The following is a 72089-nucleotide window of genomic DNA, read 5'->3' as shown; positions in this document are numbered from 1 at the left end:
CTGATTACTCCATGGAGCTGTTTTCACATACCATGCCTGGATTATCAAGTGAAATGGTGAATTACCCAGGCCAAGATGAATCTGACATGGAGTGCACTGATGCACAGCCGCTGATAGATGTTTCTGCTGGTACATTCACTCAGAGCACTACATTGTCCTCGCAGTGTACAGAGCCAGATTCTGACCCTGATGAGACTCAGGTGCCCCTTCCCGCACACTATACCACCATACACGGTGACACAGAGGAAGGTGCACATGACATTGAAGAGGAGGTGATGGATGACCCAGTTGTTGACCCAGATTGGCATCCATTGGGGGAAGAGGGTGCTGCTTCCAATAGCTCAGATGAGGAGCATCCACAGCAGACATCAACATCGCAACAGCTGTTATCTGGCAGGCCCGGAGCACTCCAAAGACAGGTTCCAAAAATCAAAAGAGTTGCTGGACAGCTTGTCCAGAGGGTCAAAACATCACAGCGTGCTAGGCCGCAAAATGTCTGCCAAAGAAGGAAGAGTGCAGTGTGGCACTTTTTTGAACAAAATCCTCATGATCAGGCCAAGGTTATCTGTAAGAAGTGCACAAAGACCTTTAGCCGAGGGAAAAATCTGGAAAATTTGAATACCAGTTGCATGCTTAGACATTTAACCAGCATGCACTTGCAAGCGTGGACACAACACCAAACCTCAAGTGCCACATGTGCAACTGATCACAAAGAAGGTAGTCAGCAACACTACATTGTTTCCCCCACTGTAAGCCCACCGGTTAGCACAGCAGCAAATGTTGAGGTGTCGTTGCAAGGCACAGCAGTCAGGGAATCGCACAGTTATATCAACGAAATACTGAAACTAGGCCATCAGAAAGAACACCAACTCCATCACCATCATCAACCCTCTCTCAGTCCGCCCTGTCCACTGCTACTTCTACCATATGCAGCTCTCAAGTCCAGCTCACCCTCCCAGACACTATGAGTAGGTCAAGAAAGTACTCAATCTCTCATCCGCGTACACTGGGTTTGAACGCCCACATTGCCAAACTAATCTCGTTTGAAATGATGCCCTATCGGTTGGTGGAAAGCGCAGTTTTCCGCGAACTCATGGCCTATGCAGTACCACGCTATGACCTACCCAGTCGCCACTTCTTCTCTCGCAAAGCCATCCCAGCCCTCCACCATCATGTGAAAGACCACATTGTCCATGCACTCAAGCAGTCAGTGAGTGGAAAGGTGCACCTCACAACTGATGCATGGTCCAGTCGGCATGGCCAGGGCCTTTACGTGTCCATCACTGCGCACTGGGTTAATGTGGTGGATGCAGGGTCCAGAGGGGACAGCGGTGGTGGAACAGTGCTGCCTAGCCCATGGTATAGGAAACAGTTGGCTGTAGGCGTTCCACCCTCCTCCTCCAGAAGCGAAAGCTCGTCCACAGAGCGCAGTCGTACGAGCACTCCATCTGCAGCTGCCACTGTTGCACACGAGGTGTCCCCCTATTGAGCAGCTAGTGGAAAGCGTCAGCAGGCTGTGTTGCAGATGATGTGTTTGGGTGACAGACGCACCGCCGAGGTGCTGGCCGAATAGTTGAAGCGACAAACTGAGTCATGGCTGGGCAGTGTACATCTTGAGGCAGGCAAGGTAGATAGTGATAACGGCCGTAATTTTGTGGCAGCCATAGCCCTTTCAAAACTCAGCCACATACCTTGCTTGGCTCACACCTTGAACCTGGTGGTGCAGTGCTTCCTCAAAAATTATCCAGAGTTAACAGCCCTGCTCCATAAGGTGCGAAGTCTGTGCGCGCACATCCACCGGTCGCCTGTACACTCCGTTCGTATGCAGAAGCTGCAGCGATTGCTCCACCTTCCCAACCACCGCCTCATTATCGACATTGCAACAAGGTGGAACTCCACCCTGCACATGGTGGTGCGGCTGTGCGAGCAGAGGCAGGCCATAATGCATTTGTGGGAGGATACACAGCCAGGCACTTTGAGAGCAGACATGGAGTTGACAGGTGTGCAGTGGTCGAAGCTGAAAGACCTCTGTAAAGTCCTTCAGTGTTTTGAGGAATGCACACGGCTGGTAAGCGCAGACGACGCCATCCTAAGCATGAGCATCCCACTTATGCGTCTGCTCATGCAAACGTTGACGCACCTTAAGGAGCAGGCGTCTGCAGCCGATGTTGACGAGGAGGAAGAGGTGGAGGGAATCCTTGATGACATTCAGCCATTGTCTGCTCAGGGACCTCTCCTGGACGAGTTGGAGGAAGAAGAGGAGGAGGAGGATGATGATGGGGATGATTACTTAGGGGAGGAGGATGCATCTCGTGGGGCAAGTGAAAATGTTGGCGTGGCAAGGTCTGGTACAGGGTTTGTGCGTGACTGGAGGTATGTGGATTTGCCAGAAAGTGCTCCTCCAACCAGCACTCGCAGTACATCATTGACACCGGGAACATTGGCCCACATGTCAGATTATGCCTTGCGGATCCTAAAAAGGGACCCCCGCATTGCCAAAATGATGAACGATGACGACTACTGGTTGGCCAGCATCCTGGATCCACGCTATAAAGGCAAATTACAAAACATCATGCCACAGGAGAACCTTGACCTAATATTGGCTAATAAACAAGCAACTCTGGTAAATCGGTTGCTTGAGGCATTCCCAGCACACAGCAGCGGTGATGGTTCTCACACGAGCCGTACGGGCCGGGGGCAGCTTGGCAGAGGTGTTCATGGTGCACACAGCAGAAGTGGCGTTGGAGACAGGGGTTTCATGACAATGTTGTGGACTGATTTTTCAAGTACCGCTCACACAACTGGTAATACAGCATCGATGGAAAGTGACAGGAGACAGCAGTTGTCAACTATGGTTACAAACTACTTTTCCTCCCATATCGATGTTCTCCCACACAGGTCATTCCCCTTTGACTATTGGGCTGCTGAACTGGACACCTGGCCTGAATTGGCACAATATGCCTTACAGGAGCTCGCTTGCCCAGCTGCAAGTGTGCTATCGGAAAGAGTCTTCAGTGCAGCTGGATCAATCCTGACAGAAAAAAGGACCCGTCTGTCAACCCAAAATGTTGATGATCTAACCTTCATTAAAATGAACCATGCATGGGTTTCCACGGATTTTGTCCCACCTTCCCCTGATGACACATAGGGTGACAGAAAAATGGCTTGCTTTGGTCCACCTCTTCCTGGGACTTGACCTTTTTCGCCTTTTGCATCAGCTGAATGTCCAACATCAGTAAATGCCACTTTCTAAAACTCCCTAACTGTGCTGCCCCCCCCATGGCCGGGGTCACCACCTAGCGCACGACACCGTGCGAGTGCCGTTGCCCTGGACAGGTGGGTAGGCCGACTCTTGGGCGCGGGCACTGGCACAGGGTCCCTCATAGTGCAATCAAGTGTCTCTGACGGTGGTGGTGCACACCCGCCGTCAGACACACCGCCGTACTGTGAGGGGCCCAGTGCCAGTACCGACGCCCACGAGTGGGCCCCCCTTGCTTGGGCAGGGCCCCAGCATTTGCAATCTTTACCTCTCCCTGCTCCTCCGCTGTGTAGTCTGGGCCGTCAAATCCATACTGTGCCTGACACCGTCTGAGCCTGCCTCCTGGTGTATTGACATATATTTTGAATGTGTACGCTATCCATACATGTTATCCGGGGATACGGTACCCTTTCTCACCTTTGTGCAATCACTTGCAAGCCATACTGGGCCTTACACCGTCTGAGCCTGCCTCCTGATGTATAGACATATCTTTTGAATGTGTACGCTATCCATACATGTTATCCGGGGATACGGTACCCTTTCTCACCTTTGTGCAATCACTTGCAATCCATACTGGGCCTAACACCGTCTGAGCCTGCCTCCTGATGTATAGACATATATTTTGAATGTGTACGCTATCCATACATGTTATCCGGGGATACGGTACCCTTTCTCACCTTTGTGCAATCACTTGCAAGCCATACCGGGCCTTACACCGTCTGAGCCTGCCTCCTGATGTATAGACATATCTTTTGAATGTGTACGCTATCCATACATGTTATCCGGGGATACGGTACCCTTTCTCACCTTTGTGCAATCACGTGCAATCCATACTGGGCCTAACACCATCTGAGCCTGCCTCCTGATGTATAGACATATATTTTGAATGTGTACGCTATCCATACATGTTATCCGGGGATACGGTACCCTTTCTCACCTTTGTGCAATCACGTGTAACCCATACTGGGCGTGAGAACGACTGGCGAGCTGCTAAGCAAGCTACAGCACCTGTCGTTTGCACACGTAAGTTTTTCATTTTTTTCAGGAATGACGGTTAGGCCTAATTCCGGAACTGCGGTTGACCTGCACTTACTGGGAAATCATCGTTCGCGAGTAATAATTGTAATCAGTGATCCCCATCACTAACGTTGTTCAGCGGGTTATCTGCACCTGTAAGCGACAAACGCTGGCCTTTTCAGTGTAGCGCACATGCAGCCACGGACATGTAAGGGCATGACACACCAGTTATTGGCCAATCTCATGTGCCAGAGCCTCACGTGTCCCTCTAGTAAGCCAGACTCGGACCGCGGGGCATGACGGAGTCTCGTTCGTTAACGGAATTAAGCTTGCAATGTGTGCATCTGTTCTGTAGCTGGCATGGTTGAGGTTGCCCGTGTTGACTCAAATTACGCCATAGGCTCCACTCCTGGTGGTGCCCTTCTGGACATTCCTTTAAGGTTCAGCTTTACAACCATACTGCCCACGTAAAACAAACACTTTACCTTCATGAACGCTGTTTGGAGGGTCATGACTCGTGGGAATAACGCTGCCCAATCAGTTAACCTGCTAGAGAGATCCTTCGTTGCTCCCAAGCATGACATCACACTCCCTAGGAGGAAGGTAATGCCACTGTGGCGACCGTACTCCTGGGGGCGACACAAGTGCACTGATGCCCAGCCACTGCTCGATGAATCTGCTGGTACATTGACCCAGACTACTACATTCCCCTCGCACGCTACCCGGCCTGAATCTGACCCTGATGAAACTCAGGTTACCCTTCCCATATACAGTTCCATCTTACACGGTGACAAAGAGGAAGCTGCAGATGAAAGTGCAGGTTCGGCCCACCCGCCATCAGACACACCACCGTACTATCAGGGGCTCTGTGCCAGTGCCGTCGCCAATGAGTGGGCCCCCCTGCTTGCTCAGGATCACAGCACTTGCAAGGTTGAAATACTGTGCAGTGAGATGGAAGATGGGGACGACGAGGAGTCCAGACTAGTACAGGGATTCCCTAGCGAGGAGACTTATTTGATTGTTTTCAATGTTGGGACAGCAATTTTTGGGGAGCACTATACTCTGGAGAATGATAGATGGGGCCCACCATACTCTGGAACATTCCAAAGGTGGACATCAGACACTGGAGCAGCATTTACAGGGCCTAGAGCATTAGAAATGGGGCCCATTATGTTTGGAGCATTATTTGGGCCCATAAGACAGTGGAGCTTCATCCATGGGGACCAACATATACTGTAGCATTATGTGGAGCTCATCATATACTGTTTCAAACATTATATGGGACCAATGATTCTGTATGGAGAAATAGATGGGCCTCGTCATGAGATGTAAAAAGTGAAGAATTTTTCATTGTACTATACCGCTATTTCTCTGCCGTATCGGAGCATGATGAGTTGTGGTATTATGTGTTAAAGGGGCGCTCTTTTGCCCAGGGCACATGAAAACCTGGAGCCAGCCCTACCCCCCCACAACTTTAGCCAAATAACCCCCATTTTTCAGTGCGTAACTTGTATTATGAAGTTAATTAAGGTTGACCAGCTTAAGTAAGAAGAATTGATGCTTTTGGCATTCAAATGAGCACTGTAGGTGTGTTTCCTGTCCTCCTCTCACTGCCGACTTTTATTCCCCATTGACTTACATTGGGTTTCGTGTTTCGGGACGACCCCAACTTTTCCCTATAATCGGCCGATCTTGCTCGACCCGACTTTTGGAAAAGTCGGGTTTCACGAAACGAAACTCGACCATAAAAAACCAAAAGTCGCTCAACTCTACTTGTCACACTGTTTCTCCTCTGATCTCTCACTCACAGGAGTTCAGAGGAGAAACAGTGTTAATATGAGCCAGATCGCCAGGATTTGAGAGAGTAGCTTTAAGTTGCAGACCATTAACTGGATTAATAAAAAAGATAGAGAAAACTGCACATCTCGATTCGCTGTATGGAAAAATGTACATTTTATTTCTTCTTGATTAACAAAAACAGCATATTATAGTATTGCCTACATTCCATGGAAAAGATTTGACACATTTTAGATGTGTTGATACCCTTAGTCATTATTGCTATAGTTGTTTTTATGCAAGGTATGGGGATGTGCAGCTTTCATTAACTTATTCTGTTAAATTTAACTACCATGTACCTAATCTACACACCAGAGTGAACCAAATCCAAGATCTAGACAAGTGGAGGAGATAAGGCTCAGAAAGTAAATATGTGTGCAAAGTGGTTCCTGTAAATACCACCATCATCATGTGTGAATGCCAGAGCAGGATGTCAGACACCAGAGCAGCCATATTTGAAAAGCAGATCAATGAGACAAAGTGATATGGCCTTTTGGCAACAAAATGTGGGACATTACTGAATATCGAAGACACAGCGGCAAGTGGAGATTAAAAGAAATTATAGTACAGAGAATGTGGTGTGTATATATTCAGCAAGTAACTGATAAAAATACAAAAGTCAATTACAAGATGTGAGTATTAGAATCCATAATCATACAGTACAACATTTATAATGGTTGTGCTCTAATTATACATTTTATTATTTTTATCACTCAAAGAAGTAATAGTCTTATTGTCAGACTGGGTGGACTCCAGGGGTGAACCCTCAGGACTGCAACGACTAACCTCCCTCGGGCGAGCTGGCCAGGTGTACCACTCCCTATACAGGGAGCATTTGGGGCAGGCCCGGAGAAGACCATCGCCACGGAAGCTGATACCTGGGGACAGCCGGAGAGGGACACAGGTGGGAGACGGACTGGACGGCGGAGAGGAAATGCCGGCAACCACAGGGGAGACTGCTGCAAACCCGGGAGCGAAGGTAGATGACACGGGTGGAGGCAGGAACGGACTAATAGGAAAGACACTGGAGCAAGCGGACACAGGCAGGGAAGGACGGAACCTGGAAGGGAACACAAAGAGGTCACAAGAGGAGATATGGCAGAGGCACAGGAAGGATACAGAGTGCTAGACAGGAGGAACACTGGAGAGCGTGGACCCGAAATCACGCGTGAAACACAAGCGATAATCAGGCGCCGAGCATGGGGCGAGGCTGCCTGATATAGAGCATGCTTAGGACTTCCGGGTCAGGGTCCCTCAGGATCATGGAGGCCAAGGGATAGGGCGGCTCAGTCTGGAGGAGGCGTGCCATAGTGGATGGCACGAGGTGCTCATGCACCCCCGACGGGGGACAGAGACCGGCCGCAGGACCGAAAGTGGAGGAGCCAAGTGATGCACGCCTGCTGTGGGAGTGCGCACGGAGAGAGGAGAGCGCCGGGGAGCCCTGGACGGCACGGAGGTGGCAGGAGCTGCAGGCACAGTGACCGCGGAGGCAGCGGGAGCCGCAGCAGAGGCGGCCGGAGCAGCAGCCGCAGTGACAGCGGGGACAGCGGGAGCCGCAGCAGAGGCGGTAGGCGTGACAGTACCCCCCTCCTTACGCCCCCTCTTCTTGAGACCAGAAAGGAATTTTGCTAAAATTCGAGGAGCCTGGATGTTCTCCCTGGGCTCCCAAGATCTTTCCTCAGGGCCAAAATTGTTGTGAGTTCATTTTTCCCTTCATCATTGAGGTCTGGTCTGATGAACTCCCTACTCTGGTGAAGGAAGGTAGTGAGGCTGATTACTAGTGTTGAGCATTCCGATACCGCAAGTATCGGGTATCGGCCGATATTAGGCTGGTTTCACATTTGCGTTTTTTAGCGCTGGAAAAAAACGCATATGTGCGCATGCGTTTTTTCCCCTATATTTAACATGGGTGCGCATACCTGCGCGCTTGTAAGCGCATGTATGCGATTTTCATGCGCTGCGTTTTTTTGGGGTGTGCGTTTGTATTTTCCAGACGCAGCATGTTGCATTTTTTGGCCCTGCAAAAAAGCGCATGCGCACATATGCGCACGTTTTGCACTAAAAATGGCCATTATAGCCTATGGATGCGCATATGTGCGCACTGGCATGCTCATGTATGCGTTTTTTTGCATATGCGTTTTTTTTTTTTTAACCATGGAATTTAGGGGTTTGGGTTAGAGTTAGGGTTGGTTAAGGGGGTTTAGGGTTAGGGTTAGGGTCAGGGTCAGGGTTAGGGTTGGGGTTTGGGTCAGGGTTAGGGTTAAGTATGGTTTGGTTAAGGGTTAGGGTCAGGGTTAGGGTCAGGATTAGGGTTAAGTATGGTTTGGTTAAGGGTTAGGGTCAGGGTTAGGGTTAGGGTTAGGGTCAGGGTTAGGGTTAGGGTCAGGGTTAGGGTTAGGGTTATGGTCAGGGTTAGGGTTAGGGTCAGGGTTAGGGTTAAGTATGGTTTTGTTAAGGGTTAGGGTTAGGGTTAGGGTCAGGGTTAGGGTTAGGGTTAGGGTCAGGGTTAGGGTTAGGGTTAGGGTTAGTTAGGGTTTAGGGTTTGGGTTAGGGTTAAGTATGATTTGGTTAAGGGTTAGGGTCAGGGTTAGGGTTAGGGTTAGGGTTAGGGTTAGGGTCAGGGTTAGGGTTAGGGTTAGGGTTAGTTAGGGTTTAGGGTTTGGGTTAGGGTTAATTATGATTTGTTTAAGGGTTAGGGTCAGGGTTAGGGTTAGGGTCAGGGTTAGTGTTAGGGTTAGGGTCAGGGTTAGGGTTAGTAAAGTCATGGTTTGGGTTAGTGTGAGGGGCCACCTAATGTTGGAAAAAAACGCAAACGCGGTAAAAACGCACTAAAAACGCATACAAACGCATAAAAACGCTGCGTTTTTTTCATGCATGCTCATAAAAATGCTTGAAAAAAACGCAGCAGTTGTATGCTTTTGTATGCGTTTTTTCAATGCGTTTTTTTGCGGGAAAAACGCGCTGCAAAAAAAAGCAAGTGTGAAACTAGCCTTAGCTGTATCGGAATTCCGATACTTAGTTCCGATACTTTTTTCATATCGAATACCGGAATCGGAAGTTCCCATAATGCTAGGAGCCCGCTCGATTTGATTCAGCCAATGGGGATCCTCAGAAGTGTGGGCATATCCTGTTAGGCATGTAGGCATGTTAACTACTGGCATGGCTGTGATTGGCTGCTGAAATGATGTCATGATGCACTATAAAAAGCGCTGCAGCCGCCATTTCTGGTCACTCTGCTGTGAATTCAGTTAGGGACAGGCTGCTGTTGAAGACTGTGAGGGACAGTTAGAAATAGCGATTCTAAAAACAATATTGTGCTTTATCCAGGCTACATAAACCACCACTGTAGCTTGCTTTTCCCTAGCAGCGCTGTTTTCACAGCTGTCTGCAAGGGCTGTGTGAGTGCAGACCCACGCTGTGTAGTGTGTCTTGCAGGCACGTCTGCTTGTAGGCCGGCCAGCGTGTGTCTCTGCCTCATACACATTTTTCTTTTATTGCTGCTTTTTTTTTCTCCTGTATAGTGTGCTTCCATACGTATCCATATACGTTGGTTGCAAACACTAAAGGAGTGGACAGCGGAGCCTTTCAGCAGCCTTTCAGTGCTATAGCCCATTTCTCTGCACTGTTTTTGGCTGTCTGATTGGTCTCTCTGTGTGTGAGTGCAGCTCACGTTGCAGTGTGTTCTACAGCCACCGCTAGCTGTAGTCCGCTCAGCGTGCGCCACTGCCTCATACATAGTCCTTTTTTGCAGCAAATTTAGCCAGATTTTTGCTCCTATATTAGTGTGCTTCCAACCGCATCCATTGTCATTGGTTGGTTGCAAACACTATATAGGATTAGATAGCGGAGCCTTTTTGCTGGCTTGTGCCCTTCAGGGCCAGCCAGGCTAGTATCACCCTATTTTTTGGAGCCTCATCAATTGCATTGTAGGTTAGCTTCCTGCATTGTAATCGCTCCAAAAAGTTTGTGATACTATAGCTTTCAAACTTTGGTCACAAACTTTCCTTTCCTTTCCCCCCACCCAAAAAAAAAAAAGGAAATAAAGTTCACCAAACACTCCACTTTACAGTTGTCTAGGCCACATTAGATCATATTAAAGTGTAGTACACACACTCTTAGCCAAATTAGTGTTTCTTATACTGGTTAGCAGGTGTTAAGGAATAAGAACACTAAGCCACCCCTTTTTTACTTTTCTGCCTATCTTTATCAGTCTACCAAGATGAAGAAGGCAGGGAGTAAGGCACGTGGTCATGGCCGTGGAGTTTCAGCAGGGAGAGGACGGGGGGATTCAGCAGGGAGAGGACGTGGGGATTCGGTATCTGCTGCAGCCACCAGTGACCCGGCATCCCCCACTTTTACCAGGCAACAGTCCTTCATGCGCAGCTTTGTAGGACCTCGCCATACCCCACTGCTGCGTGACGAACAAATTGAAGCCGTTGTCGGATGGATGGCAGCTAACGCATCCACTTCAATGACTTCCGCATCCTCCCAAGGCCAGAGCACTGAAGAGCAACCATCTGTCTCTTCACCACCTGCCAAATTGCCCAGGCAGTCTGAGAGCCCTGGACAGGAGCCATCTCAATCTTTACTTCTGTTCTCAGAATCTGTTGGCTTGGAAAGAGGTGGCCAGCCAAGCAGCATTCTAGAGCGTGAAGAAGAGGGAGTATGCAGTGATGCGCAACTGCTTTGTCCCTCTGAATCAGAAGAGGCGGGTGGGCCAGTGCCTATGGCCAGCACACCTCAGTATGCATCAGATGATGATGAGACTCAGTTGCCAATTTCTGGTGCGTACTGTGCTGGCGAGACAACCCAGGACCAGCCGGTGCTTGAAGAGGGGAGTGGAGATGATGAGGTCCTTGACCCATCATGGCGTCAGCCACAGGAAGGTGGTGGGAGCAGCTCTGAGGAAGAGATTCCCCGAACGGCCAAAAGAGGAGGGAGAGGGCGGGGGCAGACTTGGTTGCCTGTAGCCTCCACTTTGGCACCTGTGAGGAGCAATCCTCTTCCAAAACACAAAACGGGCGCTCCCAGGACTTGCAGTGCGTGGTCTTTTTTTGACACAGTTGCAGATGACATTTGCTTTGTCAAATGCAAGCTGTGTCATCAGAAAGTGAAACGAGGGAAAAATGTGAGCAACCTCAATACCACAAATATGTGGAAACATGTGCGTACCAAGCACGAGGTGGAGTTACACAGACACACTGAAGATGTAGGCCAACCTTCAGCAGCACCTACCACCTCTTCAGCTCGTGTTGGGGCCTCTTCCTCCAGCTCACACACAGCTGGTTCGGCTTCCTCACTGGAACGCCATGGAAGAACCACTGCCAATGTTGTCCAGAGACCCAGTGAAATTCCACCCACTGAACCACGTTCGCAGTCATCAGCACCCTCCCAGGCCACTCACCAGCAATCGGTAGCACAGGCATGGGAGAAAAAGCGGCCATACTCGGCAAACCATCCCCGAGCACTGGCTCTGAATGCCGGCATTGCCAAACTACTGGCCCTTGAGATGCTGTCATTCAGGCTGGTGGAGACTGACACATTCCGGAACTTTATGTCATTGGCAGTTCCACAATACAATGTGCCCAGCCGCTTTTATTTCAGCAGGCAAGCTGTCCCTGCCCTGCAAAAGCATGTGGAGGGAAAAATTAAAAATGCGCTACTAAATGCCGTCAGTAGCAAGGTCCACCTGACCACCGATGCGTGGACCAGTAGCCATGGACAGGGACGATACCTTTCCCTCACTGCCCATTGGGTCAATGTTGTGGAGCCGGGTACAGATCTGGAGAGTGGCTCTGTACGTATTCTGCCAACTCCAAGGATTGCAGGAATGCAGTCTGTACATATTGAGTCCTCATCCTACTCTAGTTCCTCGGAATCAGCACTGCGTGAGCCTGTTAGGCCAGATATGAGCACAGGTGTGGCCAAACATCAACAGGCCGTCCTTAAATTAATTTCTTTGGGGAATCGGAGCCACACAGCACAGGAGCTCTGGAATGCCATCAAGCAGGAGAGCGATGTGTGGTTTGTGCCAGCGAATCTCCAGCCAGGTTTGGTAGTGAGTGACAATGGCCAAAATCTAGTGGCAGCTCTGGGCCTAGGCAACCTCACCCACATACCATGTCTGGCACACGTGGTCAATTTGGTCGTGCAGAGCTTTCTGAGGGACTATCCGGATCTTGATGCACTGCTGCACAAGGTTCGCCTAGAGTGTGCTCACTTGCGGCGTTCCAGCATGGCAAGATCACGCATTGCATCTCTGCAACGCCGATTCCGCCTGCCAGAACATCGCATCATATGTGACCTCCCCACCAGGTGGAATTCAGCGTTACATATGTTGGAGCGGTTGTGTGAGCAGCAGGCAGCAGTAATGGAGTACCAGCTGCATCAGGCGCAAACAAGTCGCACTGTGCGCCGGACACACTTCACCACCACTGAGTGGGCCACTATGAGGGACATCTGCCAAGTTTTGCGTGCCTTCGATGACTCCACGCGGATGGCCAGTGCAGATGATGCACTAATCAGCATGACTGTCCCCCTCATCTGTCTGCTTCAAAAAACCTTACAAGTACTACGTGAGGAGGTTTTTGAAGAGGTCGAGGATGAGCAGTCAGAAATGCCATCTGCTTCTGGCAAGTCTGCGCAACGTGCTTCCACACAAAGGCCCAGGCAGGGGACACTTAGTGAGGAGGATGACGAGGAGTCAATGGAGGAGGAGGAACACATCTCTCCAGAGGAGGGAGGTACACAAGGCTCTAGTAGTCAGTGTGTACAGCGAGGGTGGGGTGATGCTGAGCAGGCAGAGATGCTGCCTCAAGCTGGGGACAGCGTTTCCGGTCCAGTTGGCAGTCTGCAGCACATGGTTGATTTCATGCTGCAGTGCTTGTTAAATGACCGCCGCATTGCCAACATTCTCCACACGGCTGATTATTGGGTGTACACCCTCCTAGATCCTCGCTACCGGGACAATTTGCAAAGCCTCATACCACAGTTGAACCGGGAGCGAAAAATGCGGGAGTACCAAGAAACACTTGTGCAGGCCATCATGTTCTCCATTCCCCCCACAAGTGTTGCTGGTAGTGCTTTTCAAAGCAGCCATGTGGGTAGAGGCAGTGGAGGAAGCTCTGCACAAAGAGGTAGCAGAGGCAGTGCCGCAGGACAAGGCAAGGCCAGTATGGCCCAAATGTGGAAAAGTTTTGTGGGACCGTCACAAACAGCTACACCATCACAGATGGCTCCAGTCAGCAGGAGGCAACATTTCCGTCAGATGGTGACAGACTACTTGTCGTGCCCTGTTAGTGTTCTCCCAGACGGCTCTTCCCCGTTCAAGTATTGGGTCTCTAAGCTGGATACATGGCCAGAGCTTAGTCAGTATGCATTGGAGGTGCTGGCTTGCCCTGCTGCCAGTGTATTATCGGAACGTGTCTTTAGTGCTGCAGGTGGTGTGGTAACAGACCGTCGCACGCGACTATCCGCCGATAATGTTGACCGGCTTACTTTTGTGAAAATGAACAAGGCCTGGATCTCACCTGAATTTGCCAGTCCTCTTCCAGAATAAATAATTGGCTGGCAACAGGATCCAGGTCTCCTGTTGTGTTCATGTTTCTATGACCTGAACTTTATTTCCTGGGCTACAGCAATGCCCGTTGTTGCTCAGAAGTGCAGTCCGCACAGACAAAACACTCGCTCATGTGTAAGTGGGGTTCGGTAACGTCAGCTGATCCCCTGCTGTGTGTACGGCAAACTCTCCTGCTGCCTACAACTTCTGACTACCTCTGATTTAATATGTTCTCTGATTTGCCCTCTGTCTCCACTCTGTTTTGATTATTTCCTCCGGCCTACAACACCGCCTGTTTCTGCTCTCAAGTGTCGTCTGCAAAATCCACACTTGTTCCTGTGGTACCTGGGTCCTGTAACATCTGCTCATCTCCAGAGTTGAGCACGGCAATGTCTCCTGCTTTGTCTACATTCCCACTACTTGTAGTGGAAATGTGGACAGAGCAGGAGACATTGCCTGACTCACCTCTAGGGAGAAGCTGCTGTTACAGAACCCCAGTAACACAGGAACAAGTGTGGGTTGTGCAGACGGCATTTCAGAGCAGCAACTGGCGTGGTTGGAAGCCAGCGGAAATACTCGAAACAGAGTGAAGACAGAGGCCTAATTGGAGTACGTTGACAGTTAGTAGTAGTCTAGAAACAATCGCAAACTGCCACCAAGTAGGCCTCGGCCTACTACCTGATTTTCCCTGGGCTCCGACACCGCCAGTTGGTGCTCAGAAGTGCTGTCCGCACAGACAAAACACTCGCTCATGTGTAAGTGGGGTTCGGTAACGTCAGCTGATCCCCTGCTGTGTGTATGGCAAAGTGTCCTGCTCCCTCCACAGTCAAACAACCTCAGATTTACACCTGGCTCCAAGTAGGCCTCGGCCTACTACCTCATTTTCCCTGGGCTCCGACAACGCCAGTTGGTGCTCGGAAGTGCTGTCCGCACAGACAAAACACTCGCTCATGTGTAAGTGGGGTTCGATAACGTCAGCTGATCCCCTGCTGTGTGTACGGCAAACTCTCCTGCTGCCTACAACTTCTGACTACCTCTGATTTAATATGTTCTCTGATTTGCCCTCTGTCTCCACTCTGTTTTGAGTATTTCCTCCGGCCTACAACACCGCCTGTTTCTGCTCTCAAGTGCCGTCTGCACAATCCACACTTGTTCCTGTGGTACCTGGGTCCTGTAACATCTGCTCATCTCCAGAGTTGAGCACGGCAATGTCTCCTGCTTTGTCTACATTCCCACTACTTGTAGTGGAAATGTGGACAGAGCAGGAGACATTGCCTGACTCACCTCTAGGGAGAAGCTGCTGTTACAGAACCCCAGTAACACAGGAACAAGTGTGGGTTGTGCAGACGGCATTTCAGAGCAGCAACTGGCGTGGTTGGAAGCCAGCGGAAATACTCGAAACAGAGTGAAGACAGAGGCCTAATTGGAGTACGTTGACAGTTAGTAGTAGTCTAGAAACAATCGCAAACTGCCACCAAGTAGGCCTCGGCCTACTACCTGATTTTCCCTGGGCTCCGACACCGCCAGTTGGTGCTCAGAAGTGCTGTCCGCACAGACAAAACTCTCGCTCATGTGTAAGTGGGGTTCGGTAACGTCAGCTGATCCCCTGCTGTGTGTATGGCAAAGTGTCCTGCTCCCTACACAGTCAAACAACCTCAGATTTACACCTGGCTCCAAGTAGGCCTCGGCCTACTACCTCATTTTCCCTGGGCTCCGACAACGCCAGTTGGTGCTCGGAAGTGCTGTCCACACAGAAAAACACACTAGTTCATGTGAAAGTGGGGTTCGGTAACGTCAGCTGATCCCCTGCTGTGTGGAGGGCAAACTGCTGCTGCCTCCAAATTTTAGCTACTTCAGATTTAAACATTCTCTGATTTGGCCTCTGTCTCCACTCTGTCTCTAGTATTTCCCCTGACCTCCAACACCGCCAGTTCCTGCTCACAGTTGCCGTCCACGCATTCCACACGTGTTCCTGTGTTACTGGGGTTCTGTTACGTCAGCAGATCGCCCAATGTGTGTCCGCCACTGTCTCCTGCGCTGTCCACCTTCCCACTGCAAGCGGTGGGAATGTGGACAGAGCAGGAGACAGTGGCAGACACACATCAGGGGATCTGCTGACATTACAGAATCCCAGTAACACAGGAACACGTGTGGATTGGGCAGACGGCTACCGTACGCATAAACTGGTGGTGTTGGTAGTCACGTGAAATCCTGGAAACAGAGTGGAGACAGATGCCTAATTGGAGCACGTTGACAGTCTGTTGTAGCCTACAAACAATCTAAAACTGCCACCAAGTAGGCCTCGGCCTGCACCCTGGTTCTCCCTGGGCTCCAACAACGCTAGTTGGTGCTCGGAAGTGCTGTCCACACAGAAAAACACACTTGTTCATGTGAAAGTGGGGGTCAGTAATGTCAGCTGATCCCCTGCTGTGTGGAGGGCAAACTGCTGCTGCCTCCAAATTCAAACAACGTCTTATCTTAAACTGCCTCCATGTAGGCCTCAGCCTACAAAATGACTATCCCTGGGCTCCAACATCGTCAGTTGTTGCTCGGAAGTGCCGTCCATACAGAAAAACACACTCGTTCATGTGAAAGTGGGGGTCAGTAACGTCTGCTGATCCCCTGCTGTGTGGAGGGCAAAGTGTCCTGCTCCCTCCAAAGTCAAAATACCTCAGCTTTACACCTGGCTCCTAGTAGGCCTCGGCCTGCACGCTGGTTCTCCCTGGGCTCCAACAACACTAGTTGGTGCTCGGAAGTGCTGTCCACACAGAAAAACACACTCGTTCATGTGAAAGTGGGGTTTAGTAGCGTCAGCTGATCCCCTGCTGTGTGGAGGGCAAACTGCTGCTGCCTCCAAATTGTAACTACTTCAGATTTAAACATTCTCTGATTTGGCCTCTGTCTCCACTCTGTCTCTAGTATTTCCCCTGACCTCCAACACCGCCAGTTCCTGCTCACAGTTGCCGTCCACGCATTTCACACTTGTTCCTGTGTTCCTGGTGTTCTGTAACGTGAGCTGATCCCCCAATGTGTGTCTGGCACTGTCTCCTGCGCTGTCCACCTTCCCACTGCAAGTGGTGGGAATGTGGACAGAGCAGGAGACATTGGCAGACAAACATCAGGGGATCTGCTGACATTACAGAACACCAGTAACACAGGAACACGTGTGGATTGGGCAGACGGCTACTGTACGCATAAACTGGCGGTGTTGGTAGTCACGTGAAATCCTGGAAACAGAGTGGAGACAGATGCCTAATTGGAGCACGTTGACAGTCTGTTGTAGCCTACAAACAATCTAAAACTGCCACCAAGTAGGCCTCGGCCTGCACCCTGGTTCTCCCTGGGCTCCAACAACGCTAGTTGCTGCTCGGAAGTGCTGTCCACACAGAAAAACACACTTGTTCATGTGAAAGTGGGGGTCAGTAATGTCAGCTGATCCCCTGCTTGTATGGAGGGCAAACTGCTGCTGCCTCCAAATTCAAACAACGTCTTATCTTAAACTGCCTCCAAGTAGGCCTCAACCTACAAAATGACTATCCCTGGGCTCCAACATCGTCAGTTGTTGCTCGGAAGTGCCGTCCATACAGAAAAACACACTCGTTCATGTGAAAGTGGGGGTCAGTAACGTCTGCTGATCCCCTGCTGTGTGGAGGGCAAAGTGTCCTGCTCCCTCCAAAGTCAAAATACCTCAGCTTTACACCTGGCTCCTAGTAGGCCTCGGCCTGCACCCTGGTTCTCCCTGGGCTCCAACAACGCTAGTTGGTGCTCGGAAGTGCTGTCCACACAGAAAAACACACTCGTTCATGTGAAAGTGGGGTTCGGTAACGTCAGCTGATCCCCTGCTGTGTGGAGGGCAAAGTGTCCTGCTCCCTCCAAAGTCAAAATACCTCAGCTTTACACCTCGCTCCTAGTAGGCCTCGGCCTGCACCATGATTGTCCCTGGGTTCCAACAATGCTAGTTGGTGTTTGGAAGTGCTGTCCACACAGAAAAACACACTCGTTCATGTGAAAGTGGGGTTCAGTAACGTCAGCTGATCCCCTGCTGTGTGGAGGGCAAACTGCTGCTGCCTCCAAATTGTAACTACTTCAGATTTAAACATTCTCTGATTTGGCCTCTGTCTCCACTCTGTCTCTAGTATTTCCCCTGACCTCCAACACCGCCAGTTCCTGCTCACAGTTACCGTCCACGCATTCCACACTTGTTCCTGTGTTCCTGGTGTTCTGTAACGTGAGCTGATCCCCCAATGTGTGTCCGGCACTGTCTCCTGCGCTGTCCACCTTCCCACTGCAAGTGGTGGGAATGTGGACAGAGCAGGAGACATTGCATGACTCACCTCTAGGGAGAAGCTGCTGTTACAGAACACCAGTAACACAGGAACACGTGTGGATTGGGCAGACGGCTACAGTACGCATAAACTGGCGGTGTTGGTAGTCACGTGAAATCCTGGAAACAGAGTGGAGACAGATGCCTAATTGGAGTACGTTGACAGCCTGTTGTAGCCTACAAACAATCTAAAACTGCCACCAAGTAGGCCTCGGCCTGCACCCTGGTTCTCCCTGGGCTTCAACAACGCTAGTTGGTGCTCAGAAGTGCTGTCCACACAAAAAAACACACTCGTTCATGTGAAAGTGGAGGTCAGTAACGTCAGCTGATCCCCTGCTGTGTGGAGGGCAAAGTGTCCTGCTCCCTCCAAAGTCAAAATACCTCTGCTTTACACCTCGCTCCTAGTAGGCCTCGGCCTGCACCATGATTGTCCCTGGGTTCCAACAACGCTAGTTGGTGCTCGGAAGTGCTGTCCACACAGAAAAACACACTCGTTCATGTGAAAGTGGGGTTCAGTAACGTCAGCTGATCCCCTGCTGTGTGGATGGCAAACTGCTGCTGCCTCCAAATTGTAACTACTTCAGATTTAAACATTCTCTGATTTGGCCTCTGTCTCCACTCTGTCTCTAGTATTTCCCCTGACCTCCAACACCTCCAGTTCCTGCTCACAGTTGCCGTCCACGCATTCCACACGTGTTCCTGTGTTACTGGGGTTCTGTTACGTCAGCAGATCCCCCAATGTGTGTCCGCCACTGTCTCCTGCGCTGTCCACCTTCCCACTGCAAGTGGTGGGAATGTGGACAGAGCAGGAGACATTAGCAGACAAACATCAGGGGATCTGCTGACATTACAGAATCCCAGTAACACAGCAACACGTGTGGATTGGGCAGACGGCTACTGTACGCATAAACTGGCGGTGTTGGTAGTCACGTGAAATCCTGGAAACAGAGTGGAGACAGATGCCTAATTGGAGCACGTTGACAGTCTGTTGTAGCCTACAAACAATGTAAAACTGCCACCAAGTAGGCCTCGGCCTGCACCCTGGTTCTCCCTGGGCTCCAACAACGCTAGTTGGGGCTCAGAAGTGCTGTCCACACAGAAAAACACACTCGTTCATGTGAAAGTGGGGGTCAGTAACGTCAGCTGATCCCCTGCTGTGTGGAGGGCAAAGTGTCCTGCTCCCTCCAAAGTCAAAATACCTCTGCTTTACACCTCGCTCCTAGTGGGCCTCGGCCTGCACAATGATTGTCCCTGGGTTCCAACAACGCTAGTTGGTGCTCGGAAGTGCTGTCCACACAGAAAAACACACTCGTTCATGTGAAAGTGGGGTTCAGTAACGTCAGCTGATTCCCTGCTGTGTGGAGGGCAAACTGCTGCTGCCTCCAAATTGTAACTACTTCAGATTTAAACATTCTCTGATTTGGCCTCTGTCTCCACTCTGTCTCTAGTATTTCCCCTGACCTCCAACACCGCCAGTTCCTGCTCACAGTTGCCGTCAACGCATTCCACACGTGTTGCTGTGTTACTGGGATTCTGTAATGTCAGCAGATCCCCCAATGTGTGTCCGCCACTGTCTCCTGCGCTGTCCACCTTCCACTGCAAGTGGTGGGAATGTGGACAGAGCAGGAGACATTGGCAGACAAACATCAGGGGATCTGCTGACATTACAGAATCCCAGTAACACAGCAACACGTGTGGATTGGGCAGACGGCTACTGTACGCATAAACTGGCGGTGTTGGTAGTCACGTGAAATCCTGGAAACAGAGTGGAGACAGATGCCTAATTGGAGCACGTTGACAGTCTATTGTAGCCTACAAACAATGTAAAACTGCCACCAAGTAGGCCTCGGCCTGCACCCTGGTTCTCCCTGGGCTCCAACAACGCTAGTTGGTGCTCAGAAGTGCTGTCCACACAGAAAAACACACTCGTTCATGTGAAAGTGGGGGTCAGTAACGTCAGCTGATCCCCTGCTGTGTGGAGGGCAAAGTGTCCTGCTACCTCCAAAGTCAAAATACCTCTGCTTTACACCTCGCTCCTAGTAGGCCTCGGCCTGCACCATGATTGTCCCTGGGTTCCAACAATGCTAGTTGGTGCTCGGAAGTGCTGTCCACACAGAAAAACACACTCGTTCATGTGAAAGTGGGGGTCAGTAACGTCAGCTGATCCCCTGCTGTGTGGAGAGCAAAGTGTCCTGCTCCCTCCAAAGTCAAAATACCTCTGCTTTACACATCGCTCCTAGTAGGCCTCGGCCTGCACCATGATTGTCCCTGGGTTCCAACAACGCTAGTTGGTGCTCGGAAGTGCTGTCCACACAGAAAAACACACTCGTTCATGTGAAAGTGGGGTTCAGTAACGTCAGCTGATCCCCTGCTGTGTGGAGGGCAAACTGCTGCTGCCTCCAAATTGTAACTACTTCAGATTTAAACATTCTCTGATTTGGCCTCTGTCTCCACTCTGTCTCTAGTATTTCCCCTGACCTCCAACACCGCCAGTTCCTGCTCACAGTTGCCGTCCACGCATTCCACACGTGTTCCTGTGTTACTGGGGTTCTGTTACGTCAGCAGATCCCCCAATGTGTGTCCGCCACTGTCTCCTGCGCTGTCCACCTTCCCACTGCAAGTGGTGGGAATGTGGACAGAGCAGGAGACATTGGCAGACAAACATCAGGGGATCTGCTGACATTACAGAATCCCAGTAACACAGCAACACGTGTGGATTGGGCAGACAGCTACTGTACGCATAAACTGGCGGTGTTGGTAGTCACGTGAAATCCTGGAAACAGAGTGGAGACAGATGCCTAATTGGAGCACGTTGACAGTCTGTTGTAGCCTACAAACAATGTAAAACTGCCACCAAGTAGGCCTCGGCCTGCACCCTGGTTCTCCCTGGGCTCCAACAACGCTAGTTGGTGCTCAGAAGTGCTGTCCACACAGAAAAACACACTCGTTCATGTGAAAGTGGGGGTCAGTAACGTCAGCTGATCCCCTGCTGTGTGGAGGGCAAAGTGTCCTGCTCCCTCCAAAGTCAAAATACCTCTGCTTTACACCTCGCTTCTAGTAGGCCTCGGCCTGTACCATGATTGTCCCTGGGTTCCAACAACGCTAGTTGGTGCTCGGAAGTGCTGTCCACACAGAAAAACACACTCATTCATGTGAAAGTGGGGGTCAGTAAAGTCAGCTGATCCCCTGCTGTGTGGAGGGCAAACTGCTGCTGCCTCCAAATTGTAACTACTTCAGATTTAAACATTCTCTGATTTGGCCTCTGTCTCCACTCTGTCTCTAGTATTTCCCCTGACCTCCAACACCGCCAGTTCCTGCTCACATTTGCCGTCCACGCATTCCACACGTGTTCCTGTGTTACTGGGGTTCTGTTACGTCAGCAGATCCCCCAATGTGTCTCCGCCACTGTCTCCTGCGCTGTCCACCTTCCCAATGCAAGTGGTGGGAATGTGGACAGAACAGGAGACATTGGCAGACAAACATCAGGGGATCTGCTGACATTACAGAATCCCAGTAACACAGCAACACGTGTGGATTGGGCAGATGGCTGCTGTACGCATAAACTGGCGGTGTTGTTGGTCACATGAAATCCTGGAAACAGAGTGGAGACAGATGCCTAATTGGAGCACGTTGACAGTCTGTTGTAGCCTACAAACAATCTAAAACTACCACCAAGTAGGCCTCGGCCTACACCATGATTGTCCCTGGGCTCCAACAACGCCAGTTGGTGCTCGGAAGTGTCTTTGGCACGGGGACTCCCTGTTGCCCAGCCTGGTTCCAGCACGACTGCTGTTTCCGGGTAGTGTCAAGGTCACTATGCCACCAATCCGTTGTCCTGTCGTCTTGCGGCCGGGTTAGCCGACTCTATGAAGCCTGCAGTTTAGGTGACTCCTATGTGGGCTGCGAGAACTGGCACTGAAGGCTGGATCCGTAGTGCCAATGGGACAGGGACCCCCTGTAGGACTGTGGGTTTCGGTAACTGCGGCCGGCTTGCGGCCTGGCTACTTTGCTTTCAATGGGTACCTTCTGCTACCCACCCGGGTTCCAGCACTGTCTGCTGGTTCTCGCCAGAGCCTTTGGCCTAGGTGCCTCCATTTCGGTATCCGTGGTCCAGCACCGTCAGCTGGTCCTTGGTAGTGCTTTTTAGCACAGGTACCTTCTGCTAAGTAACCGTGGTCCAGCACCGTCAGTTGGTCCTCGGTAGTGCCATTGGCTCTTGTTCCTTCTGCTACCCATCCGGGTGCCAGCACTGTCTGCTGGTTCTCGCCACAGCCTTTGGCCTAGGTGCCTCCATCTCGGGATCCGAGGTCCAGCACCGTCACCTGGTCCTTGGTAGTGCTTTTTAGCACAGGTACCTTCTGCTTAGTAACCGTGGTCCAGCACCGTCAGTTGGTCCTCGGTAGTGCCATTGGCTCTTGTTCCTTCTGCTACCCATCCGGGTGCCAGCACTGTCTGCTGGTTCTCGCCACAGCCTTTGGCCTAGGTGCCTCCATCTCGGTATCCGAGGTCCAGCACCGTCAGCTGGTCCTTGGTAGTGCTTTCTAGCACAGGTACCTCCTGCTTAGTAACCGTGGTCCAGCACCGTCAGTTGGTCCTCGGTAGTGCCATTGGCTCTTGTAGCTTTTGATACCCATCTGGGTTCCAGCACCGTCAGCTGGTTCTCGGCAGTGTCTTTAGCACGGGGACTCCCTGTTGCCCAGCCTGGTTCCAGCACGCCTGCTGTTTCCGGGTAGTGTCAAGGTCACTATGCCACCAATCCGTTGTCCTGTCGTCTTGCGGCCGGGTTAGCCGACTCTACGGTGCCTGCAGTTTAGGTGACTCCTATGTGGGCTGCCGGAACTGGCACTGAAGGCTGGATACGTAGTGCCAATGGGACATGGACCCCCTGTAGGACTGTGGGTTTCGGTAACTGCGGCCGGCTTGCGGCCTGGCTACTTTGCTTTCAATGGGTACCTTCTGCTACCCACCCGGGTTCCAGCACTGTCTGCTGGTTCTCGCCAGAGCCTTTGGCCTAGTTGCCTCCATCTCAGTATCCGAGGTCCAGCACCGTCAGCTGGTCCTTGGTAGTGCTTTCTAGCACAGGTTCCTCCTGCTTAGTAACCGTGGTCCAGCACCATCAGTTGGTCCTCGGTAGTGCCATTGGCTCTTGTAGCTTTTGATACCCATCTGGGTTCCAGCACCGTCATCTGGTTCTCGGCAGTGTCTTTTGCACGGGGACTCCCTGTTGCCCAGCCTGGTTCCAGCACGCCTGCTGTTTCCGGGTAGTGTCAAGGTCACTATGCCACCAATCCGTTGTCCTGTCGTCTTGCGGCCGGGTTAGCTGACTCTACGGTGCCTGCAGTTTAGGTGACTCCTATGTGGGCTGCGGGAACTGGCACTGAAGGCTGGATCCGTAGTGCCAATGGGACAGGGACCCCCTGTAGGACTGTGGGTTTCGGTAACTGCGGCCGGCTTGCGGCCTGGCTACTTTGCTTTCAATGGGTACCTTCTGCTACCCACCCGGGTTCCAGCACTGTCTGCTGGTTCTCGCCAGAGCCTTTGGCCTAGGTGCCTCCATCTCGGTATCCGAGGTCCAGCACCGTCAGCTGGTCCTTGGTAGTGCTTTTTAGCACAGGTACCTTCTGCTTAGTAACCGTGGTCCAGCACCGTCAGTTGGTCCTCGGTAGTGCCATTGGCTCTTGTTCCTTCTGCTACCCATCCGGGTGCCAGCACTGTCTGCTGGTTCTCGCCACAGCCTTTGGCCTAGGTGCCTCCATCTCGGTATCCGAGGTCCAGCACCGTCAGCTGGTCCTTGGTAGTGCTTTTTAGCACAGGTACCTTCTGCTTAGTAACCGTGGTCCAGCACCGTCAGTTGGTCCTCGGTAGTGCCATTGGCTCTTGTTCCTTCTGCTACCCATCCGGGTGCCAGCACTGTCTGCTGGTTCTCGCCACAGCCTTTGGCCTAGGTGCCTCCATCTCGGTATCCGAGGTCCAACACCGTCAGCTGGTCCTTGGTAGTGCTTTCTAGCACAGGTACCTCCTGCTTAGTAACCGTGGTCCAGCACCGTCAGTTGGTCCTCGGTAGTGCCATTGGCTCTTGTAGCTTTTGATACCCATCTGGGTTCCAGCACCGTCAGCTGGTTCTCGGCAGTGTCTTTTGCACGGGGACTCCCTGTTGCCCAGCCTGGTTCCAGCACGCCTGCTGTTTCCGGGTAGTGTCAAGGTCACTATTCCACCAATCCGTTGTCCTGTCGTCTTGCGGCCGGGTTAGCCGACTCTACGGTGCCTGCAGTTTAGGTGACTCCTATGTGGGCTGCGGGAAGTGGAACTGAAGGCTGGATCCGTAGTGCCAATGGGACATGGACCCCCTGTAGGACTGTGGGTTTCGGTAACTGCGGCTGGCTTGCGGCCTGGCTACTTTGCTTTCAATGGGTACCTTCTGCTACCCACCTGGGTTCCAGCACTGTCTGCTGGTTCTCGCCAGAGCCTTTGGCCTAGGTGCCTCCATCTCGGTATCCGAGGTCCAGCACCGTCAGCTGGTCCTTGGTAGTGCTTTCTAGCACAGGTACCTCCTGCTTAGTAACCGTGGTCCAGCACCGTCAGTTGGTCCTCGGTAGTGCCATTGGCTCTTGTAGCTTTTGATACCCATCTGGGTTCCAGCACCGTCAGCTGGTTCTCGGCAGTGTCTTTGGCACGGGGACTCCCTGTTGCCCAGCCTGGTTCCAGCACGCCTGCTGTTTCCGGGTAGTGTCAAGGTCGCTATGCCACCAATCCGTTGTCCTGTTTTCTTGCGGCCGGGTTAGCCGACTCAACGGTGCCTGCAGTTCAGGTGACTCCTATGTGGGCTGCGGGAACTGGCACTGAAGGCTGGATCCATAGTGCCAATGGGACATGGATCCCCTGTAGGATTGTGGGTTTCGGTAACTGCGGCCGGCTTGCGGCATGGCTACTTTGCTTTCAATGGGTACCTTCTGCTACCCACCCGGGTTCCAGCACTGTCTGCTGGTTCTCGCCAGAGCCTTTGGCCTAGGTGCCTCCATCTCGGTATCCGAGGTCCAGCACCGTCAGCTGGTCCTTGGTAGTGCTTTCTAGCACAGGTACCTCCTGCTTAGTAACCGTGGTCCAGCACCGTCAGTTGGTCCTCGATAGTGCCATTGGCTCTTGTAGCTTTTGATACCCATCTGGGTTCCAGCACCGTCAGCTGGTTCTCGGCAGTGTCTTTGGCACGGGGACTCCCTGTTGCCCAGCCTGGTTCCAGCACGCCTGCTGTTTCCGGGTAGTGTCAAGGTCACTATGCCACCAATCCGTTGTCCTGTCGTCTTGCGGCCGGGTTAGCCGACTCTACGGTGCCTGCAGTTTAGGTGACTCCTATGTGGGCTGCGGGAACTGGCACTGAAGGCTGGATCCGTAGTGCCAATGGGACATGGACCCCCTGTAGGACTGTGGGTTTCGGTAACCGCGGCCTGCTTGCGGCCTGGCTACTTTGCTTTCAATGGGTACCTTCTGCTACCCACCCGGGTTCCAGCACTGTCTGCTGGTTCTCGCCAGAGCCTTTGGCCTAGTTGCCTCCATCTCGGTATCCGAGGTCCAGCACCGTCAGCTGGTCCTTGGTAGTGCTTTCTAGCACAGGTACCTCCTGCTTAGTAACCGTGGTCCAGCACCGTCAGTTGGTCCTCGGTAGTGCCATTGGCTCTTGTAGCTTTTGATACCCATCTGGGTTCCAGCACCGTCAGCTGGTTCTCGGCAGTGTCTTTTGCACGGGGACTCCCTGTTGCCCAGCCTGGTTCCAGCACGCCTGCTGTTTCCGGGTAGTGTCAAGGTCACTATGCCACCAATCCGTTGTCCTGTCGTCTTGCGGCCGGGTTAGCCGACTCTACGGTGCCTGCAGTTTAGGTGACTCCTATGTGGGCTGCGGGAACTGGCACTGAAGGCTGGATCCGTAGTGCCAATGGGACAGGGACCCCCTGTAGGACTGTGGGTTTCGGTAACTGCGGCCGGCTTGCGGCCTGGCTACTTTGCTTTCAATGGGTACCTTCTGCTACCCACCCGGGTTCCAGCACTGTCTGCTGGTTCTCGCCAGAGTCTTTGGCCTAGGTGCCTCCATCTCGGTATCCGAGGTCCAGCACAGTCAGCTGGTCCTTGGTAGTGCTTTTTAGCACAGGTACCTTCTGCTTAGTAACCGTGGTCCAGCACCGTCAGTTGGTCCTCGGTAGTGCCATTGGCTCTTGTTCCTTCTGCTACCCATCCGGGTGCCAGCACTGTCTGCTGGTTCTCGCCACAGCCTTTGGCCTAGGTGCCTCCATCTCGGTATCCGAGGTCCAGCACCATCAGCTGGTCCTTGGTAGTGCTTTTTAGCACAGGTACCTTCTGCTTAGTAACCGTGGTCCAGCACCGTCAGTTGGTCCTCGGTAGTGCCATTGGCTCTTGTTCCTTCTGCTACCCATCCGGGTGCCAGCACTGTCTGCTGGTTCTCGCCACAGCCTTTGGCCTAGGTGCCTCCATCTCGGTATCTGAGGTCCAGCACCGTCAGCTGGTCCTTGGTAGTGCTTTCTAGCACAGGTACCTCCTGCTTAGTAACCGTGGTCCAGCACCGTCAGTTGGTCCTCGGTAGTGCCATTGGCTCTTGTAGCTTTTGATACCCATCTGGGTTCCAGCACCGTCAGCTGGTTCTCGGCAGTGTCTTTTGCACGGGGACTCCCTGTTGCCCATCCTGGTTCCAGCACGCCTGCTGTTTCCGGGTAGTGTCAAGGTCACTATGCCACCAATCCGTTGTCCTGTCGTCTTGCGGCCGGGTTAGCCGACTCTACGGTGCCTGCAGTTTAGGTGACTCCTATGTGGGCTGCGGGAACTGGAACTGAAGGCTGGATCCGTAGTGCCAATGGGACATGGACCCCCTGTAGGACTGTGGGTTTTGGTAGCTGCGGCCGGCTTGCGGCCTGGCTACTTTGCTTTCAATGGGTACCTTCTGCTACCCACCTGGGTTCCAGCACTGTCTGCTGGTTCTCGCCACAGCCTTTGGCCTAGGTGCCTCCATCTCGGTATCCGAGGTCCAGCACCGTCAGCTGGTCCTTGGTAGTGCTTTCTAGCACAGGTACCTCCTGCTTAGTAACCGTGGTCCAGCACCGTCAGTTGGTCCTCGGTAGTGCCATTGGCTCTTGTAGCTTTTGATACCCATCTGGGTTCCAGCACCGTCATCTGGTTCTCGGCAGTGTCTTTGGCACGGGGACTCCCTGTTGCCCAGCCTGGTTCTAGCATGCCTGCTGTTTCCGGGTAGTGTCAAGGTCACTATGCCACCAATCCGTTGTCCTGTCGTCTTGCGGCCGGGTTAGCCGACTCTACAGTGCCTGCAGTTTAGGTGACTCCTATGTGGGCTGCAGGAACTGGCACTGAAGGCTGGATCCGTAGTGCCAATGGGACATGGACCCCCTGTAGGCCTGTGGGTTTCGGTAACTGCGGCCGGCTTGCGGCCTGGCTACTTTGCTTTCAATGGGTACCTTCTGCTACCCACCCGGGTTTCAGCACTGTCTGCTGGTTCTCGCCACAGCCTTTGGCCTAGGTGCCTCCATCTCGGTATCCGAGGTCCAGCACCGTCAGCTGGTCCTTGGTAGTGCTTTCTAGCACAGGTACCTCCTGCTTAGTAACCGTGGTCCAGCACCGTCAGTTGGTCCTCGGTAGTGCCATTGGCTCTTGTAGCTTTTGATATCCATCTGGGTTCCAGCACCGTCAGCTGGTTCTCGGCAGTGTCTTTAGCACGGGGACTCCCTGTTGCCCAGCCTGGTTCCAGCACGCCTGCTGTTTCCGGGTAGTGTCAAGGTCACTATGCCACCAATCCGTTGTCCTGTCGTCTTGCGGCCGGGTTAGCCGACTCTACGGTGCCTGCAGTTTAGGTGACTCCTATGTGGGCTGCGGGAACTGGCACTGAAGGCTGGATCCGTAGTGCCATTGGGACATGGACCCCCTGTAGGACTGTGGGTTTCGGTAACCGCGGCCTGCTTGCGGCCTGGCTACTTTGCTTTCAATGGGTACCTTCTGCTACCCACCCGGGTTCCAGCACTGTCTGCTGGTTCTCGCCAGAGCCTTTGGCCTAGTTGCCTCCATCTCGGTATCCGAGGTCCAGCACCGTCAGCTCGTCCTTGGTAGTGCTTTCTAGCACAGGTACCTCCTGCTTAGTAACCGTGGTCCAGCACCGTCAGTTGGTCCTCGGTAGTGCCATTGGCTCTTGTTCCTTCTGCTACCCATCCGGGTGCCAGCACTGTCTGCTGGTTCTCGCCACAGCCTTTGGCCTAGGTGCCTCCATCTCGGTATCCGAGGTCCAGCACCATCAGCTGGTCCTTGGTAGTGCTTTTTAGCACAGGTACCTTCTGCTTAGTAACCGTGGTCCAGCACCGTCAGTTGGTCCTCGGTAGTGCCATTGGCTCTTGTTCCTTCTGCTACCCATCCGGGTGCCAGCACTGTCTGCTGGTTCTCGCCACAGCCTTTGGCCTAGGTGCCTCCATCTCGGTATCCGAGGTCCAGCACCGTCAGCTGGTCCTTGGTAGTGCTTTCTAGCACAGGTACCTCCTGCTTAGTAACCGTGGTCCAGCACCGTCAGTTGGTCCTCGGTAGTGCCATTGGCTCTTGTAGCTTTTGATACCCATCTGGGTTCCAGCACCGTCAGCTGGTTCTCGGCAGTGTCTTTTGCACGGGGACTCCCTGTTGCCCATCCTGGTTCCAGCACGCCTGCTGTTTCCGGGTAGTGTCAAGGTCACTATGCCACCAATCCGTTGTCCTGTCGTCTTGCGGCCGGGTTAGCCGACTCTACGGTGCCTGCAGTTTAGGTGACTCCTATGTGGGCTGCGGGAACTGGAACTGAAGGCTGGATCCGTAGTGCCAATGGGACATGGACCCCCTGTAGGACTGTGGGTTTCGGTAACTGCGGCCGGCTTGCGGCCTGGCTACTTTGCTTTCAATGGGTACCTTCTGCTACCCACCTGGGTTCCAGCACTGTCTGCTGGTTCTCGCCACAGCCTTTGGCCTAGGTGCCTCCATCTCGGTATCCGAGGTCCAGCACCGTCAGCTGGTCCTTGGTAGTGCTTTCTAGCACAGGTACCTCCTGCTTAGTAACCGTGGTCCAGCACCGTCAGTTGGTCCTCGGTAGTGCCATTGGCTCTTGTATCTTTTGATACCCATCTGGGTTCCAGCACCGTCATCTGGTTCTCGGCAGTGTCTTTGGCACGGGGACTCCCTGTTGCCCAGCCTGGTTCTAGCATGCCTGCTGTTTCCGGGTAGTGTCAAGGTCACTATGCCACCAATCCGTTGTCCTGTCGTCTTGCGGCCGGGTTAGCCGACTCTACGGTGCCTGCAGTTTAGGTGACTCCTATGTGGGCTGCGGGAACTGGCACTGAAGGCTGGATCCGTAGTGCCAATGGGACAGGGACCCCCTGTAGGACTGTGGGTTTCGGTAACTGCGGCCGGCTTGCGGCCTGGCTACTTTGCTTTCAATGGGTACCTTCTGCTACCCACCCGGGTTCCAGCACTGTCTGCTGGTTCTCGCCAGAGCCTTTGGCCTAGGTGCCTCCATCTCGGTATCCGAGGTCCAGCACCGTCAGCTGGTCCTTGGTAGTGCTTTTTAGCACAGGTACCTTCTGCTTAGTAACCGTGGTCCAGCACCGTCAGTTGGTCCTCGGTAGTGCCATTGGCTCTTGTTCCTTCTGCTACCCATCCAGGTGCCAGCACTGTCTGCTGGTTCTCGCCACAGCCTTTGACCTAGGTGCCTCCATCTCGGTATCCGAGGTCCAGCACCATCAGCTGGTCCTTGGTAGTGCTTTTTAGCACAGGTACCTTCTGCTTAGTAACCGTGGTCCAGCACCGTCAGTTGGTCCTCGGTAGTGCCATTGGCTCTTGTTCCTTCTGCTACCCATCCGGGTGCCAGCACTGTCTGCTGGTTCTCGCCACAGCCTTTGGCCTAGGTGCCTCCATCTCGGTATCCGAGGTCCAGCACCGTCAGCTGGTCCTTGGTAGTGCTTTCTAGCACAGGTACCTCCTGCTTAGTAACCGTGGTCCAGCACCGTCAGTTGGTCCTCGGTAGTGCCATTGGCTCTTGTAGCTTTTGATACCCATCTGGGTTCCAGCACCGTCAGCTGGTTCTCGGCAGTGTCTTTTGCACGGGGACTCCCTGTTGCCCATCCTGGTTCCAGCACGCCTGCTGTTTCCGGGTAGTGTCATGGTCACTATGCCACCAATCCGTTGTCCTGTCGTCTTGCGGCCGGGTTAGCCGACTCTACGGTGCCTGCAGTTTAGGTGACTCCTATGTGGGCTGCGGGAACTGGAACTGAAGGCTGGATCCGTAGTGCCAATGGGACATGGACCCCCTGTAGGACTGTGGGTTTCGGTAACTGCGGCCGGCTTGCGGCCTGGCTACTTTGCTTTCAATGGGTACCTTCTGCTACCCACCTGGGTTCCAGCACTGTCTGCTGGTTCTCGCCACAGCCTTTGGCCTAGGTGCCTCCATCTCGGTATCCGAGGTCCAGCACCGTCAGCTGGTCCTTGGTAGTGCTTTCTAGCACAGGTACCTCCTGCTTAGTAACCGTGGTCCAGCACCGTCAGTTGGTCCTCGGTAGTGCCATTGGCTCTTGTAGCTTTTGATACCCATCTGGGTTCCAGCACCGTCATCTGGTTCTCGGCAGTGTCTTTTGCACGGGGACTCCCTGTTGCCCAGCCTGGTTCCAGCACGCCTGCTGTTTCCGGGTAGTGTCAAGGTCACTATGCCACCAATCCGTTGTCCTTTCGTCTTGCGGCCGGGTTAGCCGACTCTACGGTGCCTGCAGTTTAGGTGACTCCTATGTGGGCTGCGGGAACTGGCACTGAAGGCTGGATCCGTAGTGCCAATGGGACAGGGACCCCCTGTAGGACTGTGGGTTTCGGTAACTGCGGCCGGCTTGCGGCCTGGCTACTTTGCTTTCAATGGGTACCTTCTGCTACCCACCCGGGTTCCAGCACTGTCTGCTGGTTCTCGCCAGAGCCTTTGGCCTAGGTGCCTCCATCTCGGTATCCAAGGTCCAGCACCGTCAGCTGGTCCTTGGTAGTGCTTTTTAGCACAGGTACCTTCTGCTTAGTAACCGTGGTCCAGCACCGTCAGTTGGTCCTCGGTAGTGCCATTGGCTCTTGTTCCTTCTGCTACCCATCCTGGTGCCAGCACTGTCTGCTGGTTCTCGCCACAGCCTTTGGCCTAGGTGCCTCCATCTCGGTATCCGAGGTCCAGCACCGTCAGCTGGTCCTTGGTAGTGCTTTCTAGCACAGGTACCTCCTGCTTAGTAACCGTGGTCCAGCACCGTCAGTTGGTCCTCGGTAGTGCCATTGGCTCTTGTAGCTTTTGATACCCATCTGGGTTCGAGCACCGTCAGCTGGTTCTCGGCAGTGTCTTTTGCACGGGGACTCCCTGTTGCCCAGCCTGGTTCCAGCACGCCTGCTGTTTCCGGGTAGTGTCAAGGTCACTATGCCACCAATCCGTTGTCCTGTCGTCTTGCGGCCGGGTTAGCCGACTCTACGGTGCCTGCAGTTTAGGTGACTCCTATGTGGGCTGCGGGAACTGGAACTGAAGGCTGGATCCGTAGTGCCAATGGGACATGGACCCCCTGTAGGACTGTGGGTTTCGGTAACTGCGGCTAGCTTGCGGCCTGGCTACTTTGCTTTCAATGGGTACCTTCTGCTACCCACCTGGGTTCCAGCACTGTCAGCTGGTTCTCGCCAGAGCCTTTGGCCTAGGTGCCTCCATCTCGGTATCCGAGGTCCAGCACCGTCAGCTGGTCCTTGGTAGTGCTTTCTAGCACAGGTACCTCCTGCTTAGTAACCGTGGTCCAGCACCGTCAGTTGGTCCTCGGTAGTGCCATTGGCTCTTGTAGCTTTTGATACCCATCTGGGTTCCAGCACCGTCAGCTGGTTCTCGGCAGTGTCTTTGGCACGGGGAGTCCCTGTTGCCCAGCCTGGTTCCAGCACGCCTGCTGTTTCCGGGTAGTGTCAAGGTCACTATGCCACCAATCCGTTGTCCTGTTGTCTTGCGGCCGGGTTAGCCGACTCAACGGTGCCTGCAGTTCAGGTGACTCCTATGTGGGCTGCGGGAACTGGCACTGAAGGCTGGATCCATAGTGCCAATGGGACATGGATCCCCTGTAGGATTGTGGGTTTCGGTAACTGCGGCCGGCTTGCGGCATGGCTACTTTGCTTTCAATGGGTACCTTCTGCTACCCACCCGGGTTCCAGCACTGTCTGCTGGTTCTCGCCAGAGCCTTTGGCCTAGGTGCCTCCATCTCGGTATCCGAGGTCCAGCACCGTCAGCTGGTCCTTGGTAGTGCTTTCTAGCACAGGTACCTCCTGCTTAGTAACCGTGGTCCAGCACCGTCAGTTGGTCCTCGGTAGTGCCATTGGCTCTTGTAGCTTTTGATACCCATCTGGGTTCCAGCACCGTCAGCTGGTTCTCGGCAGTGTCTTTGGCACGGGGACTCCCTGTTGCCCAGCCTGGTTCCAGCACGCCTGCTGTTTCCGGGTAGTGTCAAGGTCACTATGCCACCAATCCGTTGTCCTGTCGTCTTGCGGCCGGGTTAGCCGACTCTACGGTGCCTGCAGTTTAGGTGACTCCTATGTGGGCTGCAGGAACTGGCACTGAAGGCTGGATCCGTAGTGCCAATGGGACATGGACCCCCTGTAGGACTGTGGGTTTCGGTAACTGCGGCCGGCTTGCGGCCTGGCTACTTTGCTTTCAATGGGTACCTTCTGCTACCCACCCGGGTTCCAGCACTGTCTGCTGGTTCTCGCCAGAGCCTTTGGCCTAGCTGCCTCCATCTCGGTATCCGAGGTCCAGCACCGTCAGCTGGTCCTTGGTAGTGCTTTCTAGCACAGGTACCTCCTGCTTAGTAACCGTGGTCCAGCACCGTCAGTTGGTCCTCGGTAGTGCCATTGGCTCTTGTAGCTTTTGATACCCATCTGGGTTCCAGCACCGTCAGCTGGTTCTCGGCAGTGTCTTTGGCACGGGGACTCCCTGTTGCCCAGCCTGGTTCCAGCACGCCTGCTGTTTCCGGGTAGTGTCAAGGTCACTATGCCACCAATCCGTTGTCCTGTCGTCTTGCGGCCGGGTTAGCCGACTCTACGGTGCCTGCAGTTTAGGTGACTCCTATGTGGGCTGCGGGAACTGGCACTGAAGGCTGGATCCGTAGTGCCAATGGGACATGGACCCCCTGTAGGACTGTGGGTTTCGGTAACCGCGGCCTGCTTGCGGCCTGGCTACTTTGCTTTCAATGGGTACCTTCTGCTACCCACCCGGGTTCCAGCACTGTCTGCTGGTTCTCGCCAGAGCCTTTGGCCTAGTTGCCTCCATCTCGGTATCCGAGGTCCAGCACCGTCAGCTGGTCCTTGGTAGTGCTTTCTAGCACAGGTACCTCCTGCTTAGTAACCGTGGTCCAGCACCGTCAGTTGGTCCTCAGTAGTGCCATTGGCTCTTGTAGCTTTTGATACCCATCTGGGTTCCAGCACCGTCAGCTGGTTCTCGGCAGTGTCTTTTGCACGGGGACTCCCTGTTGCCCAGCCTGGTTCCAGCACGCCTGCTGTTTCCGGGTAGTGTCAAGGTCACTATGCCACCAATCCGTTGTCCTGTCGTCTTGCGGCCGGGTTAGCCGACTCTACGGTGCCTGCAGTTTAGGTGACTCCTATGTGGGCTGCGGGAACTGGCACTGAAGGCTGGATCCGTAGTGCCAATGGGACAGGGACCCCCTGTAGGACTGTGGGTTTCGGTAACTGCGGCCGGCTTGCGGCCTGGCTACTTTGCTTTCAATGGGTACCTTCTGCTACCCACCCGGGTTCCAGCACTGTCTGCTGGTTCTCGCCAGAGCCTTTGGCCTAGGTGCCTCCATCTCGGTATCCGAGGTCCAGCACCGTCAGCTGGTCCTTGGTAGTGCTTTTTAGCACAGGTACCTTCTGCTTAGTAACCGTGGTCCAGCACCGTCAGTTGGTCCTCGGTAGTGCCATTGGCTCTTGTTCCTTCTGCTACCCATCCGGGTGCCAGCACTGTCTGCTGGTTCTCGCCACAGCCTTTGGCCTAGATGCCTCCATCTCGGTATCCGAGGTCCAGCACCGTCAGCTGGTCCTTGGTAGTGCTTTTTAGCACAGGTACCTTCTGCTTAGTAACCGTGGTCCAGCACCGTCAGTTGGTCCTCGGTAGTGCCATTGGCTCTTGTTCCTTCTGCTACCCATCCGGGTGCCAGCACTGTCTGCTGGTTCTCGCCACAGCCTTTGGCCTAGGTGCCTCCATCTCGGTATCCGAGGTCCAGCACCGTCAGCTGGTCCTTGGTAGTGCTTTCTAGCACAGGTACCTCCTGCTTAGTAACCGTGGTCCAGCACCGTCAGTTGGTCCTCGGTAGTGCCATTGGCTCTTGTAGCTTTTGATACCCATCTGGGTTCCAGCACCGTCAGCTGGTTCTCGGCAGTGTCTTTTGCACGGGGACTCCCTGTTGCCCATCCTGGTTCCAGCACGCCTGCTGTTTCCGGGTAGTGTCAAGGTCACTATGCCACCAATCCGTTGTCCTGTCGTCTTGCGGCCGGGTTAGCCGACTCTACGGTGCCTGCAGTTTAGGTGACTCCTATGTGGGCTGCGGGAACTGGAACTGAAGGCTGGATCCGTAGTGCCAATGGGACATGGACCCCCTGTAGGACTGTGGGTTTCGGTAACTGCGGCCGGCTTGCGGCCTGGCTACTTTGCTTTCAATGGGTACCTTCTGCTACCCACCTGGGTTCCAGCACTGTCTGCTGGTTCTCGCCAGAGCCTTTGGCCTAGGTGCCTCCATCTCGGTATCCGAGGTCCAGCACCGTCAGCTGGTCCTTGGTAGTGCTTTCTAGCACAGGTACCTCCTGCTTAGTAACCGTGGTCCAGCACCGTCAGTTGGTCCTCGGTAGTGCCATTGGCTCTTGTAGCTTTTGATACCCATCTGGGTTCCAGCACCGTCAGCTGGTTCTCGGCAGTGTCTTTGGCACGGGGACTCCCTGTTGCCCAGCCTGGTTCTAGCACGCCTGCTGTTTCCGGGTAGTGTCAAGGTCACTATGCCACCATTCCGTTGTCCTGTCGTCTTGCGGCCGGGTTAGCCGACTCTACGGTGCCTGCAGTTTAGGTGACTCCTATGTGGGCTGCAGGAACTGGCACTGAAGGCTGGATCCGTAGTGCCAATGGGACATGGACCCCCTGTAGGACTGTGGGTTTCGGTAACTGCGGCCGGCTTGCGGCCTGGCTACTTTGCTTTCAATGGGTACCTTCTGCTACCCACCCGGGTTCCAGCACTGTCTGCTGGTTCTCGCCACAGCCTTTGGCCTAGGTGCCTCCATCTCGGTATCCGAGGTCCAGCACCGTCAGCTGGTCCTTGGTAGTGCTTTCTAGCACAGGTACCTCCTGCTTAGTAACCGTGGTCCAGCACCGTCAGTTGGTCCACGGTAGTGCCATTGGCTCTTGTAGCTTTTGATACCCATCTGGGTTCCAGCACCGTCAGTTGGTTCTCGGCAGTGTCTTTGGCACGGGGACTCCCTGTTGCCCAGCCTGTTTCCAGCACGCCTGCTGTTTCCGGGTAGTGTCAAGGTCACTATGCCACCAATCCGTTGTCCTGTTGTCTTGCGGCCGGGTTAGCCGACTCTACGGTGCCTGCAGTTCAGGTGACTCCTATGTGGGCTGCGGGAACTGGCACTGAAGGCTGGATCCGTAGTGCCAATGGGACATGGACCCCCTGTAGGACTGTGGGTTTCGGTAACTGCGGCTGGCTTGCGGCGTGGCTACTTTGCTTTCAATGGGTACCTTCTGCTACCCACCCGGGTTCCAGCACTGTCTGCTGGTTCTCGCCAGAGCCTTTGGCCTAGGTGCCTCCATCTCGGTATCCGAGGTCCAGCACCGTCAGCTGGTCCTTGGTAGTGCTTTCTAGCACAGGTACCTCCTGCTTAGTAACCGTGGTCCAGCACCGTCAGTTGGTCCTCGGTAGTGCCATTGGCTCTTGTAGCTTTTGATACCCATCTGGGTTCCAGCACTGTCAGCTGGTTCTCGGCAGTGTCTTTGGCACGGGGACTCCCTGTTGCCCAGCCTGGTTCCAGCACGCCTGCTGTTTCCGGGTAGTGTCAAGGTCACTATGCCACCAATCCGTTGTCCTGTCGTCTTGCGGCCGGGTTAGCCGACTCTACGGTGCCTGCAGTTTAGGTGACTCCTATGTGGGCTGCGGGAACTGGCACTGAAGGCTGGATCCGTAGTGCCAATGGGACATGGACCCCCTGTAGGACTGTGGATTTCGGTAACTGCTGCCGGCTTGCGGCCTGGCTACTTTGCTTTCAATGGGTACCTTCTGCTACCCACCCGGGTTCCAGCACTGTCTGCTGGTTCTCGCCAGAGCCTTTGGCCTACTTGCCTCCATCTCGGTATCCGAGGTCCAGCACCGTCAGCTGGTCCTTGGTAGTGCTTTTTAGCACAGGTACCTTCTGCTTAGTAACCGTTGTCCAGCACCGTCAGTTGGTCCTCGGTAGTGCCATTGGCTCTTGTTCCTTCTGCTACCCATCCGGGTGCCAGCACTGTCTGCTTGTTCTCGCCACAGTCTTTGGCCTAGGTGCCTCCATCTCGGTATCCGAGGTCCAGCACCGTCAGCTGGTCCTTGGTAGTGGTTTCTAGCACAGGTACCTCCTGCATAGTAACCGGGGTCCAGCACCGTCAGCTGTTCCTCAGTAGTGCCATTGGCTATTGTTCCTTCTGCTGCCTCTACGGGTTCCAGTTCTGTCAGCTGGTTCTCGCATGAAGACAACCACCAAGATACAGAACAAAAGACAGAAGAACAAGATGCAGAAGAAGCAAAAGCAGAAGAACAGAAAGCAGAAGAACATTAAGCATAAGACAAAAAATCAGCATAGAAGAAATCAAAATTATAAGCAGAAGAAGACTAAGCAGTAAATGGGGTTGAGTCCATTCCTCCTCGTGGTGCCCCTGGAAAATGCCTGCTTCTGCAGGCCAAACTGATCGCGGACAAATCCTGTTGTAGATCTTTTGTGACAGGCAGAACGTAACGTGTAATCTTATAACTTTTATAGATAAGTACTACAGGAATGCCTGTCACCATAAGAAAATGAAGAAAAAGAAGAATAGGAAGAAGATGAAGAAATAGCATATGAAAATTAATAATAGCTGAATAAGAAGAATATGAAGAATGAAAAAAAAAATTAATGGGAAGAAGGTGAAGAAGAAGAAGATGAATAAGGTGAAGAAAAAGTTGATGAAAAAAATGCTACTGAAGGAGAAAGTGTGGGAGAAGTACAAAAGAAGGTGAAGAGCATGGAAGTTGTGAAACATACATATCTGACTAAATATAAAAAAGTTAACATAGTCAACATCTTTTTAACTCCGAACGTCTTGAAAAAAAAATTGGAATTAATGCTATGCCATGTGATTTGAATAAACCACTATGCTTTTAATGTCTCCTCCACCTCCCACAATACATTCTACATGATTCTTATTTGTTTTCAATTATGTAGAATTAGCCAACAAGGAAATAAAGGCCTTTTTTTAATTCCGATACCGGAAGTCCCATTGACTTGAATGGGACTTCCGGTATCGGAATCAGCGATACCCGATATTTTTTTCGTATCGGGCGATACCATCCGATACGATATTTTTGGGTATCGAACGGTATCACTCAACACTACTGATTACCAAACACCTGGGCAGCTAGATGATGACTGGGTAGCTGGAATTGAGGACTGGATATAAGGCAGCCGACGCCCTTCTGCCTTGCTGGTGATCCTGCTTGATTTTTGGAGACCAGTCTGATTCCTGCGTCTCAAAGCTAAGTTTTTCTGCTCTGCTTTGTACACTTCAGTTTTGTTTTTGTTTTGCCTTGTTTTTTGGGAGTTCTGCCATCCCCGGCCGGGGGTGAGCTGAATTCCATTTTTGTCTCTGATCTGTTGATCTTTTGCTCTGTCTTCAGAATATACCTGAAACCAGGGGAAGAGTCTTGAGGAGGTCATTTGCATATTCCCAGTGCCTTCTGGGATAAGTGAAGAGTCTCCGCGAGCTCAACGATCACTGGGTTTTGGCGGTTGCAGCTGAAAAGAGGAAATCGGAAAACCAGGGGAAGAGTCTTGAGGAGATCATTTGCATATTCCCAGTGCCTTCTGGGATAAGTGAAGAGTCTCCGCGAGCTCAACGATCACTGGGTTTTGGCGGTTGCAGCTGAAAAGAGGAAATCGGAAAACCAGGGGAAGAGTCTTGAGGAGATCATTTGCATATTCCCAGTGCCTTCTGGGATAAGTGAAGAGTCTCCGCGAGCTCAACGATCACTGGGTTTTGGCGGTTGCAGCTGAAAAGAGGAAATCGGAAAACCAGGGGAAGAGTCTTGAGGAGATCATTTGCATATTCCCAGTGCCTTCTGGGATAAGTGAAGAGTCTCCGCGAGCTCAACGATCACTGGGTTTTGGCGGTTGCAGCTGAAAAGAGGAAATCGGAAAACCAGGGGAAGAGTCTTGAGGAGATCATTTGCATATTCCCAGTGCCTTCTGGGATAAGTGAAGAGTCTCCGCGAGCTCAACGATCACTGGGTTTTGGCGGTTGCAGCTGAAAAGAGGAAATCGGAAAACCAGGGGAAGAGTCTTGAGGAGATCATTTGCATATTCCCAGTGCCTTCTGGGATAAGTGAAGAGTCTCCGCGAGCTCAACGATCACTGGGTTTTGGCGGTTGCAGCTGAAAAGAGGAAATCGGAAAACCAGGGGAAGAGTCTTGAGGAGATCATTTGCATATTCCCAGTGCCTTCTGGGATAAGTGAAGAGTCTCCGCGAGCTCAACGATCACTGGGTTTTGGCGGTTGCAGCTGAAAAGAGGAAATCGGAAAACCAGGGGAAGAGTCTTGAGGAGATCATTTGCATATTCCCAGTGCCTTCTGGGATAAGTGAAGAGTCTCCGCGAGCTCAACGATCACTGGGTTTTGGCGGTTGCAGCTGAAAAGAGGAAATCGGAAAACCAGGGGAAGAGTCTTGAGGAGATCATTTGCATATTCCCAGTGCCTTCTGGGATAAGTGAAGAGTCTCCGCGAGCTCAACGATCACTGGGTTTTGGCGGTTGCAGCTGAAAGGAGGAAATCGGAAAACCAGGGGAAGAGTCTTGAGGAGATCATTTGCATATTCCCAGTGCCTTCTGGGATAAGTGAAGAGTCTCCGCGAGCTCAACGATCACTGGGTTTTGGCGGTTGCAGCTGAAAGGAGGAAATCGGAAAACCAGGGGAAGAGTCTTGAGGAGATCATTTGCATATTCCCAGTGCCTTCTGGGATAAGTGAAGAGTCTCCGCGAGCTCAACGATCACTGGGTTTTGGCGGTTGCAGCTGAAAAGAGGAAATCGGAAAACCAGGGGAAGAGTCTTGAGGAGATCATTTGCATATTCCCAGTGCCTTCTGGGATAAGTGAAGAGTCTCCGCGAGCTCAACGATCACTGGGTTTTGGCGGTTGCAGCTGAAAAGAGGAAATCGGAAAACCAGGGGAAGAGTCTTGAGGAGATCATTTGCATATTCCCAGTGCCTTCTGGGATAAGTGAAGAGTCTCCGCGAGCTCAACGATCACTGGGTTTTGGCGGTTGCAGCTGAAAAGAGGAAATCGGAAAACCAGGGGAAGAGTCTTGAGGAGATCATTTGCATATTCCCAGTGCCTTCTGGGATAAGTGAAGAGTCTCCGCGAGCTCAACGATCACTGGGTTTTGGCGGTTGCAGCTGAAAGGAGGAAATCGGAAAACCAGGGGAAGAGTCTTGAGGAGATCATTTGCATATTCCCAGTGCCTTCTGGGATAAGTGAAGAGTCTCCGCGAGCTCAACGATCACTGGGTTTTGGCGGTTGCAGCTGAAAGGAGGAAATCGGAAAAAATTTGGCTCATCTTTCATCGTTTTTAAGAAATCTCAAGATGGAAGAGGCCAGGAGCCATTTGGTGAGCTGCATTTCTTGCTACATGTTCACAGATTTACCAGTGGAAAAGCCAAACTTCACATGCCACAAATGCAAGCTTGTGTCCCTGTTGGAGGAAAAGTTGCAAAATCTCGAAGAGAGGTTAGCTACGTTGAAGATCATTAAGGAAGGTGAAGAGTTCTTGGACAGAGCAGAATTATCTCTTCATGTTACAGAAAGAGAAGAAATTCGAAGTACAACTGAAGAAACAGAGGAATGGAGACATGTGACCCAGAGAAGCAGGAGGATCAGGAGGCAGTCAGCACCCATACTGCTCAGGAACCAGTACCAGGCTCTCACGCAGGAAAACGATGAAGAAATACATCAGGATAAGACTTTGCCAACAAACAGCAACCTTGTACGCCTTCAGAGTCCTCCTGGATGGAGAAAGAAAAATGTTGTGAAGAAGAAACGGAGAGTGGTGGTCATGGGGGATTCCCTGTTGAGAGGAACAGAGGCCGCTATCTGCAGACCGGATATAACTACAAGAGAAATGTGCTGTCTTCCAGGTGCAAAAATTAAAGATGTGTCTGACAGGATATCAGGACTCTTCAGACCTACAGATGACTACCCATTCCTGCTACTACATGTGGGGACAAATGACACCGCAAGAAACGACCTGGAAATCATCTGCAGAGACTTTGAAGACTTAGGCAAGAAAGTGAAAGAACTGGGAGCGCAGGTGGTCTTCTCTTCCATCCTCCCAGTGGATGGCCATGGAACAAGGAGGTGGAATAAGATTCTGCAGGTGAACAACTGGCTACGTCGATGGTGCCGTCAGCAAGGATTTGGATTTCTGGATCACGGAGTGAACTACTTATACGATGGACTACTTGCTAGAGATGGGGTGCACCTTACGAAGACTGGAAAGCATGTATTTGGAAGTCGCCTTGCTACACTTGTAAGGAGAGCTTTAAACTAGAACAACATGGGAAGGGAAGCAAAAGACCAGAAAAAGCCATACACCTGACAAATGCTATTGAGAACTCTGCTATTAGAAGTGGAAAGGAAGAACAAAGACGAAAGAATCTAATTAATAAAAATATTGGAGAAAGAGAAACCAATCACAAACTAAAATGTTTCTATACTAATGCACAAAGCATGGGCAACAAACAAGGAGAATTGGAACTACTAACACAGGAACAGAAATATGATGTAATTGGAATCACTGAAACTTGGTGGGACAATACACATGATTGGAATACAAGACTAGAAGGATACAACTTATTTGCAAGAAACAGACTTGATAAACGAGGAGGGGGTGTCGCATTGTATGTTCGAAACGCGTATATCTGCACAGAGATTGAAGCTTCAGAGACTGGGAGTTCTGTGGAAACTGTTTGGGTAAGAATACAAGGACAGAACAATGGAAAGGACACCATTGTAGGCATTTACTACAGGCCGCCTGTGCAAGCCGAATATATAGATGAACTCTTTATGCATCAGATGGCCAAGTTCTCCAAAAAATATGACATAGTTGTCATGGGAGATTTCAACTATCCAGACATTTGTTGGGAATCTCTCTCAGGCAAAACTAACAGGTCAAGGAAATTCTTATCCTCTCTTGCTGACAACTTTATCTTCCAAAAGGTAGGGGAGAAAACAAGGGGAACTGCTACCTTGGATCTAATCCTTATAAACAGGGAGGAAATGGTTGAGGAGGTAAAAGTGGCTGGGACCCTAGGAGGTAGCGACCATGCTATTTTAGAATTTTGGATTACTAGAGGTGGAAGACCTGTGAAGACTCAGACGTCAAGGTTAGATTTCAGAAAGGCAGATTTTAAGGGATTCAGAAAGAGAATTGGAGGGATCCAATGGCTGGATATCCTTAAAGACAAAAATGTCCAGGAAGGATGGGAAATCTTGAAAAATGAAATTCTCAAAGCACAGTTGTTAACAATTCCGAAAAGAGGGAAGAATAGGAAGCATTTAAGGAAACCAGGATGGATGAACACAGAACTTAAGCACATGCTAAAAAGGAAGAAAAAAATGTTTATAAAATGGAAAGAGGGAGGCATATCTTAAGAAGAATATAATGCTGTCTGCAGAACCTGCAGGGCACAAATCAGATTATCTAAAGCTGAAAATGAACTGAGGCTTGCAAGAGATGTCAAAAGCAATAATAAAGGATTTTGGGGATATGTCAAAAGTAAAAGAAAAGTCAAAGATGCTATAGGATTTTTACAGGATGAAAATGATGAAATGGTAAGACAGGATGTTGAGAAGGCTGAACTTTTAAATTCCTATTTTGCATCTGTTTTCTCTCAGAAAGGAAATGCAACATCAACTGTTATTCACTGTCCTATTAAGGGAATAGAAGAATCCAGGATATCTATAAACAGAAAGATAGTGAGGAAACACTTAGCTAACCTAAATGAATTCAAGTCTCCAGGTCCAGATGAATTACACCCCAGAGTACTGAAGGAGATAGCAGAAGAAATTTTTGAACCCCTCTCCATAATCTTTGAAAATTCTTGGAGAACAGGAGAAGTGCCAGAAGACTGGAGAAGAGCAAATGTTGTTCCTATCTTCAAAAAGGGGAAGAAGGTGGACCCAGGCAACTATAGGCCGGTGAGTCTGACTTCTATACCAGGAAAGATCTTTGAACAAATTATTAAACAACATGTATGTCAATACCTGGATAAGAATGAAGTGATTAAACAGAGTCAGCATGGGTTTCTAACTAATAAGTCATGTCAGACTAACTTAATTTCCTTCTATGACGGTATCACTGATTGGGTGGATCAAGGAAATGCTGTAGATATAGTATATCTTGACTTCAGCAAAGCATTTGACAAAGTCTCTCATACAATCCTTATTGAAAAAATGACTAAGTATGGAATGGACAAGGCAACTGTTAGGTGGATTCATAACTGGCTTAGTGATCGGACCCAAAGAGTGGTCGTAAATGGCTGTACATCCAGTTGGAAGAATGTCTCAAGTGGGGTACCACAGGGCTCTGTCCTGGGCCCTGTATTGTTCAACATCTTTATCAACGATTTAGATGAAGGAATTGAGGGTAAACTGATTAAATTTGCTGATGACACAAAGCTAGGAGGGATAGCTAATACTAGAGAAGAGAGAGAGAGGATTCAAAAAGATTTAAATAAACTGGAGAAGTGGGCAGCAACTAACAGAATGGTTTTTAACAGGGAGAAATGCAAAGTACTACATCTGGGCAATAAAAATGAAAAAAGCATATATAGAATGGGAGGAATAGGGCTAAGTGACAGCACATGTGAAAAAGACTTGGGTATACTAATAGATCACAGACTGAATATGAGTCAACAGTGTGATGCAGCAGCAAAAAAGGCAAATGCAATTCTAGGATGTATTAACAGAAGCATACAGTCTAGATCACGTGAAGTCATTATTTCCCTCTACTCCTCTTTGGTCAGACCTCATCTGGAATATTGTGTCCAGTTTTGGGCACCACATTTTAAAAAAGACATCAACAAACTGGAGCAAGTTCAGAAAAGAGCGACCAGAATGGTGACCGGTCTGCAAACCCTGTCTTATGAGGAAAGGTTGCAGGATTTGGGAATGTTTAGTTTGCAAAAGAGAAGACTGAGAGGAGACTTAATAGCTGTCTACAAATATCTAAAGGGCTGTCACATTGTAGAAGGATCAACTTTATTCTCATTTGCACAAGGAAAGACTAGAAGCAATGGGATGAAACTGAATGGGAAGAGACACAGATTAGATATTAGAAAAAACTTTTTGACAGTTAGAGTGATCAATGAGTGGAACAGGCTGCCACGAGAAGTGGTGAGTTCTCCTTCAATGGAAGTCTTCAAACAGAGGCTGGACAGACATCTGACTGGGATGATTTAGCGAATCCTGCTTTGAGCAGGGGGTTGGACCAGATGGCCCAGGAGGTCCCTTCCAACTCTACGATTCTATGATTCTATGATTCTATGAGTGCTGATATAGTCTTTTGAAGCCTAGCGACTTCAGGGCCTGTTTTTCCTATCAGTCGGTTGGCACATTTTGGATAGGGTTTTTGCGGATGGCAGACAGCGGCTTTCCTATCCTGTCCTATTTAGTTAGCTTGGGCCCCATCATTTGCTCAACCTATCTTTCTATCTGTGTTAGTGTTTTCATCTTGCTTCACCGTCATTATATGTTGGGGGCTGCCTATTGCTTTGGGGTCTGCTCTGGGGCAGTTTAGTTTTAACCCTTTCTGTCTTTAGGCTATGTAGTTCTCCGGCTGTGATCGAGGGGTCTAGGGCACCGTAGGAACACCCCACGGCTACTGCTAGTTGTTGTGGATAGGTTCTGGGGTCTGCAATCCGATAGCTGCCAACCTCTCTGGTTTTTCTGGACTTAGCTAGTATTTTGTTTTTTCCTCCTTCGGTAACTCATCATAACACAAAACCCTTTCAATCAATTAGGAAGAGGGTCTTACCTCTAGATCTTTTCATAGTGAGAATGTCTTTAACTTCAAAGACATCCTGTGTGGAAACAGGCGGAGGCGAGCGACCAGTAGAAGGGTGAAATTGGTTAAGTATGACAGGCTTGAGGAGGGAGACATGAAAGGAATTGGGAATTCGTAGCGAGTCGGGGAGTTTTAACTTGTAGGCAATATCATTGATACGAGCTAAGACTTCAAAAGGTCCTATGTACCGAGGACCTAGTTTATACGAAGGTAGCTTAAGGTGGACAAATCTTGAGGATAGCCATACTTTATCCCCAGGATGATACAATGGAGAATCTACGCGTTTCTTGTCGGCATGTCTCTTGATTCTGCTGTTGTGAATTTGCTCTCTGGCTCCCCTCTGGTGATTACTGAAGATAGTGGAGCTGGTCAGATTGAGAGTTCTCTTTCTGGGCTCCCTCTGGTGGTTACTGGAGGAAGTGGAGCTGATCTGATTGACAGAGGCTTGCCACCTGATAATGACGAAGACGATTGGAGATCTGAGGTTTCTGATGGGGATTTAAAACAGCTGACTCCCTCTATTCCTGCTGGTGATTTTCTTCTTATGCCTCCTGAGGTCTGATGTCTCCTGCTCTTTCCCTGCATGAGCAGCTATGTAGTTCATTTGCTATTCTGTTTGCATTTGATATGGTTTTGTTTATCTCTGCTTTGTGCGGGTCAGCTAGCTCCGGCTGGGGCTGTGCTGAATCACCGCCCATGTTACTGCATGTGCCAGTTTGTTTTGTCCCCTTTTATATTGGTATCTTTTTGCTTTGCTTTCAGAATATAGCAGAGTGCTGATTAGTGGGGACGAAGTCATGCAACTGTGTTTTTGTGCATCAGACGTGTTGGACTTTTTGCAGGTTTTTTTGCATGATTGCAGACAGTGTCATTCTTTTCCTGTCCTGTCTAGTCAGTGTTGGCCCCATCGGTTGCTCAGTCTATTTTTCTGCCTGCGTTTGTGTGTTCAACTATTTATTCCTTTGGGGTCTGATCCGGGGCAGTTTAGATTTCCCCTTTCTTGCTTTAGGCTTAGTTATCTCTCCGGCTATGCCGAGGTGTCTAGGAACATCGTAGGTACGCTCCACGGCTACTGATAGTTGTGTAGACAGGATCAGGGGTCTGCATTCGCTTAGTTACCAACCTCTCTGGTTTTCTGTGGCTTAGCCTGGGCCTGCTATCCTCCTCGGTGACCCATTCATAACCTGCTATCCTCCTCGGTGACCCATTCATAACAGGATCACCAGCCTAACTGTAGACTCTAGGGTACTCTAAAGAAGGAAAGAATTTAAAAAAAAAAAAAAAGTGTCAGAGTTGTTTTTTTTCATATATTTTTTCCTCTTTTTTTTCTGGGGCTGTAGGAGGATATTTTTGTCTAAATGGAGACTAAGCAATTGTCTGATCATGTTGAGCAGCTCGCTGCTGAAGTGCAGGGAATTTCTGCCTATCTCGCTCAATCATCTGCTGTTGAACCAAAAATCCCTACTCCTGATGTGTTTTTTGGAGATCGGTCTAAATTTTTGAATTTTAAGAATAATTGTAAACTATTTTTTGCTTTGAAACCTAACTCATCGGGGAGCTCTGTGCAGCAGGTTAAAATTGTCATCTCCCTGCTGCGCGGCGATCACCAGGATTGGGCCTTTTCTTTGACACCCGGAGACCCTATTCTGGCTAATGTGGACACGTTTTTTCAAGCCTTGGTGTTGTTGTATGATGAACCTAATGCTATTGATCAAGCTGAGAAAACCTTATTGGCATTGCAGTTCTCTTTCGGAAGGGATTGGCAGAAACCGTAAAAGATGTTATGGTGGGATCTCCTGTTCCCTCTGGTCTTGATGACTCTATGTCATTGGCTATTAAAATTGATCGGCGTTTACGTGAACGTAAAACTACATGAGAGGCGTTGCCGCCTTTCGAGCGAACTTCTGAACCCATGCAATGTGATAGGGGTTTGTCTAGGGCACAATGTCAGGAGTTTAGAAGATGCAATAAGTTGTGCTTTTTCTGCGGGGATGCCTCTCATACTATTGCTGTCTGCCCTAAATGAGAAAAGCATTTTGCTCACACATTTTTGGTGGGCAGTGTACAGCCTAAGTTCCTTTTGGCGATTACCTTGATCTGCTCTTTGTCTACATTTTCCGTTAAGGCTTTTGTTGATTCAGGAGCAGCTTTGAATCTGATGGATTTGGACTTTGCTAAACTTTGTGGTTTTCCCATGATATCCCTGCGGACTCCTATGCGTTTGAGGGGTATTGATGCTACTCCCTTGGTGGAGAATCAACCCCAGTTTTGGACCCAGGTGATAATGCGGGCTGCCCCGGACCACCAAGAAAATTGTAAATTTTTGGTGTTGCTCAAATTGCATGATACTACTGTTCTGAGTTTCCCTTGGTTGCAAACTCATAATCCTGTTTTAGATTGGAAATCTGTGTCTTGGGTGAGTTGGGGTTGTCAATGTGCTCTTAGTGACACTACTGCTTTCCCCACCTCTCCACCGTCTCATGATATTCCTGACTATTTGGCTGATTTTTCAGATGTATTCAGTGAGAGTAAGTCTGTGTCTTTGCCTCCTCATAGGAGTTATGACTGTGCAATTGAGTTAATGCCCGGGTGTAAATTTCCCAAGGGTCTGCTTTTCAACTTATCGGTACCCGAACATGATGCTATGCGATCTTATATCAAGGAGTCAATGGAGAAGGGTCATATTAGATTATCCTCTTCACCTTTAGGTGCTGTTTTTTTTGTGGCCAAGAAAGATGGTTCATTAAAGCCAAGTATTGACTATCGTTCCCTTAACAAAATCACTGTTAAATATCTGTACCCGTTACCCCTGATTTCTGATTTATTTTCCAGAGTTAAAAGTGCCTGTTGGTTTACCAAGCGTGACCTCAGGGAGGCGTATAATCTCATTTGCATCAAGCACGGGGATGAATGGAAGATGGCGTTTAATACTCCAGAGCGACATTTTGAGTATCTGGTGATGCCTTTTGGGCTCACTAATGCCCCTTCTGTCTTCCAGTCTTTTATGAACGATATTTTTCGGGACTTTGTGGATACGTTTTTGATCATTTATCTAGATGATATTTTGATCTTTTCCAGTGATTGGGATTCACATGTGGAACATGTCCGGACTGTGTTCCATATTTTGACTGAAAATTCTCTGTATGTTAAGGGATCGAAGAGCCTGTTTGGTGTACAGATGATTTCAATTTTGGGATTCATTTTGTCCCCGTTGGCTATTGAAATGGACCCGGCCAAGATTCAGGCCATTTATGATTGGGTTCAGCCCACTTCTTTGAAGGCTCTCCAGAAGTTTTTGCTAATTTCTACTGTAAATTTATAAGTAATTTTTCTGGTATTGTTAAACCACTGACTGATTTGACCAAAAAGGGCGCTGAAGTGGTGAATTGGTCTCCAGAGGCAGTTTCGGCATTTCAGGAGCTTAAGCGAAGATTCACTTCTGCTCCAGTTCAACGGCAACCTGATGCCTCACTCCCATTTCAGGTGGAGATAGATGCTTCTGAGATTGGTGCAGGAGCCGTTTTGTCCCAAAGAGATCCGGTGACTTCTAAGATGAATCCCTGTGCCTTCTTTTCTCGAAAATTCTCCCCATCTGAACGTAACTATGACGTGGGGAATCGGGAATGGATGGCCATGAAATGGGCATTTGAAGAGTGGAGACATTGGTTCGAGGGAGCTAGACATCAAGTTGTGGTCCTCACCGACCACAAGAATTTGATTTATCTTGAATCAGCCAAACGCTTGAATCCTAGACAGTAGAGATGAGCGACTTTGCCTTTTTTAGGGTCGAGTCGGGTTTCATGAAACCTGACTTTCGCAAAATTCTGGTGGAACGAAATCTGCCGACTATAGGGAAAAGTCAGAGGCCAACTGAAACACGAAGCCCAATGCAAGTCAATGGGGAAGCAAAGTCGGCAGGGAGTGGAGGACAGTAAACACACCTACAGTGCCCATATCAATGCCAAAAACATCAATTCTAATTATTGTCAACCTTAATTTACTTAATAATAATAGTAACGCATTGAACACTGGGGGTTATTTGGCTAAAGTTGTGGGGGGTAGGGCTGGCTCCAGGTTTTCGTGTGCCCTGGGCCAAAGAGTGTCAGAGCGCCCCTTTAATACACATGACAACTCATGATGCTCCAATATGGCACAGAAATATAGGTATAGTAGAATGACAAATACTTCACTGCTTACATGACATGACTGATCTATTTTAAATTGTACAATAGCTCAAAAAAGGAAAGTAGATTACTCCATACAGTATTATGGCCACCACATTGTGTGCCATACAGAATAATGAGCCCCATATATTTCTCCATACAGAATAATTGGTCACATATAATGTTCCATACAGTATATGATGAGCTCCACATAATGCTACAGTATATGATGGTCCCTATGGACGATGCTCCAGTGTGTTATGGGCCCAAATAATGTTCCATATATAATGGGCCCCATTTCTAATTCTCCAGTATATAATGTGCCTCATAAATGCTGCTCCAGTGTCTGATCTGCCCAATTTAGAATGCTCCAGTATATGATGGGCCCCATTGCTGATGTTCCAGTGTCTTATGGGCCCAAGTAATGCTCCATATATAATGGGCTCCATTTCTAATGCTCAAGTGTATAATGGGCCCTGTAAATGCTGCTCCAGTGTCTGATGTCCCCCATTTGGAATTCTCCAGTATATGATGGGCCTCATGGATGGTGCTCCAGTGTATGATGGGCCCTAATAATGTTCCATATATAATGGGCTCCATTTCTAATTCTCCAGTGTATAATGGGCCCCGTAAATGCTGCTCCAGTGTCTGATGTTCCCCATTTGGAATGCTCCAGTATATGATGGGCCCCATTTTTAATGAACCCAGGCATGGTATGTGAAAAGAGCTCCATGGAGTAATCTGAAGTGTGTGCTGTCGCATCCTTCACTTTTGGTGTGGGTGAAGGACACAAGGAAAGGGGTTGCTCCTGACCAGAAGCCTGCACTGACGACTCAGTGCTTGCATTATTTGAAACTTCAGAAGAGGAGGCGATAGAGCTGGAGGCTGTTTCAGCATTGTAAGCCAAAAACAGTTCCTGATACTTCGGCTTTAAAAGCAGTCTACCTACTCCCAGAAAAGGGAGCCTTACAGGCCCTCCGGAGCTACACCATGATGCAGGCTCAACACCTCCTGCCTTAGCTGCTATTGTGTTTTTGGCACTACCAGCAGATGCACCACCACCATCAATAAAAAAGGTGGCCCCCACGCCCACGTCTGCATCCTCTTCCACCATACTTCCTCATGTTTTGGAAAATAGACCCAAAATACCAGCAGATGTATGGTACTGTGTCAGCTCTATACAGTCTAGGGATAATTGTAAATCTCCGTATATATTTCATGAGTCATACACAGACGCTCACAGTCTCAGTATGGATAACACAATAAAATAAAAAGTTGAAAAAGGGTACAGTATCACCAGATGCAAGTTATATATATATTATAGTGTAAACATTCTGAATCTCCATATATATTTCAGGGGGCAGACACAAACGCTCTCAGGCCCAGTATGGATTACACAAGAATATGAAAAGCTGTAAATGGGTAATGTATCACAAGCGTACAGCTGTATACAGTGTTGGGGAAATCTTAAATCTCCAAATATATTTCCGAAGTAACAGACAGACATTCACAGGTTCATTATGGATTACACCAGAAACTAAATAGCAAAAAGGTTACTGAATCAGAAGTGTACAGCTCTATACAGTGTTGGCCAAATTTGAAATCTCGGTATATATTTCCGGAGTCACCCTCAGATGCTCACTCAGTCTGGGTTTGACCATAATAAAAAATGTTGTAAAAAAGGTACTGGATAACAAGATAGCAAGTATATATATTATACGGTACAATTTAAATCTCTGTATACATAGTCCCATAGTCACTCTTAGACGCTTACTCAGTATGGATTTGACCGTAAAACTAAATGTCGAACAAAGGTACTGTATAACAAGATACAAGCTTTATCAAGTATAGGGTAAAAATTGGTATCTCCGATTAACTGTATACAGTATATAGAAGGCGTAAACCACACACGCTCACTCACTATGGATGATACTGTAATAAAAAATTTTGAACAAAGGTACTGTATCAGCACATACCAGGTGTATCCAGTCTAGGGATAATTGTAAATTTCTGTCATACACTCACAGGCTCAGTATGAATTGCACCAGAATATAAACAGCATAAAAAGGAAAAGTATTCGAAGCGTACACCAGTATACAGTGTTGTGGTACTTTTAAATCTTCGCATACATTTCAATCTCAGTAAGCCAGTACAGATTCTCCCCTACTGGAAACCACATGGATACTAGTACAGACGGAAAGTCGAGTGTTTGCAGAAATTTGGGAATTACTCATCGCGGGAAAACCTCCTGGTAGATGTTGCAGAGGCGATGCAAACCCTCAATTACTGTGTCTGTGGAGACAGCAAAAACGGTTCTTTGTGAAGAAAGGATTGCTTTATCGCAGTAGCGTGGATCACATCACCATCACTCGTCTCCATCAAACTGTGATCACAGGGAGAGATGTAGACATGGTCCTCATTGCCTAGTATGATATGTCTGGTCATTTTGGAGTGCAAAAGACAGAAGCCACAGGCCATAGGCGATTCTGTTGGATTGGCATGAGAGGAGACATTGAAAAAAGGTGGCAGGAATGTCACATGTCTGTGACTATCATAACTGTGAAAGGTGATCATAAAGCACCCCTGCATCCGCTTGTAAGTTGACGTCCATTACAAATGGTAGCCATTAACCATCTGAAGGTAGAGGCCAGCAGGACAGGCCATAGCTACATTTTAACCATCATCGATCAATACACCAAATTTCTAGTGGCCGTCCCTGTGAAGGATTTAACTGCCCAGACTAGACAGCGTTGGAGCAGGGAGAGGTAGGTATTGCAACTTGCAAGTGCTGTGGCCATGACCAAGCAGGGGGGGCACACTTGTGGGCGACGGTACTGGCACAGGGCCCCTCTAAGTAGGCTGGTGTGTCTGATGGCGAGTGGCCCCCCACTGTCAGAGACACTGTATTGTACTATGAGGGGCCCTGTGCCAGTGCCGTCGGTCATCAGTGGGCCCATCCACCTGTTCAGAGCAACGACACTTGCCCGGGTGCGCCAGGTGTTGACCCCAGCCCTTGGGGGGGTTCGGCAGCCCAGTTAGGGAGGTTAAAAAAATGGCATATGTTGATGTGTAGGCTGGACATTCAGCTGCTGCAAATGGCGGAATTGGGCAAGTCCGAGGAAGAGGAGGACAAAAGCGAGGCAGTTTTCTGGCAACCTATGTGTCATCAGGGAAAGGTGGGACAAAATCCTTTGAAACCCATGCATGGTTCATTTTAATGAAGGTTACATCATCAGCATTTTGGGTCCACAGACGGGTCCTTTTTTCTGTCGGGATTGATCCAGCAGCACTGAAGACTCTTTCAGATAACACACTAGCAGCAGGGCAAGCGAGCTCCTGTAAGGCATATTGTGCCAATTCAGGCCAGGTGTCCAGTTTACAGGCCCAATAGTCAAAGGGGAATGACCTGTGAGGGAGAACATCGATATGGGAGGAGAAGTAGTTTGTAACCATAGTTGACAACTGCTGCCTCCTGTCACTTTTAATCGATGCAGTATTAGCAGTCGTGTGAGCGGTACTTGAGAAATCAGTCCACAACATGGTGATGAAAACCCTGACTCCAACGCCACTTCGGCTGTGTGCACCAAGAACACCTCTTCCATTGCGCCCACTATGGCTCGTGGGAGAACCAGCACTGCTGCAGTGTGCTGGGAAAACCTCAATCAAACGGTTTACCAGAGTTGCTTGTTTGTTAGCCAATATTATCTCTAGGTTCTCCTGTGACATGATGTTGTGTAAGTTGCCTTTGTAGCGTGGATCGAGGATGCTGGCCAGCCAGTAGTCATCATCCTTCATCATTTTGGCAATGCGGGGGTCCTTCTTTAGGATCCGCAAGGCATAATCGCATATGTGGGCCAATGTTCCAGGTGTCAATTATGCACTGCCACTGCTGGGTGGAGGAGCACTTTCTGGCAAATCCACATCCCTACAGTCACATGCAAACCCTGTACCTGACCTTGGAATGCCAACATTTTCTCTTGCCCCCTGAGAAGCATCCTCCTGCCCAAAATAATCATCCCCCTCCTCCTCCTCTTCTTCCTCCACCTCATCCAGGACAGTTCCATGACCAGACAATGGCTGACTGTCAGCAAGGCTTCCCTCCTCCTCCTCCCCCTCCTGTTCCTCCTCCTCTGCTGCAGAAGCCAGATCCTTAATGTGTGTCAAACTTTGCATGAGCAGATGCATAAGTGGGATGCTCATGCTTATGATGGCATCGTCTGCGCTTACCAGCCGTGTGCATTCCTCAAAACACTGACGGACTTTACAGAGGTCTTTCAGCTTTGACCACTGCACACCCAACAATTCCATGTCTTCCCTCAAACTGCCTGCCTGTGTATCCTCCCACAAATGCATTAGAGCCTGCCTCTGTTCACACAGCCTCTCAACCATGTGCAGGGTGGAGATCCTCCTTCTTGCAATGTCTATGATTAGTCAGTGCTTGAGGAGGTGGAGCAATCGCTGCAGCTTCTGCATATGACTGGAGTGTATGGTCGAGCGACAGATGTGTGAGCACAGTCTTCGCACCTTATGGAGCAGGGATGTTAACTCCGGATAATTATTAAGGAAGCACTGCACCACCAGGTTCAAAGTGTGAGCCAGGCAAGGTATGTGAGTGAGTTTTGCAAAGGCTATGGCTGCCACAAAATGAGTCATCACTGACTACCTTGCCTGGCTCAAGATGTAGACTGCCCAGCCATGACTCAGTTTGTCGCTACAAGTAGTCGGCCAGTACCTCCGCGGTGTGTCTGTTGTCACCCAAAGACATCATCTTTAACACAGCATGCTGACGCTTTCAACTAGCTGTTCGATAGTGGGACACCTCGTGTGCAACACTGCCAGCTGCGGATGGAGTGGTCGTGCGACTGCGCTCTGTGGACGAGCTTTCGCTTATGGAGGAGGATGGTCGAAAGCCTACAGCAAACTGTTTCCTATACCGTGGGCTAGGCAGCACTGTTCCACTGCCGCTGTCCCCTGTGGAACCTGCATCCACCACATTAACCCAGTGCGCAGTGATGGACACGTAACGACCCTGACCATGCCTACTGAACCATGCTTCTGTTGTGAGGTGCACCTTTCCACTCACTGATTGCTTGAGTGCATGGACAATGCGGTCTTTCACATGCAGGTGGAGGGTTGGGATGGCTTTTCGAGAAAAGAAGTGCTGACTGGTTAGGTCATAGCGTGGGACTGCATAGGCCATGAGTTCGCTGAAAGCTTCGCTTTCAACCAAATGGTAGGGCATCATCTCTAATGAGATTAGTTTGGCAATGTAGGCATTCAAACACAGTGTATGCGGATGAGAGGATGGGTACTTTCTTGTCCTTCTCAGAGTGTCTGGTAGGGTGAGCTGGACAGGAGAGCTGCATATGGGGGAAGTAGCGGTGGACCGGACAGAGTGAGATGGGGTTGGTAATGGTATTGTTGGTGAAGGCCTAGTTTTAGTGCTGTGTTGCAAAACCATTGTGATTCCCTGAGTGCTTTGGCCTTGCAACGACACCTCAACATTTAGTGCTGGTGGTGTGCTTAATGGTCGCGGTGGTCTTACAGTGGGGTAAGCGATGGAGCATTGTTGGCTACCTTCAGTCGGAGCAGGTGCACATGAGGTTTTGTAGTCCGTCCACGCTTGCAAGTGCACGTTGGTTAAATGTCTAAGCATGCAACTGGTATTCAAATTTCTAAGTTGTTTACCTCGGCTAAAGGTCCTTCCGTACTTCCTACAGGTAAGCTTTGCCTCATCAGTAGGATTTTGGACAAAGAAGTGCCACACTGCACTCTTCCTACTATGGTATACATTTTCTGGCCTTGCACGCTATGCTAAGTTGACTGTCTGGCCTAGCTGTTCTGCTACTCTTTTAATTTTTGGTCTATGTTTTTGGACAGCTATGGGCCTGCCAGATAACAGCTGCTGCGATGTCAATGCCTGCTGCGGATCCTTCTCCTTATCTGAACTATTTCCAGCGCCACCCTCCTTCCCCAATGGATGCCAATTCGGGTCAAGAACTCGGTCATCCATCACCTCCTCTTCAAAGTCATCTGCACCTTCCTCTTTACCTTCCTCTGTGTCACCATGTAAGGTGGTATAGTATGCAGGAAGGGGCACCTGAGTTTCATCAGGGTCAGATTCTGGCTCAGTAGACTGCGAGGGCAATGTAGTGCTCTGGGTCAATGTTCCAGCAGAACCATCTAGCAGTGGCTGTGCATCAGTGCACTCCATGTTAGATTCATCTTGGACTGGGGAATTCAGGATTTGACTGGATAACCCAGACATGGCATGTGAAAAGAGCTCCATAGAGTAATCTGAAGTGTGGACTTCCGCATCCTTAACTTTTGGAGGGGATGAAGGACGCAAGGAAAGGTGTTTTTCCTGACCAGAATCCTGCACTGACAACTCCGTGCTTGCAGGTTTCAAACGTTTAGAAGAGGAGGCAATAGAGCTGGTGGCTGTTTCGGCAATGTACGCCAAAACCTGTTCTTGATGCTCTGGCTTTAAAAGCGGTTTTCCTACTTCAAGAAAAGGGAACCTTACAGGCCTTCTTGGGCCAGATGATGACGCAGGCTCAACACCTCCTGCTTTAGCTGCTATTGTGCTTTTGCCTGAACCAGTCGATGCCCCACCACCATCAGTACCAGCTGCGCACTCCTGCCCACGTCCACGGCCTCTTCCACCATACTTCCTCATGTTTGGGAAAATGTACCAAAAATGCCAGCAGAAAGATGGTACTGTATGAGGAGCGTCCAGCTGTGTAAGGTGTATTAAAAAAATTAAATCTACGTATATATTTTGCTAGTCACAGACGCTCTCCCAGTATGTATTTGACCGTAATCCAACAAGCAGATATACGGTACTGTATCAGAAGTATACAGCTGTATACGTTTGTTGTGTAAATAACAATCTCTATATATGTAGTTACGGAGTGTCACACACATACGCTGACTCTGTATAGATGTGACTGTAATGCGAACAGCAAATATGCAATACTGTTTGAGAATCGGACAGCTCAATACGGTGTATGGAGAAATGGAAATGTCTGTATATGTACTGTATTTACGGAGTGTCACACACTCACGCTGACTCTGTATAGATGTGACTGTAATGCGAACAGCAGATATGCAATACTGTTTGAGAATCGGACAGCTCAATACGGTGTATGGAGAAATGGAAATGTCCGTATATGTATTTACGAAGTGTCACACACACACGCTGACTCTGTATCGATGTGACCGTAATGCGAACGGCAGATATACAATAGTGTTTGAGAATCGGACAGCTCTCTACGGTGTCTGTATGTAAAATTTTAAATCTCCGTCTATTTTTATACAGAGTGACACACGCTGTCTCTGTATAGTTTTGACCGTGATCAAACAGAAGATATACGAAACTGTTTGAAAAGCGGACAGCTCTATACGGTGTAGGTCTGGACAAATGGAAAATATCCTCTTTTTGTTTTTCCAGAGTCACACACAGATAGCTTGTATTTGTCCGTGATACCAGCCGGTACACGGTAGTGTGTGAGGAGCGTACACTGCTATACGGTGTATGTATGGAAAATTTTAAATGTCCATCTATTTTTATACGGAGTGATACACACTGTCTCTGTATAGTTTTGACTGTAATCAAACAGCAGATATACGAAGCCGTTTGAAAAATGGACAGCTCTATACGGTGTAGGTCTGGAAAAATGGAAAATCTCTGTTTGTTTTTCCAGAGTCACACACAGCTTGCATTTGTACGTGATACCAGCCGGTACATGGTAGTGTGTGAGGAGCGTACACCGCTATACGGTGTGTGAATAAAAGAACGCTAGGTAACTGACCAGAACAAAATAATAAAAGATGGAGTGCTTTGAAAAAAGCAGTTTGAACAGCAGTGTGCACACAGCAATGCAGCTATCAGGTAGCCTTAAAAGGCAGCCTAATCACCACCAGCGCTGCTGCACACAACAAAAATCCTCCCCTTTCACTGCACACTAAGTGTATAGTGAAAAGCACTATCAGCAGAAGCTATTTTTTTCTCCTTCCCTGCCTAACGCTCTCCCTATTCAGAATCAGCAGCAGCACCTCTCCCAATTCTAAGATCGGCAGAAGTAAGATGGTGGTCAGCGGTTATGGCCTTTTCTAGCCACTGTGACGCCACACAAAGCCAGCCAATCACTTCAATGCCCTTCTCTAAGATGGTGGTGGCCACTGCCCATGTCATCGCGTTGCCCACAGTGTGCGTCCTCCATCATTCGCTGAGAAAAGGCGCTGGAAGCATTATTTGAAACGCGACTTTAGCGCTCGGGTCGGCGACCTCATGGCTGACCTCACGTTATGGTCTGGATTCGATCAGCGAAACCCGACTTTAGCTAAAATCGGCGACTTTTGAATTTGACCGACCCGTTTCGCTCAACTCTAATAGACAGGCTAGGTGGGCCTTGTTCTTCACGCATTTTAATTTTGTGGTCTCTTTTCCTCCGGGCACTAAGAATGTTAAGGCGGACGCTCTTTCTAGGAGTTTCTTTGCGGATTCTCTTGATGTGACGAGCCTACTACCATTCTAAATGAGGGTGTATTTCTTTCCACCATCTCACCCGATTTGAGACGTGCCCTGGAGGAATTTCAGTAGGACAAACCTGAACGTTGTCCTATGTGAAACTTTTATGTCCCTGACCAGTGGAGGAAAAGAGTAATGTCTGAAATTCATTGGTCCGTGTTGGCTGGTCATCCAGTTATTTTTGGTACCAGAGATTTGGTGAGTTGGTCTTTTTGGTGGCCTGCCTTATCTCATGATGTCAGTAATTTTGTGCAGTCCTGTGGGACTTTTTCTCGGTCCAAGCCCTGTTCTCTTTCTATTGGGTTGTTGATGCCCCTGCCGGTGCCCAGGAGGCCATGGACTCATATCTCAATGGATTTTATTTCAGATCTTCCTGTCTCTCAGAGAATGCCTGTTATCTGGGTGATCTGTGATAGATTTTCTAAGATGGTCCATCTTGTACCACTCCCAAAGTTGCCATCTTCCTCTGAGTTGGTGCCCTTGTTTTTTCAACAGGTGGTTTGGTTGCACAGGATTCTTGAGAACATTGTGTCGGACAGAGGAGTCCAGTTTGTTTCCAGATTTTGGAGAGCTTTTTGTTCCAAACTGGGAATTCAGTTATCTTTCTCCTCTGCATTTCATCCTCAGAACAATGGGCAGACTAAGAGAACAAACCAGACTTTGGAATCCTATTTGAGATGTTTCATATCTGCTGATCAGGCTGACTGGGTCTCATTTTTGCCCTTGGCCGAATTTGCGCTAAACAATAGGGCTAGTTCTGCCACTTTGATGTCGCCCTTTTTCTGTAACTTTGGGTTTCAGCCTCAATTTTCTTCAGGGCAGGTGGAATCTTTGGCCTGCCCAAGTGTTGATTCTGTGGTAGAGAGAATGCAGCAGATTTGGGACCAAGTGGTGGATAAGTTGTCCCACTCTCAGGAAAAAGCCAACGGTTTTCCAACCGGCATAGGACCATTGGTCCCCGGTTGAAAGTGGGTGATATGGTTTGGTTGTCTTCAAAGAATATTCCTATGAAGGTTGCGTCTCCAAAATTCCTGCCAAGATTCATTGGACCTTATAGGATTTTGGAAATCCTTAATCCCGTTTCTTTCCATTTGGCTCTTCCAGTTACTTTTAAGATTCATAACGTGTTCCATAAATCCTTGTTGAAGAGGTTTGTAGAGCCAGTAGTTCCCATGGCGGCACCTCCTGACCCTGTATTGGTTAAATATAATTTGGAGTATGAGGTAGAGAAAATATTGGATTCTCGTTTGGCTAGACGGAGACTCCAGTACCTGGTCAAATGGAAGGGTTATGGCCAGGAGGATAATTCTTGGGTCTCTGCTTCTGACATTCATGCTGAAAGATTGGTTCGTTCTTTTCACCGGGCCCATCGTGACTGGTCTGGTGGCATGGATGAGGGTTCGGTGACCCCCTCCTCAAGGGGGGTACTGTTGTGAATTCTCTCTCTGGTTTCCCTCTGGTGATTACAGAAGATAGTGGAGCTGGTCAGATTGAGAGTTCTCTTTCCGAGCTCCCTCTGGTGGTTACTGCAGGTAGTGGAGCTGATCTGATTGACAGAGGATTGCCACCTGATAATGAGGAAGACGGTTGGAGATCTGGGGTTTCTGATTGGGATTTAAGACAGCTGACTCCCTCTATCCCTGCTGTTGATTTTCTTCTTGTGCCTCCTGACGTCTGATGTCTCCTGCTCTTTCCCTGCATGTTCAGCTACGTGGTTCATTTGCTATTCTGTTTGCATTTGATCTGGTTTTGTTTATCTCTGCTTTGTGCGGGTCAGCTGGCTCCGGCTGGGGCTGTGCTGAATCACTGCACGTATGTTACTGCATGTGCCAGTTTGTTTTGTCCCCTGTTAGATTGGTCTCTTTTTGCTCTGCTTTCAGAATGTACCAGAGTGCTGACATAGTGGGGGGCGAAGTTGTGTGACTTCAGTGTTTTTTGCATCAGACGTGTTGGACTTTTGCAGGGTTTTTTGCATGATTGCAGACAGTGTCATTCCTTTCCTGTCCTGTCTAGTCAGTGTGGGCCCCATCGTTTGCTCAGTCTATTTTTCTGCCTGCGTTTGTATTTTGATCTTGTCTCACCGCCAATATATGTTTGGGGGCTATCTATTCCTTTGGGGTCTGCTTTGGGGCAGTTTAGATTTCCCCTTTCTTGCTTTAGGCTTAGTTAGCTCTCCGGCTGTGCCGAGGCGTCTAGGATCATCGTAGGTACGCTCCACGGCTACTGCTAGTTGTGTGGACAGGATCAGGGGTCTGCATCCGCTTAGTTACCAACCTCTCTGGTTTTCTGTGGCTTAGCCTGGGCCTGCTATCCTCCTCGGTGACCCATTCATAACATTCTGCCTTGTGCTCGTGCAAGTGCGGTTTTGGTCTCCTGCCAGACCCTGGAGAACTCCTCAGTCAGAAGATCGGCTGCCACCACACCCGAGGCAGGTGGTACCGGCAGAGGAACACCAGGATGTTGCCCGTAGACAATAAAGAAGGGTGACTTGGAAGAGGATTCGCTGGTGTGGTTGTTGTAGGTGAATTCGGCCCAAGGTAGCAAGCTGGACCAATCGTTCTGGTGGGCGTTGGAGAAATGATGGAGATAGGTTACAAGGATCTGATCAGTACGTTCTGCTTGACCATTAGTTTGGGGATGGTAGGCAGCGGAAAAGTCCAATGTCACTTCCATCATTTTGCATAGGGCTCTCCAAAACCCCGAGGTGAACTAAACCCCTTTGTCCAAAACGATATGCTTGGGGAAGACGTGTATTCGAAAAACATGGGAGATGAAAATTCTCGCCAAATCTGGAGCAGAGGGTAAACCAGGTACAGCAATGAAATGGGCCATCTTGGAAAATCGATCCACAATGACTAGGATGATGGTGTGGCCTGAAGACCGAGGCAGATCAGTAATAAAGTCCATTGCAACATGCTGCCAGGGGGCCGAAGGAGCCGGAAGTGGGTGCAAGAGACCGGAGTGAAGGTGCCGAGGGACTTTGTTTTTGGCACAAGACGGACAAGAAGCAATAAAACTTTGAACATCTTGAGGAAGAGAGGGCCACCAATAGAAATGAGAGATGAGGGAGAGAGTTTTCTTGAGGTCAACCTGGCCAGCTAGCTTGGAGGCATGGCCCCAGTGTAAAACTCGCTTCCTTTCGCTTTCTGGCACAAAGGTCTAACCCGGCGGCAACAAAGTCAGGTTAACAGGGGCGACCACGATGACTTTGCTAGGATCCACAATGTGCGATGGCTCCTCCTCATTATCGGTGACCAGAAAGGACCTGGATAAAGCATCTGCTTTGAGATTCTTATCACCGGGACGGAAATGAAGCTCACAATCGAACCAGGCAAAGAATAGCAACCACCTGGCTTGCCGGGGATTAAAGTCTTTGTGCTGACTGGATATATACCAGGTTCTTGTGGTCGGTGTAGATTTTAAATGGATGCATAGCTCCCTCCAGAAGATACCGCCACTCTTGCAAGGCTAATTTAATGGTGAGCAGCTCCCTGTCACCGATGGCATAGTTTCTCTCCGCGGTGGAGAACATTTTAGAGAAAAAACTGCAGGTGACTAGTTGGCCGGAGGAAGATCTCTGAGAAAGAACTGCCCCGGCTCCAATGGCAGAAGCATCCACCTCAAGGATAAAGGGCTTGTTAACCTCAGGACGATGGAGTACGGGAGCTGTAGCGAAAGCTCGTCTCCAAGTTTGGAAGGCGTTTTTGGCTTCTGGAGACCAGAGGTGAGGGTTAGCTTCCTTATGGGTCAGGGCATAGATAGGAGCAGTCAAAGTAGAAAAGTGTGGGATAAACTGCCGGTAGTAATTAGGGAGACCAAGGTATCGTTGGATTACCTTAATTCCCTGGGGACGCGGCCAGTTGAGTATGGCGGACACTTTTCCTGGGTCCATACGTAGCCCAGAGTCGGAAATTATGTAACCCAAGAATGGCAGGGAGGACTGTTTGAAGACGCATTTCTCGAGCTTGACATAAAGATGATGCTCCCTCAAACGTAGTAAGACTTGGCGGACATCTTTTCTGTGAGTAGACAGGTCCGAGGAAAACACTAAAATGTTGTCCAAATACATTACTACTCAGGAGTAGAAAATATCTCGGAATACATCGTTGACGAACTCCTGGAACACTGCGGGAGCATTGCACAAGCCGAAGGGCATAACCAAATACTCATAGTGGCTGTCACAGGTGTTGAAAGCGGTCTTCCACTCATCTCCGCAGCGAATATGGATCAGATTATAGGCCCCGCGGAGATCCAATTTCGTGAAAATCCGTGCTCTCCGCACATGGTCGAACAGCTCCCGAATGAGAGGAAGCGGATATTTGTTTTTAATGGTGATATCATTGAGCCCCCGGTAGTCAATGCAGGGATGGAGGGATCCATCCTTTTTCTTGATGAAAAAGAAACCTGCTCCTGCAGGCAAAGATGGAGGGAGACAGTGGATAGATCCGACCTCGGGGTGGAGAAGAGCTGGGGACAAGGTCGATTGGGCAATCATAGGAGTAATGGGGAGGTAGGGTCTACACCTCCCTCTTGTTAAAGATGTCCGAGAAGGCCAATAGGCCGAAGGTAAATCTGTACAGGCCGAGGTTGATCGTGAGGAGTTCTTTGGCTGGACGGAAAGCAGACATTTGTCTTGGCAAGACTGTCCGCAATGCAGGATATCACCGGAGTGCCAGTCTAGGGTAGGCTCGTGTGCTCTTAACCAGGGAAGGCCCAAGAGGATGGTATGAGATAACGAAGGCAGCACGTAGAAGACTATCTTCTCCCGGTGTAAGGCTCCAATCTGAAGTTCCACCTCTTCAGTGACCAGAGTAACGGACTCCCGCAAGGGTTGACCGTCGATCGAAGCAATCTGCCGAGGGGTCTCAAGGAATCTGACAGGGATCCGAAGTCTCCTAACCGCCTCGAACTGAATAAAGTTTCCAGCTGCACCCGAATCTATGTAAGCCCACTCAGAAGAATGCTTGGGACCTAGATGCAAAAGGATGGAAAGAGTCAAGGGTAGAGAGGAATCACAGATACCTAGGGAGGCCTATCTTACCTGTCCTAGGCGGAGGCATTTCCTGGGCGTATAGGACAGGAGCGAAAGAAGTGGGATGCACTCCCACAATAGAAGCAGAGCCTCTGTTCGACCCTCTCTCTCCGGCGCTCCTCCACCGGCTTGAGACGATCCACTTGCATGGGTTCCGGTGCAGGGGCCGCAGAAGCTGACACAGGGCGAGAGCGGGGTGGATTATGGGTAGCTGGAAGAGGGTGAGGGAATCTCCTCTCTCTAGCTGCCTCTCGGGATCGCTCCTGAAAGCGCAGGTCGATGCGGGTAGCCAGGGAGATCAGGTCCTCCAGGGAAGTAGGAGTGTCTTGACCCACCAGCTTGTCCTTGATTCAGCCCGAGAGTCAGCGCCAAAAGGCTCCTACCAAGGCCTCATTGTTCCAACCCAACTCTGAGGACAGGGTGCGGAACCGAATGGCGTACTGACCTTCCGAGAGCGTGCCCTGGTGAAGATTAAAAAGCTCTTCGGTAGTAGAGGCCAGGCGGCCCGGTTCATCAAACACTTTACGAAAAGTGTCCAGAAAAATGGAGAGTTGGGAGACTATGGGGTCATCTCGTTCCAAGAGAGGGTTCACCCAAGCTAAGGCCTCCCCCTCTAAGTGGGACACGACAAAGGCCACCTTGGCTCGGTCAGTGGGGTACTGCTGTGGCAACAGCTCGAAGTGTAGCTGGCATTGATTTAGGAACCCCTAACACAATTTGGGGTCGCCACTATACCGTGGAGGTTTTGCCAAGCGGGGTAGTGGGTGTGGGGTCGCAGCCTGGGCCAGGGCAGAGGCAACGGTCTGGAGGGTCAGGAGGCGATTATCCACTGAGACCATATAATTTAGAATGTGGGCCTGAGTGTCACGCTGCTGAGCGAGCTCTTGTTGGAGACCAGCCATCTGGGGAGCCCCTCCAGGATTGTAGGCCTGTAAGGACGACAGATGGGACTCCATAGATTTGAGGAAGGACATTATCCTTGTCTGGTTCTCCCGTAAGAGCAGAAGTTCCTTTTGGGTCGGGGTCGAGGTACCAGCGGGGTCCATGGCCTGATTATACTGTGAGACTGGGTGGACTCCAGGGGTTATCCCTCAGGACCGTGACAATGAACCTCCCTCGGGTGAGCTGGCCAGGTGTACCACCCTCTATACAGGGAGCGTTTGGGCCTGGCCCAGAGGAGACTATCGCCGCGGATGCTGATTCCTGGGGACAGTTGGAGAGGGACACAGGCGGGAGACGGACTGAACGGTAGAGAGGAGATGCCGGTGACCACAGGGAGACTGCTGCAGACCCTGGAATGAAGGTAGATTACACGTGTGGAGGCAGGAATGGAGTAATAGGAAAGACACTGGACCAGGCCGACACAGGCAGGGATGGACGAATCCTTGAAGGGAACATAAGGAGGTCACAAGAGTAGATATGGCAGAGACACAGGAAGGATATAGAGTGCTAGACAGAAGGAACGCAGAAGAGCATGGAGCCGAAATCAAGCAGGAGACACAAGTGATAATCAGGCGCCGAGCATGGGGCGAGGTTGCCTGATATAGGGCACGCTTTAGGACTTCCGGGTCAGGGTCCCCCAGGATCACGGAGGCCAAGGGATAGGGTGGCTCAGTCTGGGGGAGGCGTAGCATAGTGCATGGCATGAGGTGCGCATGCGCACCCGACAGGGGACAGAGATCGGCTGCAGGACCGGAAGTGGAGGAGCCGAGTCACACACACCTGCTCTGGGAGCGCTCAGGGAGAGAGGAGAGTGCCAGGGAGCCCTGGATGGCGTGGAGGCGGCAGGTGCTGCAGGCGCCGTGACCATGGAGGCAGCGGGAGCAGTGGCAGAGGTGGCCGGAGCAGCGGCCGCAGTGACATCGGGGACAGTGGGAGCCGCGGCAGAAGCGGTAGGCGTGACACTTATCATATTGATGTTCAAATAACAAAGTGTGATGCCTGTTGTTTTACCAATGTATGTGCTTGTACAATGTATATATTTATCATTAGATATGGTATATTGTCACATTGCATATCAAAGTTCATGTCCTGAAAATAAATAAGTCAAGAATATATAGTATAAAACAAAAGAATAAATAGTCTAAAGTAGACATTAGGGTAGGCCATTATTGGTCACAGAATACCTGTATATTTTTACAGGAATTGGTTTTACTATAAGAATATATATTTTTTACAAATAGAAATGACTTATAAATGCTAATTTATGTGAGCACTGAGCTTGACTGGTGTGAAAAACAAACAGCCTGCTTTATTTCTTTAGACATCCTAAGCTTTCAAATCAATGTCATTTTTAAAATGTTTTCTACTAATACACAATGTGGCTAGGTCACAAAAGTTTGTAACAAAGTTGGGCAGCACCCAATGATATTTGTAGTCCATAGATAAATTAACAAATGCAGTATTTCCGGCATGGCACTTTTAATAAGCAATCCACTTACTCAGAAGTTCAAACTTGTTAGAATCCAAAAGCAGATTCAGAAGTTGAAGTGTTGCTGTTAAAAAAATGACCCTTTCACCTGCTGAAGTAGACAGCAGAGCAATTCCCCTTGACAATAACATTCGTAGAAAGCAACAGACAAGGCTCAAAAGCCAATTTTATTTTTAAATGAAACATTACTGTATATTTTTTTTTCTTATAGAAAATGCAGCAAAGCAGTAAAGTAAAAAAAGAATACATTGCAGATTTCATTATTATTTTCTTATCATTTTTCTAACTGTGAGCTTGTGTTATGTAGGGTCATACAAGAAGCACACACTTTTGATTGACACAGCATCTAATAATGTTTTAATTTATCTCTCTATATATAACTTAAAAGATTATATGTGTACACGTTCAAAACAAACATCCAATCACTTCTATATCCACCAAATAATGATCTACGAGGGATAAAGAAAACATATTTTGCTCCAGGAGACAGAAAGTAGCAGTAGGCATAGATATTGCACTCTGTATTGTTAGCTATGCTGTTATCAAGGAGTTTATGTATATTCCACCCAAAATATACCATTATTCATCCATTAAAATTTCAGAGGTAAAAAAGAGAAGCAAAGTTTGGTAATTTTGTTTTATTTCTGTGTTTTTGCTGCTGTCACGTTTGAATTGTTTTTTGAGAAGCTGATGGTGTACTGTCATTCCGTAGACTTGTTCAATCAATAACAAAGTGACAATTTCTACCATCAATAGTGAAGAATCTGAGGGCCTTTGCAAGCTGGTAAATGAGAGAATAGAACAGTTTGTACAATCTAATATATAAAGCTGAATGTGTATGTATGTTTGTATGTATGTATGTGTGTATGTCCGGGATTGGCATCTGCACCGTCGCAGCTACAGCCACAAAATTTTGCACAGTCACACGTCTGGACTCCGAGAGCGTCATAGGCTATGTTGTGAGGTGAAATTTTTACCCCGTGCGTTCCAATTCAGCAAATAATTTGGCCTGTTATTCTTATCATTTCTATGGTTTTATCGTCCTTCTGTAAAGCTGGAAATAACCCAATTTATTACCGTGCCAACACAGACTACCCTCTGACACAGACTGCAGGGGGAGCCCAGTATCACACAGGATAGGATTAGATACACGGCTCTGCAGTCATTATCACACAGGACAGGATTAGATACACTGCTCAGCAGTCAGTATCACACGGAATAGGATTAGATACACGGCTGAGCAGTCAGTAACACACGATAGGATTAGATACACAGCTCAGCAGACATTATCACACAGGATAGGGGTAGATACACAGCTCAGAAACAGGATGTGCCAAAGGAGAGGATATTTTCATTCCAAGAATTCCACTCATTCCATCTGATTTGTTTTTTGATTTTAAACGCCTCCAGTTTCCAGTTCAACTGCTATTTGCAATGTCCATTAACAATGCTCAGGGACAGTCCTTGAAAGTAGTAGGGATCGATTTGCAATCTCCATGCTTTTCTTATGGTCAACTTTACGTGGTCTGTTCAAGAGTTGGAACTGCCAAAAATGTGTTCATCTTTGCACCGAAAGAAAAAACCAAAAATCTTGAAGGAGTTGAAAATAAAATACTATCAATACTTTTGTAATCATTTAGTTAATTTGTGTTGCAAATCTGTAGTGTTGAATATATGATGTTAAATGTTTTTATGTGCAATATAATCATTATGATTTGTTATAACTAACCACAGTTGATTACTATGCCCAGGCAACGCCGGGCACTTCAGCTAGTCTAATATATAAAGCTGAATGTGTGTATGTTTATATGTGTGTATGCGTGTATGTCCGGGATTGGCATCTGCATCGTCGCAGCTACAGCCACAAAATTTTGTACAGTCACACGTCTGGACCCCGAGTGCATCATAGGCTATGTTGTGAGGTGAAATTTTAACCCCGCGCATTCCAATTAACCAAACAATTTTGCCCCTAGGTACATAATGGAGAAAATGTTTATGTATGTATGTATGTGCTTATGTCCGGGACTGGCATCTGAACCGTCGCAGCTACAGCCACAAAATTTTGCACAGTCACCCGTCTGGACCCTGAGAGCATCATAGGCTATGTTGTGAGGTGAAATTTTAACCCCGCACGTTCCTATTCACCAAACAATTTGGCCTATTATTCTTATGATTTCTATGGTGTTATCATCCTCTGTAAAGCTGGAAATAACTCAATTTATTACCGTGCCAACACTGACCAACCTCTGACACAGACTGCAGGGAGCCCAGTATCACACAGGATAGGATTAGATACACGGCTCAGCAGTCCGTATCACACAGGATAATATTAGATACACGGCGCAGCAGACAGTATCACACTTAATAGGATTAGATACACGCTCAGCAGTCAGTAACACACAGGATAGGAATAGATACACAGCTGAGCAGTCAGTAACACACATGATAGGATTAGGTACATGGCTCAGCAGTCAGTATCACACAGGATAGGAATAGATACATGGCTAAGCAGATGGTATCACACAGGATAGGATTAGATACACTGCTCAGCAGTCAGTATCACTCAGGATAGGATTAGATACACAGCTGAGCAGTCAGTAACACGATAGGACTAGAAACACAGCTCAGCAGAAAGTATCACACAGTAGAGGATTAGGTACACAGCTCAGCAGACATTAGCACACAGGATAGGGTTAGATACACAGCTCAGAAATAGGATGTGCCAAAGGATAGAGCATTTTCATTCCAAGAATTCCACTCATTCCATCTGATTTGTTTTTTGATTTTAAACGCCTCCAGTTTCCAGTTCAACTGCTATTTGCAATGTCCATTAACAATGCTCAGGGACAGTCCTTGAAAGTAGTAGGGTTCGATTTGCAATCTCCATGCTTTTCTTATGGTCAACTTTACGTGGTCTGTTAAAGAGTTGGAACTGCCAAAAATGTGTTCATCTTTGCACTGAAAGGAAAAACCAAAAATCTTGAAGGAGTTGAAAATAAAATACTATCCATACTTTTGTAATCGTTTAGTTAATTTGTGTTGCAAATCTGTAGTGTTGAATATATGATGTGAAATGTTTTTATGTGCAATATAATCATTATGATTTGTTATAACTAACCACAGTTGGTTACTATGCCCAGGCAATGCCGGGCTCTTCAGCTAGTCTAATATATAAAGCTGAATGTGTGTGTGTATGTTTGTATGTATGTATGTGCTTATGTCCTGGATTGGCATCTGCACCGTCGCAGCTACAGCCACAAAATTTTGCACAGTCACACGTCTGGACCCCGAGAGCATCATAGGCTATGTTGTGAGGTGAAATTTTAACCCCGCATGTTCCAATTCACCAAACAATTTGGCCTATTATTCTTATCATTTCTATGGTGTTATCGTCCTCTGTAAAGCTGGAAATAACACAATTTATTACCGTGCCAACACAGACCACCCTCTGACACAGACTGCAGGGAGCCCAGTATCACACAGGATAGGATTAGATACACGGCTCAGCAGTCAGTATCACACAGGATAGTATTAGATACACGGCACAGCAGACAGTATCACACAGAATAGGATTAGATACACGGCTCTGCAATCAGTATCACACAGGATAGGATTAGATACACGACTCAGCAGTCAGCATCACACAGAATAGGATTAGATATACGGCTCTGCAATCAGTATCACACAGGATAGGATTAGGCACACTGCTCAGCAGTCAGTATCACACAGGATATAAATAGATACATGGCTCAGCAGACGGTATCACACATGATAGGATTAGATACACTGCTCAGCAGTCAGTATCACACATGATAGGATTAGAACCACAGCTCAGCAGAAAGTATCACACAGGAGAGGATTAGGTACACAGCTCAGCAGATATTAGCACACAGGATAGGGTTAGATACACAGCTCAGAAATAGGATGTGCCAAAGGAGAGGACATTTTCATTCCAAGAATTCCACTCATTCCATCTGATTTGTTTTTTGATTTTAAACGCCTCCAATTTCCAGTTCAACTGCTATTTGCAATGTCCATTAACAATGTTCAGGGACAGTCCTTGAAAGTAGTAGGGATCGATTTGCAATCTCCATACTTTTCTCATGGTCAACTTTACGTGGCCTGTTCAAGAGTTGGAACAGCCAAAAATGTGTTCATCTTTGCACTGAAAGGAAAAACCAAAAATCTTGAATAAGTTGAAAATAAAATACTATCAATACTTGGGTAATCGCTTAGTTCATTTGTGTTGCAAATCTGTAGTGTTGAATATATGATGTGAAATGTTCTTATGTGCAATATAATCATTATGATTTGTTATAACTAACCCAAGTTGGTTACTATGCCCAGGCAATGCCGGGCTCTTCCGCTAGTCTAATATATAAAGCTGAATGTGTGTGTGTGTGTGTATGTTTGTGTTTGTGTATGCGTGTGTGTCCGGGATTGGCTTCTGCATCGTCGCAGCTACAGCCACAAAATTTTGCACAGTCACACGTCTGGACCCCGAGAGCATCATAGGCTATGTTGTGTGGTGAAATTTTAACCCCGCGCGTTCCAATTCACCAAACAATTTTGCCCCTAGGTACATAATGGGGAAAAAGTGTATGTATGTATGTATGTGTGTATGTCCGGGATTGGCATCTGCACCGTCGCAGCTACAGTCACAAAATTTTGCACAGTCACATGTCTGGAGCCCAAGAGCATCATTGGCTATGTTGTGAGGCGAAATTTTAACCCCGCACGTCCCAATTCACCAAACAATTTTGCCTATTATTCTTATCATTTCTATGGTGTTATCGTCCTTCTGTAAAGCTGGAAATAACACAATTTATAACACAGACCACCCTCTGACATAGACTGCAGGGGGAGCCCAGTATCACACAGGATAGGATTAGATACACGGCTCAGCAGTCAGTATCACACAGGATAGGATTAGATACACAGCTCAGCAGTCAGTATCACTCAGGAGAGGATTAGACACATGGCTCAGCAGTCAGTATCACACAGGATAGGATTAGATACACAGCTCAACAGTCAGTATCACACAGGACAGGATTAGATACACAGCTCAGCAGTCAGTATCACACAAGATAGGAATAGATACACGGCTCAGCAGACAGTATCACACAGGATAGGATTAGATACACAGCGCAGCACACAGTATTACACAGAATAGTATTAGATACATGGCTCAGCAGGCAGTATCACACAGGATAGAATTAGATACACAGCTCAGCAGTCAGTATCACACAGGATAGGATTAGATACACAACTCAGCAGTCAGTATCACACAGGATAGGATTAGATACACAGCTGAGCAGTCAGTATCACACAGGAGAGGATTAGACACATGGCTCAGCAGTCTGTATCATACAGGTTAGTATTAGATACACAGCTCAGCAGTCAGTATTATACAGGATAGGATTAGATACACAGCTCAGCAGTCAGTATCACACAGGATAGGAATAGATACACTGCTCAGCAGTCAGTATCACACAGGATTGGATTAGATACACGGCTGAGCAGTCAGTAACACGCGATAGGATTAGATACACAGCTCAGCAGAAAGTATCACACAGGAGAGGATTAGATACACAGCTCAGCAGACATTATAACACAGGATAGGGTTAGATACACAGGTCAGAAACAGGATGTGCCAAAGGAGAGGACATTTTCATTCCAAGAATTCCACTCATTCCATCTGATTCCACTCATTCCATCTGATTTTTTTTTATTTTAAAAGCCTCCAGTTTCCAGTTCAACTGCTATTTGCAATGTCCATTAACAATGATCAGGGACAGTCCTTGAAAGTAGTAGGGATCGATTTGCAATCTCCATGCTTTTCTCATGGTCAACTTTATGCGGTCTGTTCAAGAGTTGGAACTGCCAAAAATGTGTTCATGTTTGCACCGAAAGGAAAAAACAAAAATCTTGAATAAGTTGAAAATAAAATACTGTCAATACATGGGTAATCATTTAGTTAATTTGTGTTGCAAATCTGTAGTGTTGAATATATGATGTGAAATATTTTTATGTGCAATATAATCATTATAATTTGTTATAACTAACCCCAGCAGGTTACTATGCCCAGGCAACGCCAGGCTCTTCAGCTAGTATGCTCTATAAAGATAGATGAGATGAGGTGATAGGTTACATTTAACCAAACCAACATATTACAGCTATTGGACTGTACACCTAATAGCCAAAATTACAATCTCCTTATTTTCCTCTGCCGCTGTCTACAGTGATGTGCATACACAGTAGCCTGTTGTGAGTTCATTTTCCCCTTCACCATTGAGGTCTGATGAACTCCCTCTTCTGGTGAAGGAAGGTAGTGAGGCTGATTACCAAGCACCTGGGCAGGATGATGATGACTGGGTGACAGGAATTACTGACTGGATATAAGGCAGCCGACGCCCTTCTGCCTTGCTGGTGATCTCTCTGAGGGATTCTAGGAGACCAGTCTGATTCCTGCTCCTCAAAAGCTAAGTTTTCTGCTCTACTTTTTGCATTTGAGTTTTGGTTTTGTTTTGCATTGTTTTCCTTGATTTCTGCCATTCCCTGCTGGAGTGAGCTGAATTCCTTTTTGCTCTGTCTTCAGAAAATACCTGAGTGCTGATATAGTCTTTTTGAAGCCTAGCATCTTCAGGGCTTTTTTCCCTATCAGCTGTTGACTCTTGTTTTCATAGGGTTTTGGTGGATTACAGACAGCAGCTTTTCTTTCCTGTCCTATCTAGTTAGCTTTGGCCCCATTGTTTGCTCAGCCTATCTTTCTATCTGTTCTATCTGTCCTACGGTGCCCTAGACCACTCGATCACAGCCGGAGAGCTAAATAGCCTAAAGACAGAAAAGGAAATCTAAACTGCCCCAGAGCAGACCCCAAAGTAAAAGGCAGCCCCCAACATATAATGACGGTGAAGCAAGATGAAAAAACACTCACACAGATAGAAAGATAGGCTGAGCAAACGATGGGGCCCAAGCTAACTAAACAGAACAGGAAAGGAAGGTTGCTGTCTGCAATCTGCCAACACCCTATCAAAGAAATAAGCCAACAAGCTGATATGGAAAAAGACCCTGAAGCAGCTAGGCTTCAAAAACTAAATCAGCACTCAGGTATTTTCAGAAGACAGAGCTAAAGGAATTCAGCTCACCCCAGCAGGGAATGGCAGAAATCCAGAAAAACAAAGCAAAACAAAGTCAAAGCACAAATGCAAAAAGCCGAGCAGAAAACTTAGCTTTAGAAGAGCAGGAATTCAGACAGGTCTCCAAGGATCCCACAGAGAAATCACCCGCAGGGCAGAAGGGCGTTGGCAGCCTTATATCCAGTCAGTAACTCCACTCAGCCAGTCATCATCATTAGGCTCAGGTGTTTGATAATCAGGCTCACTACCTTTCTTTACCAGAAGAGGGAGTTCCTCCGGCCTCAGTAGTGAAGGGGAAAATGAACTCACAACAGTACCTCCCCCTTGAGGAGGGGTCACCGAACCCTCAACCACGCCACCAGGGCGATCAGGGTGAGCCCGATGAAAGGCACGCACCAATCTTTTGGCATGAATATCA

This window comes from Dendrobates tinctorius, unplaced genomic scaffold (genome assembly GCF_039654945.1).
Source record: "Dendrobates tinctorius isolate UK_male_01 unplaced genomic scaffold, ASM3965494v1 ptg000064l, whole genome shotgun sequence".
In the NCBI taxonomy this organism is placed as follows: domain Eukaryota; kingdom Metazoa; phylum Chordata; class Amphibia; order Anura; family Dendrobatidae; genus Dendrobates; species Dendrobates tinctorius.
Note: the sequence above shows the minus strand (reverse complement) of the source record.